General features: G+C 43.5%; 1 protein-coding gene across 2 annotated transcripts; it reads left to right on the forward strand.

The window, feature by feature from the left end:
- The first annotated feature begins 3,618 nt into the window (after positions 1-3,618).
- On the forward strand, positions 3,619-38,271 carry LOC126198877 (uncharacterized). 2 transcript variants are annotated; one of them, XM_049935480.1, is made up of 3 exons: positions 3,619-3,704; positions 24,781-25,130; positions 36,541-38,271. In XM_049935480.1, the coding sequence occupies exons 1-3, from the start codon at positions 3,696-3,698 to the stop codon at positions 37,310-37,312; spliced, it is 1,131 nt and encodes a 376-aa protein (XP_049791437.1). In that variant the 5' UTR covers positions 3,619-3,695; the 3' UTR covers positions 37,313-38,271. The 2 variants fall into 2 exon arrangements, with proteins under 2 accessions (XP_049791437.1, XP_049791438.1); XM_049935481.1 differs by lacking the exon at positions 3,619-3,704 and adding an exon at positions 19,175-19,272.
- The last annotated feature ends 33,818 nt before the right edge of the window (positions 38,272-72,089 follow it).

Raw genomic sequence — 72,089 nt, forward strand, 5'->3', positions numbered from 1 at the left:
AAAGGTATAGTTTAATGTTAGTCAGGGCCCATTCTTTTGTAGGGATTATTGAAAGTCAGATTGCGTTGCGCTAACAAAATATTGTGTATCAGTTTAAGGACAGTCTTGTACAATTGCTCTAAGGGGACGTTTCAGATGATGTTTTGATGAATGGTTCGCACGCTGACACTTGCTGATGGCCCAGCATTGAAATCTGCAGCAATTTGCGGAAGGGTTGCACTTCTGTCACGTTGAACGATTCTCTTCAGTCGTCGTCGTTCCCGTTCTTAGAGGATCTTTTTCAGGCCGCAGCGATATCGGTGTTTGATGTTTTACCGGATTCCTCATGTTCACGGAACTCGTGAAATGGTCGTACGAGAAAATCCCCACTTCCTCGCTACCTCGGAGATGCTGTGTCCCATGGCTCGTGCGCCGACTGTAACGCCACGTTCAAAGTCGCTTAAATCTTGCTAACCTGCCATCGTATCAGTAGTAACCGAGCTGAAACTACGTCAGACACTTGTTGCCTTATATAGGCATTCTCGTCCGCAGCGCGTATTCTGCCCGTTTACATGTCTCCGTACTTGAATACGCATGCGTATACCAGTTTCAGAGGCCCTTCAGTGCATATTTTTTTATAAAGTGTTCGAGTCATCGTGTGTGCTTTGCCTTTTTCTTTTCCGAGATTTCCTGATTCATTTAACGACTTATTTTGAGGTGCTTTGTTATTTCTTCCACTGGAATAAGTAGCATGTAACTGAAACATGAATATTGCTACATCAGTTACGAACGTATGTCTTATCCCACAGCTGTAGCGCGATCAAGCTGTATGATAGTTCTCGTATGTGTGTGTGTGTGTGTGTGTGTGTGTGTGTTTGCATAAGCAATACTACCTACAACAGTAACGCGCATATGTGCGTTTAAGCTTACATAGAACAAGCAGCAGCTCATGTTGGTTCACCATTACAGGTACAGACTAAACGGGCGACTACAGTACAGTGAAACAAGCATATAATCCTAAAAAACATAGATACGAGAAACCAATGGTTTCCCCGATATGACGTATGGACGAGCGCAGTCATGTCAATGTTAGAAAACTCTTAATGTCTAAAGCTACGTTTATTTCCAAAACACTGCAACTGAAACGTAAAATATATAGTGATAAACTGCTCTCGTTTGATTTCATAATTATTTAGGACAACTAAGAACTTGCAAACTGCGTTTCGACAACAGGCGTATTGGTCATGCCTCGCCAATTCAGTGGCCTCCCAGGTCTCCTTATTTCAACGTGCTGAATGACTATTATTATTACTTGTTTGGGGCGGGGGGAATGGATATTTAGAAACTTTCGCGTTTACCGGTCCTATTCACAGTGTCTATGAACTCCGGGAAGTTAGCATCGATGAGAAGACAGGCTGAAGCCTGCCTTCACGTGAACCGTGGCCATTTGGAACAGTTATTGCAATGTGTTTGCCCTCAAGTGCATAATGACAGTCTGGATCCCGGAGCTCTGTTGTAAGCTCAGTCGTAATACGTTTTTGGAAAGTGACTATTGACAGTCGTCAGTTAATATATAAAATGCATGTTTGACCATCAGCTCCTTTTTTTATTTAAAACCCAAATACCGACCGGTTACAGTAACAGACCATGTTCTCGGATTCTATCCCAAGACACAAGAAATACGTGTAGTATAAGGGAAATGTTACAAAATCTTTTCCATCGAAGTGCAAAATATAGCGGAATACTTACAGGGATAAAACAGTTTAGGCCACACATCACATCTGTCGTTACTTAAATAGTGGCCAAATCTCATATGTAGAGCATGCCATGAATTCCAGTGCGATACACAGACGTTTTAAAGCCAAACAGGCTAATAACATGAGTAAACAGACCAGTACTGGAGTGACAAAGTGCTGCAATTGTACAAAATATTGAGGAATTGGTCAAAGATCTTTACAAAGTGTTTTCGTGGTTACAGTAACGAAACAATACTATAAAATATTAACTACATTTAGAGGAAAACATCATATGTAACTTTTGTGCGTGTGAGCCTTGGGTGATATTTAAACCTATTTCTGCACAATGTATTTTAACTTGCTTTCATGTTATGGATACTATTTTCATTACAATCAAAATATCCACGGGTGTACTGCCGGTCTACAGTGTCCAACGGGCACAATATTTCGGCGATCATACATGTCGCCATCATCAGGTGAACTGACGGACTGAGCTCCTGTGAACGTGCCGGCACGGAGATCCGTACGCTATGGCTGCTCAGGGGGAACTGGGTTCGGTCGCGGTGGCGGCCGATTTAAATACCCTCCGCCCGCGGCGCGCTCCCTCCGCTGTCCGCGCCCCACGCCACGGTCGCGCGGTGGAACAGATTGCGACGGCGTCTGAGATGACGTCGGAGTGATGGCTCTGTTCGCCATGGTCCTCACAACTATACGTTTGCTCGGTTTACTCTTGATTAACCCAATCGCTGGTTCCCAAGCCTTGCTAAGATTATAGCCACAGTCTCGGTTTATGAGGTTGTCGTTGGTGCGAATTTCGATGACCTCTCTAACAACGCTGTCCCAGTATCTAGAAGTCTGTACCAGAATCCTCGTGCGTTCATACTCCATAGCGTGATTTTCCGACAAACAATGTTCAGCGGCCGCCGACTTGCTCAGATACATCAGTCGAGTGTGCCTCTGGTGTTCACGGCATCGATCCGTGCCGGCACGTTCACAGGAGCTCAGTCCGTCACTTCACCTGATGATGGCGACATGTATGATCGCCGAAATATTGTGCCCGTTGGACACTGTAGACCGGCAGTACACCCGCGGATATTTTGATTATCAAATACGCCGGGAGAAACTCAAGAATCATATTTTCATTACGTTTATGAAATAATTGACGTTTGTTTATGTAGATTTCCTGGAGTATATGCAATGATTATGCTACTGTTTAACATTAGGTTTTTATCATGATTTCTACCTTATATTGTAAGATCGATATTATTTTATGTTCGGGGTAGCAAATTGGTCTTTCTGTAAAACTCTACCAAATATGTTCTTCAAAGATAGTCCTGTTCATTGCACGCAGTAGGAAACTTATCATCGATATATATATCACCGAAATATTGTTGTACCATATGACGAATATACTTTGAACAGATCTTTGACTAATTTCTCAATATTTTGTACAATTGTTGCAATTATGCCTCTGATTCTCTCTTCAGCACTTTTCTGTTTACGCATGTTATTAGTATGTTTGCCTTTAAATGACCTGTGTCCTATGCTGGAAGTCGTGGCATGCTCTACATTGTGACAGATGTAATGCTGTTGCCTAAACTGTTTTAGCCCTAAAATTACTCAGGTATATTTTGCACTTCTTCGGAGAATATTTTGTAACATTTCCTGTATACTACATGTATATTTTGTACCTTTGGATAGGATCCGTGAAGATGGTCTGTGACTGAAACCGGCCGATATTTGAGCTTTAAATAAAAAAAGCAGCTGATGGTCAAACATGCATTTTATATGTCTAATACGTCGTATCGGGAAAACATCCGCGCCCGGTGGACATCTTATCTTTCCCTTATCTTTCTGTATATATATGACGCAAAGAATGTTAACTAACAGTTTCTTTTAATCCTGTGAACGTGATTAGGAAGCTTTGTGCACTGCACCTTTAGGTTCTTTTTGATTTTATATTTTGAAAGCTACCTGAAAATGAATATGGTGAGTAAAAAGATACTTCTATTTCCACTGGTGATATAGGCTTTCAAGGAACGTCGCGCTCGCTTCATTTTCTGGCAGCGATGTAAGGTGCCGGACGGCGGTGTCACAGACAGCATTGCACCCACCTATTATTTTGGCGAATCAGGTTTAGAGACTCCGTCTGGACGTGGTGATTCAAGTTTACTCCATTTTGTACTTATTCAAAATCACTTCTGGCGAATAACAAGGTGGTTTCTTCCAGTTAGCCACTGGCTCTTCCTCCCTCATTCATATTTTTATAAGTTTTCCTTTCTAGTGAACTCATCATCAATTTGACATTCATCATCAGCTCTCCCATTAATCCTTCAGAATTTCCGAAAATCTATTGTCGGCCGATAAGTAACTCATTATGATGTCTTAGTGTATAAAACCCCACCTGCAACAGTGGTAATGTTTAGAGGTACCGTGGTTTTTTTATTTTTTTTGACATGATCCGAAATAACCGACAAAACCGTTACTCAACGATTCGTGTACCTAATAGAACATAATTTTATCTAGGGAAACAAAATATGCGCTCGCGCACGTAATATTCAGTAAATACACAGCTATTTTCGGTAATGCTTACAAACTCTTTCTGAGCAGTGGTATTATTTGTTGCACAATCCCCACGCCAAAGATTGATTACAACTCGTTTTGTTAAAAAGTCCGTCGTTTTTGAAGGGGTTTCGTACAGTTTCTTTCGTGCAGTCAAGTAGTACTTCTGTCTTCAGTGTTTGCGCAAGATTATTTCTTTGTCGAGGGACGTCGGCTCAATAGCCATATTTGCTGTATGATGGTTTCTTTCTCTTGAGACGTGACCTGCAAAGACACGGTTCTGGTGCGTGGTGTTCAGAACACTTCAATTTGTAATTCTGTATATGTGGCATATGTATGTAGACTGAAAAGGTCTGCAGATTACCACGTGAATATCACCTTTGTTATATTTGTCTGTGCGTATGTCATTGCTCATAAGACAGTCCTGTGTTCTGTTATTTGTATTGTATGTTAGTTTTCAATATTTCCCCTATTATGTGATTAGTGTTAGTGTGCTATGTACTATTTTAGTTCAGTTCTTTTGCGATCTCTGCTTTTATCTTGTCTTAGCTTTCTTATTCTTTAGCACGACCTGTTTTGTCTCTGCTCGTTTCTGTCTTCTGGTGGATTAAGTAGCATGTAAATTGAAGATCAATTTTTGCGCATCATCCGTGTATTGGCGTCTCAACATATATCTGGAGTTTTGTCCAGCATCTGATAATTCGCAACAACGAAACTAGTTGAGAATATTAGCACGGACTTCAGAATCACACCTTCTTCAGTTATGCATTAGTGCAGAAGGCTGTTTCGCATGTTCGTACCTGCAGAACAGCTTCATAGAGCGGGTTGTTGACACGTCAATCTGGCGAGCGTGTACAGATATTCATTTTGAGAAGGCTGGGGGAGACAGTAGGAGTGGAACAAGGACATGACTGTAAAAGCTGGATGATACCGTATCTCATGACAATTTCCAAGATGTGATTGACAGAACTGGCGATGTAGCTAACGTAGCTCAAAGCGCAGAGCACTGTTTTAATATATATCCTAGTAGAAGTAATGTAAACTTCTTCGGAGTTCTGTGACAGTACAGCATTAGAGAAGTAAAGTCAACGTTTAACATTAAGAAATTTGTCCTCACTGGGACACGAGCCAAGACCCTGACAGACTCTTCATTACTCTTTCTGATATACCAGCACATACTTGTTCATGATCTCATCAAGGAGAACATGACGCTTAGTGATGTCATTCATGTGCTTGAAAATAAGCTCACTGTCGGAAGTGACAAACACAGCAGCAAATAAACGATAGAATTCTCATCCTATAACAAACGGTATGGCCTTTTACGAAATACATCGAGGCTGTCGACCCGCATACAGACAAGACCTTTATGATATGTTACGAACTACTTAGACTTCCTGATTATTATGCATTAAGTAGCTAACGGTGCGGTAGCGATATGGGGAAATTTCAGCATCCTTTCGGAACTGACAACTGTCCACTTTAGCACGTAGGATTGAATTGAAAACGTAGCTATATAATTATAATTACGGCTGTAGCACTACGATTAACATTTCGAATAGCGGAATGAATACTTTATTTGATACCAGTGTAGAATGAGAAAAGCTATGGGCATTTCTGTGCGTTCCTAATGTTGGTTATAATGACAAATTTTATTGCTGACTTGTTTGAGTTGAGATTATTCACTGCTCTGTCAAAATCTGACTACATTTCTGGCTTACCAATTTCTTCAAGAGTAACCTCCTTCTCTTCTTCTATAATTCCTTGTGGCAATTCACTCCGTCGTATTTTCTCTTCTGTGTGCCAGTCATCTGCCTATCTTTCTTTTTTGCGTTTAATAGTTGTGTTCCGTCTGCATCTCGTAGGTTAGAAGCTTTACTTTTTAGTTTTCTGAAGCTGAGTCTTCATGAACACTATTTGAATTTTTTCTATGACCATATCGCTCTCAGTATCTTTACATCTTACTCTCTATGCATTTACTTTTCGTTTAAATCCTAGCAAGCTTTATCGCTGGAGTACTACTTCACTCTTAAAATTCTTCTGTTTTCTTTCTTGTTTTACCCTCAACATCGAGTATTTCCTGAGCCGCCCACTTTCCTTTCACATTCTCTTACACTATATCTATAGTGCCCTCTCATCTATTAATTAACATGTTCTTTATTGTATTGCACCGTCCGTCTGTTTAACTAATCTAAACGTTTCTTTAGGCCATTGAACATTATCTTACAGAATGTTCACTTCATCTCATCGAGTCTGCCCTCTTATTGCAGCTTTCCTACCAGCTGTGATTTTCATCTTTGTTCACATATTCTGTTTTTACAATTCCTCAATTTCCACATACTCTCTTTATTTTCTGAACGTTCCATTGTGATGTGGGCATGTTAACCAGTGCTGTGATAGTTACTGTTGGTGGGTTTTTAGACCTCATAATAATAATTCAGACGCTGCTTAATTCACTGTAGCTTACCCTATAATCTAGCTCCCTATTTGAAAGAATCCCGCCACCTACTGTACCATTCACTGCTGCTATTGTTGATACCCTGTACTTATCTGACCAGCATTCTCTTTCCTCTTTCCACCGTACTGCACTAATACATACTGTCTAACTTTATCAAAGCAGTCTCTCTTTTCGCACGTTCAACATTGCATGTTTGGATTGTTAGAACTTTATTATTTTTCGTCCTCCTGCTTGATAACCCTCTCCTGAGCATTCTCTTAAAGGAAGACTAGTTGAATTCCGGAATTCTGGTCATTATAATACACTCCTGGAAATGGAAAAAAGAACACATTGACACCGGTGTGTCAGACCCACCATACTTGCTCCGGACACTGCGAGAGGGCTGTACAAGCAACGATCACACGCACGGCACAGCGGACACACCAGGAACCGCGGTGTTGGCCGTCGAATGGCGCTAGCTGCGCAGCATTTGTGCACCGCCGCCGTCAGTGTCAGCCAGTTTGCCGTGGCATACGGAGCTCCATCGCAGTCTTTAACACTGGTAGCATGCCGCGACAGCGTGGACGTGAACCGTATGTGCAGTTGACGGACTTTGAGCGAGGGCGTATAGTGGGCATGCGGGAGGCCGGGTGGACGTACCGCCGAATTGCTCAACACGTGGGGCGTGAGGTCTCCACAGTACATCGATGTTGTCGCCAGTGGTCGGCGGAAGATGCACGTGCCCGTCGACCTGGGACCGGACCGCAGCGACGCACGGATGCACGCCAAGACCGTAGGATCCTACGCAGTGCCGTAGGGGACCGCACCGCCACTTCCCAGCAAATTAGGGACACTGTTGCTCCTGGGGTATCGGCGAGGACCATTCGCAACCGTCTCCATGAAGCTGGGCTACGGTCCCGCACACCGTTAGGCCGTCTTCCGCTCACGCCCCAACATCGTGCAGCCCGCCTCCAGTGGTGTCGCGACAGGCGTGAATGGAGGGACGAATGGAGACGTGTCGTCTTCAGCGGTGAGAGTCGCTTCTGCCTTGGTGCCAATGATGGTCGTATGCGTGTTTGGCGCCGTGCAGGTGAGCGCCACAATCAGGACTGCGTACGACCGAGGCACACAGGGCCAACACCCGGCATCATGGTGTGGGGAGCGATCTCCTACACTGGCCGTACACCACTGGTGATCGTCGAGGGGACACTGAATAGTGCACGGTACATCCAAACCGTCATCGAACCCATCGTTCTACCATTCCTAGACCGGCAAGGGAACTTGCTGTTCCAACAGGACAATGCACGTCCGCATGTATCCCGTGCCACCCAACGTGCTCTAGAAGGTGTAAGTCAACTACCCTGGCCAGCAAGATCTCCGGATCTGTCCCCCATTGAGCATGTTTGGGACTGGATGAAGCGTCGTCTCACGCGGTCTGCACGTCCAGCACGAACGCTGGTCCAACTGAGGCGCCAGGTGGAAATGGCATGGCAAGGCGTTCCACAGGACTACATCCAGCATCTCTACGATCGTCTCCATGGGAGAGTAGCAGCCTGCATTGCTGCGAAAGGTGGATATACACTGTACTAGTGCCGACATTGTGCATGCTCTGTTGCCTGTGTCTATGTGCCTGTGGTTCTGTCAGTGTGATCATGTGATGTATCTGACCCCAGGAATGTGTCAATAAAGTTTCCCCTTCCTGGGACAATGAATTCACGGTGTTCTTATTTCAATTTCCAGGAGTGTATATTTAATGGTTATGGATACACTATGCGCGTTTTTGCCTGGATTTTTACATCCTCCAGTCGTCAGTCCGTGTTAACAGAGATTATCCGAATATTAACTACACATGACACCTAATGGCAGAGTCCACACAGACGAGGCTGTCCACAGCACGCCGCCGCTGCGACTGTTTGCTGCCTACCGCATTTCCCGTAGCGCTGCCTCGCAGCTAGGCCTCCGCTCCGTGCATGTGTCCATGACGCTTACATGGGAACTTAGCTTTCTGCCTCAGGACCTTGGCTCCTGTCCCAGTAATCTCTGGCTCTGAATGTGTGTGTGTGTATGTGTGTGTGTGTGTGTGTGAGAGAGAGAGAGAGAGAGAGAGAACTGGATCGCAATATGTCTCTGGTTTCAAATTTATCTGCTATTCATGAGGTTTCTTCTTCAAATTCAAATGGCTCTGAGCACTATGGGACTTAACATCTATGGTCATCAGTCCCCTAGAACTTAGAACTACTTAAACCTAACTAACCTAAGATCATCACACAACACCCAGTCATCACGAGGCAGAGAAAATCCCTGACCCGCCGGGAATCGAACCCGGGAACCCGGGCGTGGGAAGCGAGAACGCTACCGCACGACCACGAGCTGCGGACGTTTCTTCTTCAAATGTGTAATATTTCGAACAAACATTTTTATTTATTACGGAAGATGGTTCAAATGGCTCTGAGCACTATGGTACTTAACTTCTGAGGTCATCAGTCCCCTAGAACTTAGAACTACTTAAACCTAACTGACCTAAGGACATCACACAACACCCAGTCATCACGAGGCAGAGAAAATCCCTGACCCGCCGGGAATCGAACCCGGGAACCCGGGCGTGGGAAGCGAGAACGCTACCGCACGACCACGAGCTGCGGACGTTTCTTCTTCAAATGTGTAATATTTCGAAGAAACATTTTTATTTATTACGGAAGATGGTTCAAATGGCTCTGAGCAGTATGGTACTTAACTTCTGAGGTCATCAGTCCCCTAGAACTTAGAACTACTTAAACCTAATTAACCTAAGGACATTAGACACTTCCATGCCCAAGGCAGGATTCGAACCTGCGACCGTAGCGGTCGCGCGGTTCCAGACTGTAGCGCCTAGAACCGCTCTATTACGGAAGAGAAGCGGATGATAATTTTAATGTGTTTTCGTCATTTGTGAGTTAAATAAACGTTGCCCAACAGAGGAGAGAAGCGAAGGGCATGACATATGCGCACATGTCACACTTTCAGCCTATGGGCAAGTGGAGCGATCGCGTGATATCCGCGATCACGTGCCCAAGCTCGTCATGTGTACCTGCCCACATCAAGAAGCTCAGTGGCTTGTCTCACTAAGCGAGGACGCACTGGTGATCTTCGGCAACTTCCGTCAACGTTCGCGAAGGGTATTCGCACTCTCTCTCGCACACCGCAGACACACCCAGACCACGCCTATAGGCCACGCGCTTGCAGGGTTCTACCATAGAGTCGAGAATTGTAGTAATTACTTAGAATCATGCATGTACAGTGGGAGTACACGACGCTACACACATTACCACTTGGAAATGGCCGAAACTGGTGATAGTGACCAAAGGTAAAAAAGCAACTGGAGCTGTTATTGGAATCAAGGCAACATTGCTTTGCTACGTCTGTTCAGGCAATTCTTTAGATTCCCCTTACATGGAAAGATTGGCTGCCTTCTTTGTCTTTAGTCAATCTAGCATATGAATTTCTAAATTTTGCATGAAAATTGCAGTTTATTAGTCAGTCCTATTAGATCAGTGATTTCTTACATCCTGTGACTATGGATAGACTCACCGTATTGCTGTGTATGGAAACGAAACAACGCTGCTGATAGTATATTTGATACATATAAAACATAACCAGAAATAACCACATTATAAATAAACAATTAAGTGGTTTTGGGATCATATCTGCATATTTGGAATTCCAGGCTGATGTTTAGTGGCCAAATTAACAACTTAACATCTAGGTTTGTGCTATACATAACTAATATTACTATACTTCCCGATCTGGCTTTCATTGTCCGCAACTGGTATCATAATTGATAAACATTCTGATGGTATGATATAGAGTAATTGTGTAAAACGCTAAGAGTATTGGCCAGTTGTAATAGTAAATCAGTTAACAAGTAAATGTCGCTTGACACACAGTCTCGTGAAACAGGAAAAACCTGACACCACTCTGGAGCCATGCTTGTCAGTGCAACTATTTTAATCAAATCTACTAGGTTTTCAAGCCACGTGACTTCCATTAAACCACTTGAGCCGTCTTCGTCAGGAGTGAAGCCCACTGTTTTATGGAGCACGCTCGATATGCCGTTTGTATAGGCGCTATTGCAACGTGTGGAACATTCTAGAGCGGGCCGTAGTGAGCATTGCTCGGGAAGGTGAGATAGCCAGCTGATAACCGCTCCAGCCCGCCACAGGACCGGGTGAGTGAAGAAGTGTTGCGACGGGACGGCGCCACGTTTGAAACTGTCGCTCCCGACCTCCTATAGCTGACATTAGTCTCTGTTGCCATTCAGAATCCAGAGCCCAACCCCATGCCCTGCAGTGAACGACTGGTGTCGATTACGATTGTTTATTCTCGTCTCGGTCCACCCAGTAAAACGGACGAAACGATGACTCATAAGAGGAACACTCCTGATGCTAATGCTGATGCTGAGTGAGCGTCTAAGGAGAGCAATCAGCTATCACCATCAGTCTCCTGTCCACCACCCATGACACGAGCAGTGGACCCAACCTGTGTACAAGAATACGCCTCTGTTCATAAATTGTGCTTCATTTACGTTTTTCATGGAATGTTCAGCTGCGGCCACCTTTACTCACCATTTGTTCAATACGCCGCATGTGCTCAGTACAACACTAAGCAAAGGTGCGAATAGAAAATGCTTCTGCATTCGTAGGCGACACCGTACACACCTATTATTCGAGGACGTGCGTCATCTTTAGAGGGACGTAACGTATCTTGTATTCTGGAGGTGCACCGGAACACTGGACTCAGTCCATGTTTCGGCAACTAGCACTCCATCTTTCTGGTCGTTGTTCCACAATATGGAAGAAATGTAACCGGATTCGCCTCCTCCGCTGGCTCCAGTAGCGAACAATTTCTACTCTTGACGGCAATGGCGGAGACTGCTGTCGTAATCTTGGGCATTTTAATCGAAGTGACATCGCTTGAAAACAGAAAATTTTATCGATGGAGGCAACCGTCAAAAACTCCGAGGACAAACACAACTACTTATTTTAATGTGCATCACGTCTTTAAACGCCTTGTGTAGACAGACACAGAATGGGAAATGGACAGACAGAGAGAGAGAGAGAGAGAGAGTTACGGTGGGGGAGGGCGCGGGGGGGGGGGGGGGGGAGGTCGCAGAGGAGAGAGAGAGGGATGATAAGAGGAATGGAGTGGAGACAATGGGAGATAGGGGGGGCGGATGGTTCGAAGTTTACCAATGGGTGGTGACAGAGAGGGGTGGGGGAGGAGCACAAGACTAATCAGCAGTTCTTAAGAAGTACTGCTTTGAACAACAGTGATAAAGTTCTATCGCCACTGGAGTACAGGCATGCCCCAGCACCCTCCGACATGACATCTCCCAATGGCCGGAATACGGCTGTGTACAACATGTTTGTGGCATTAGTCGCCTTATCAGTTTATGGTTTAATGTTGGATAGGACCTGAATAGCTCTAGTAGGGATCTAGTTTCAAACTTACTATGAATATTTACTGCGTCTGTTAGCCCAGATCAAATTGGATGCATGATGTGATCAGGTGAATTTAAGTTTCTCCAATTTCGGTGTCTGTGGAAAAGTTATACTGTATCTATCAAATAGGAAAACTGCCACTAGCACAAGATAAACATCTGCTGGGCTGGGTGTGCGACTAGTGAAGTTTCTAATACTGCAGTTTTGCTGTGACCAGGAAGATGACTGTCGCATTATATTTTCAAACGAAATTTTTTATTGCAGGATGACCTGTACACAAGCTGATGTCTAGATTATGTGTGTGGCCGGTGCTTCAGTTCTAAGTCAGCGAAACTGGCGAATGATGTGGCATTTCTGTCATATTTCAGCTCACGTTTTATCGTGTTTTATTATGTGGTACATAGTCCGGCCCCGGTAGCTGAGTGGTCAGCGAGACATAATGTCAATCGTAAGGTCCCGGGTTCGATTTTCGGCTGGGTCGGAGATTTTCTCCGCTCAGGGACTGGGTGTTGTGTTGTCCTAATCATTTCATCCCCATCGACGCGCAGGTCGCCGAAGTGGCGTCAGCTCGAAAGACCTGCACCAGGCGAACGGTCTACCCGACGGGAGGCCATAGCCACACGACATTTCATGTAGTACATATAAGCTTATGCTGCTCTAAATTGTCGAACAGGCAAGATTAGTAGACCTATCTCTACAGAAAGCCACAGACGGTCACGAAGCATGGGAAAGGTGGTATCAGTAGAAGCAGTGTCGTTCTGGAGCGTGTAGAGGGAGCGGTGATTTACCTACAAGGCTTGATGTAAAGAGCCATACTTTGATTACTTACATTTACTGTTTAAATGTTTGTCACGGATCCCAGCTATGCTGACGACGTTGTCCATACTGACAGGTTTGTAATTATAATTCCAGTAACTTTAAATTAGTGCTAGAAGTGTAAATAAAAATATCAGTTAACGTTTTAAATCACGAGCAGAATGAGATGGCCAACAATAAACGTACCTTGAGGGCCAGGCGCGAAACAGGCTAGCTCATTAGGCAGTTTGTAACTTGAACACCAGAGACTCGTGAGACGAGTGGATATTTTGTCTTATTCAAATTTTGTTTAAGTCCAAAAAAAAGGTTGGAAAAAGGTTGTAAGGAAGTCTAGCGTTCATATGCATGATGGCCACATGTTGTTACTATGCTTATTTCAGTTTATCAGAAGTAAGTAGAGTTCAAATGGGCCTCAACTAGGCAGTGTTCAAATGAGCCTTGGGAAACGTTTATAATAGGCAGTCGTCGATTAGTATCCCGGCAGGCAATACGTGTGCGCCTGTACGATTCTTAAGTTTGTGTGATAGTGAATTAATCCTTGAACTGCCTCGTAAAATACATTTATATGATACTGCACAGACATGGAAATCGTGTGAAGAGGTCTTGCGAACTGTTATGGTGTTCAATAAACGATCATTTGTATTCGAAATCTTTGATGAAGACATTGCCGCTGGTCTGACTTACAGGATTTTTTTCAGGCCGCAGTCATGTCGGAGATTTGATGTTTTACCAGATTCCTGATATTCACAGTACACTCGTGAAATGGTCCTACGGGAAAATTCCCACTTCCTCGCTACCTCGGAGATGGTGTGTCCCATGGCTCGTGCGCCGACTATAACACCACGTTCAGAGTCACTTAAATCTTGGTAACCTGTCATCGTGGCAGCAGTAACCGAGCTGAAACTACGCCAGACACTTGTTATCTTGTATAGGCGTTGCCGTCTGCAGCACCGTATTCTGCCTCTTTACAAATGTCCGTACTTGAATATGCATGCATATACCTGTTTCTTTGTCGCTTCAGTGTATATTTTTTGTATAAAGTGTTTCAGTCATGGTGTGCGGTTTGCCTTTTTATTTTCCAAGTTTTCCCGATTCTTTATAAGGACTTATCTTGATGTGCATTGTTAGTTCTTCCAGTGGAATAAGTGGCATGTAACTGAAACACGAAAATTTCTAATTAGCTACGAACGGAGATCTTATCCCACAGCCGTAGTACTGTCTCGCTGTATGATAGTTCTCGTGTGTGTGTGTGTGTGGGTGTGTGTGGGTGTGTGTGTGCGTGCGTGTGTGTATGTACACTCCTGGAAATGGAAAAAAGAACACATTGACACCGGTGTGTCAGACCCACCATACTTGCTCCGGACACTGCGAGAGGGCTGTACAAGCAATGATCACACGCACGGCACAGCGGACACACCAGGAACCGCGGTGTTGGCCGTCGAATGGCGCTAGCTGCGCAGCATTTGTGCACCGCCGCCGTCAGTGTCAGCCAGTTTGCCGTGGCATACGGAGCTCCATCGCAGTCTTTAACACTGGTAGCATGCCGCGACAGCGTGGACGTGAACCGTATGTGCAGTTGACGGACTTTGAGCGAGGGCGTATAGTGGGCATGCGGGAGGCCGGGTGGACGTACCGCCGAATTGCTCAACACGTGGGGCGTGAGGTCTCCACAGTACATCGATGTTGTCGCCAGTGGTCGGCGGAAGGTGCACGTGCCCGTCGACCTGGGACCGGACCGCAGCGACGCACGGATGCACGCCAAGACCGTAGGATCCTACGCAGTGCCGTAGGCGACCGCACCGCCACTTCCCAGCAAATTAGGGACACTGTTGCTCCTGGGGTATCGGCGAGGACCATTCGCAACCGTCTCCATGAAGCTGGGCTACGGTCCCGCACACCGTTAGGCCGTCTTCCGCTCACGCCCCAACATCGTGCAGCCCGCCTCCAGTGGTGTCGCGACAGGCGTGAATGGAGGGACGAATGGAGACGTGTCGTCTTCAGCGATGAGAGTCGCTTCTGCCTTGGTGCCAATGATGGTCGTATGCGTGTTTGGCGCCGTGCAGGTGAGCGCCACAATCAGGACTGCATACGACCGAGGCACACAGGGCCAACACCCGGCATCATGGTGTGGGGAGCGATCTCCTACACTGGCCGTACACCACTGGTGATCGTCGAGGGGACACTGAATAGTGCACGGTACATCCAAACCGTCATCGAACCCATCGTTCTACCATTCCTAGACCGGCAAGGGAACTTGCTGTTCCAACAGGACAATGCACGTCCGCATGTATCCCGTGCCACCCAACGTGCTCTAGAAGGTGTAAGTCAACTACCCTGGCCAGCAAGATCTCCGGATCTGTCCCCCATTGAGCATGTTTGGGACTGGATGAAGCGTCGTCTCACGCGGTCTGCACGTCCAGCACGAACGCTGGTCCAGCTGAGGCGCCAGGTGGAAATGGCATGGCACGCCGTTCCACAGGACTACATCCAGCATCTCTACGATCGTCTCCATGGGAGAATAGCAGCCTGCATTGCTGCGAAAGGTGGATATACACTGTACTAGTGCCGACATTGTGCATGCTCTGTTGCCTGTGTCTATGTGCCTGTGGTTCTGTCAGTGTGATCATGTGATGTTTCTGACCCCAGGAATGTGTCAATAAAGTTTCCCCTTCCTGGGACAATGAATTCACGGTGTTCTTATTTCAATTTCCAGGAGTGTATATTTGTACCGACTTCCTAACAGTGAAACGCTTACATAGAACAGGCATAAACAAACGGAAGCTTATCCCCGGTGTTTCATCATTACAGGCACAGACTAAATGGGCGACTTACAGTGAAACAAGCATATAATCCTTAAAAACATAGATATGAGAAACCAATGGTTTCCCCAATATGACGTATGGATGAGCGCAGTCATGTCAGTGTTAGAAAACTCTTAATGTCTAAAGCAATGTTTATTTCCAAAACACTGCAACTGAAACGTAAAATATATAGTGATAAACTGCTCTCGTTTGATTTGATCATTATTCAGGACAGCTAAGTACTTGCAAACTGCGTTTAGACAACAGGCGTATTGGTCATGCCTCGCCAATTCAGTTGCCTCCCAGGTCTCCTCATTTCAACGTGCTGAATGACTATTAATAATACTTGTTTTTTTTGGGGGGGGGCGGGGGGATGGATGTTTAGAAACTTTGGCGTTTGCCAGTCCTGTTCAGTGCTTATGAACTCCGGGAAACTAGGAATGATGAGGAGACAGGTTGAAGCCTGCCTTCACTTGAACCGTGGCAATTTGGAACAGTTATTGCAATGTGTTTGCTCTGAAATGCATATCGACAGTCTGGATTCCTGACGTGCTCAGTCGTAATATGTTGTGAACATTTTTGGAAAGTGACTATCAACACCAGTCAGTTAATGTATAAAATGCACGTTTGACCGTCAGCTCCTTTTTATTTAAAACCCAAATATCGACCTCTTTCAGTCACAGAACATCTTCACGGATTCCAAAGCCAAGACACAAGAAATACGTGCTATAGATAGGACATGTTACAAAATATTTTCCAACGAAGAACAAAATATAGCTGAATACTTACAGGGTTAAAACAGTTTAGTCCACAACATCACATCTGCAATTACTTAAATAATGGCGAAATCTCGTACGTAGAGCATTCCATGAATTACAGTACGATATGCAGAAGTTCGAATGCCACGAGTAAGCAGACCAGTACTGGAGTGACAAAGTGCTGCAATTGTACAAAATATTGAGGAATTAGTCAAAGATCTTTACAAAGTGTTTTCGTGGTTACAGTAACGAAACAATACTATAAGATATTAACTACATTTAGAGGAAAACCTCTTATGTAACTTATTAGCGTATGGACGTTGGGTGACATTTAAACTTATTTCTGCACAATGTATTTCAACTTGCTTTTATGTTATAGATACTATTTTCATTACGTTTATGAAATAATTGACGTTTGTTTATGTAGATATCATGGAGTATATGCAATGATTATGCTACTGTTTAACATTAGGTTTTTATCACGATTTCTACCTTATATTGTAAGATCGATATTATTTTATGTTTGAGGTAGCAAATTCGTCTTTCTGTTTACATGTGAATTTCTACCAAAGGTGTTCGTCAAAGATAGTCCTGTTCATTGCACTCAGTAAGATACTTATTATCAATATATATCATCGAGATATTCTTGTACCACATGACGAAAATACTTTGTGCAGATCTTTAACTAATTCCTCAATGTTTTGTACAATTCTTGCACCTATGCCTCTGATTCTCTCTTCAGTACGTTTCTGTTTACGCATGTTATTAGTATTTTTGCCTTCAAATGTCCTTTGTGCTATGCTGGAAGTCATGGCATGCTCTACATATGCGGCGTGGCCATTGTAACAGATGAAAGGTTGTTGCCTAAACTGTTTTAACCCTGTAAGGACTCATGTATATTTTGCACTTCCTCGGTGAAGAATTTGTAACATTTCCTGTATACTACATGTATTTTTTGTACCTTTGAATAGGTACCTTTGAATAGGTCTTAAATGGCTACACAGGATAATTGAAATGGCCTGGGAGTCGGGAGAGGTTCCATCAGACTGGACAAAAGCAGTAATCACACCAATCTTTAAACATGGAAACAGAAAAGACTGAAACAACTACAGAGGTATCTCTTTAATCAGCGTTGTGGGTAAAATCTTCTCAGGTATTGTTGAAAGGAAAGTGCGAGTATTAGTTGAGGACCAATTGGATGAAAATCAGTGTGGGTTTAGGCCTCTTAGAGGTTGTCAGGACTAGATCTTTAGCTTACGGCAAATAATGGAGAAGTGTTATGAGTGGAACAGGGAATTGTATCTATGCTTTATAGATCTAGAAAAGGCATATGACCGGGTTCCTAGGAGGAAGTTATTGTCTGTTCTACAAGATTATGGAATAGGAGGCAAACTTTTGCAAGCAATTAAAGGTCTTTACATGGATAGTCAGGCAGCAGTTAGAGTTGACGGTAAATTGAGTTCATGGTTCAGAGTAGTTTCAGGGGTAAGACAAGGCTGCAACCTGTCTCCACTGTTGTTAATATTATTTATGGATCATATGTTGAAAACAATAGACTGGCTGGGTGAGATTAAGATATGTGAACACAAAATAAGCAGTCTTGCATATGCGGATGACTTAGTTGTGATGGCAGATTCGATTGAAAGTTTGCAAAGTAATATTTCAGAGCTAGATCAGAAATGTAAGGACTATGGTATGAAGATTAGCATCTCCAAAACGAAAGTAATGTCAGTGGGAAAGAAATATAAACGGATTAAGTGCCAAATAGGAGGAACAAAGTTAGAACAGGTGGACGGTTTCAAGTACTTAGGACGCATATTCTCACAGGACGGCAACATAGTGAAAGAACTGGAAGCGAGGTGTAGCAAAGCTAATGCAGTGAGCGCTCAGCTACGATCTACTCTGTTCTGCAAGAAGGAAGTCAGTACCAAGCCTAAGTTATCTGTGCACCGTTCAATCTTTCGACCAACTTTGTTGTACGGGAGCGAAAGCTGGGTGGATTCAGGTTACCTTATCGACAAGGCTGAGGTTACGGATATGAAAGTAGCTAGGATGATTGCAGGTACTAGTAGATGGGAACAATGGCAGGAGGGTGTCCACAATGAGGAAATCAAAGAAAAACTGGGAATGAACTCTATAGATGTAGCAGTCAGGGCGATCAGGCTTAGATGGTGGGGTCATGTTACACGCATGGGAGAAGCAAGGTTACCCAAGAGACTCATGGATTCAGCAGTAGAGGGTAGGAGGAGTCGGGGCAGACCGAGGAGAAGGTACCTGGATTCGGTTAAGAATTATTTTGAAGTAATAGGTTTAACATCAGAAGAGGCACCAATGTTAGCACTGAATAGGGGATCATGGAGGAACTGTATAAGGGGGGCTATGCTCCAGACTGAACGCTGAAAGGCATAATCAGTCTTAAATGATTATGATGATGATGATTGAATAGGATCCGTGAAGATGGTCTGTGACTGAAACCGGCAGCTGATGGCCAAACATGCATTTTATAGTCTAATACGTCTTACCGGGAAAACATCCGCGCCCGGTGGACATCTTATCTTTCCCTTATCTTTCTGTATATATATGACCCGAACAATGTTAACTAACAGCTGTCTTCAAGTTTCTTTTAGCCCTGTGAACTTGATAAGGAAGCTTTGTTTGCTACATCTTTACGTTCTTTCTGATTTTGAAAGCTAGCTGAAAATTAATATGGTGAGTAAAAACGTCCTACTTGGGTAATTTTGTGGCAACGATGTAAGGTACCGGACGGCGGTGTCACAGACAGTTTTGCACCCACCTATTATTCAGGCGAATCAGGTTTCGAGATTCCGTCTGGACGTGGTGGTTCAATTTACTTCATTTTGTACTTACTCAAAATCACTTCTGACGAGTAACAAAGTGGATTCATCGAGTCAGTCCTTGGCACTTCCAGCCTTATCCATATTTTTCTAAGTTTTCCTCTCTAGTGGACTCGTTATCAATTTGACGCTTACCATCAGCTCTCCCATTAACCCTTCAGAATTTCCGAAAATCTATTGTCAACTGATAAGTAACAAATTATGGTATCTTAGAGTATAAAACCCCACCTGCAATAGTGGTAATGTTTACAGGTACTATGAGTTTTTTTATTGTTCTGACATGATCCGAAGTAACCGACAAAGCCGTTAGTCAACGATTCGTGTACCTAATAGAACATAATTGTATCTAGGGGAACAAGATATGATCGCGCACATAATACTCAGTAAATACACAGCTATTTTCGGTAATGCTTACAAACTCTTTCTGCATAGTGCTATTATTTGTTGCATAATAACAGTGAATAAGATTCTATCGCCACTGAAGTACAGCCACGCCAAGCACCCTCCGACATGACGTCTGCCAATATCCGGAATAAGGCTGTGTACAACATTTTTGTGGCATTAGTCACGTTATCAATTTGAGGTGTAATGTTGTGTAGGGCCAGAATAACTCTAGTTGGCATCCAGCTTTGAAACTTAGCATGAATATTTACTTTGTCTGTTAGCCCAGGTGAATATGGATGCATGACGTGATCAGGTGAATTTAAGATTCCCCAATTTCGGTGTCTAGGAAAAAGTAATGCTGTATCTATCAGACAGGAAAACTGCCACTAACAGAAGATAAACATCTGCTGGGCTGGGTGTGCGACTAGTGAAGTTTCTAATACTGCAGTTTTGCTGTGACCAGGAAGGTGACTGTCGCATTATATTTTCAAACGAAATTTTTTATTGCAGGATGACCTGTACACAAGCTGATGCCTAGATTATGTGTGTGGCCGGTGCTTCAGTTCTAAGTCAGCGAAACTGGCGAATGATGTGGCATTTCTGTCATATTTCAGCTCAAGTTTTATCGTGTTTTATTATGTGGTACATATAAGCTTATGCTGCTCTAAATTGGCGAACAGGCAAGATTGGTAGACCTATCTCTACAGAAAGCCACAGACGGTCACGAAGCATGGGAAAGGTGGTATCAGTAGAAGCAGTGTCGTTCTGGAGCGTGTAGAGGGAGCGGTGATTTACCTACAAGGCTTGACGTAAAGAGCCATACTTTGATTACTTACATTTACTGTTTAAATGTTTGTCACGGATCCCAGCTATGCTGACGACGTTGTCCACACTGACAGGTTTGTAATTATAATTCCAGTAACTTTAAATTAGTGCTAGAAGTGTAAATAAAATTATCAGTTAACGTTTTAAATCACGAGCAGAATGAGGTGGCCAACAATAAACGTACCTTGAGGGCCAGGCGCGAAACAGGCTAGCTCATTAGGCAGTTTGTAACTTGAACACCAGAGACTCGTGAGACGAGTGGATATTTTGTCTTATTCAAATTTTGTTTAAGTCCAAAAAAAAGGTTGGAAAAAGGTTGTAAGGAAGTCTAGCGTTCATATGCATGATGGCCACATGTTGTTACTATGCTTATTTCAGTTTATCAGAAGTAAGTAGAGTTCAAATGGGCCTCAACTAGGCAGTGTTCAAATGAGCCTTGGGAAACGTTTATAATAGGCAGTCGTCGATTAGTATCCCGGCAGGCAATACGTGTGCGCCTGTACGATTCTTAAGTTTGTGTGATAGTGAATTAATCCTTGAACTGCCTCGTAAAATACATTTATATGATACTGCACAGACATGGAAATCGTGTGAAGAGGTCTTGCGAACTGTTATGGTGTTCAATAAACGATCATTTGTATTCGAAATCTTTGATGAAGACATTGCCGCTGGTCTGACTTACAGGATTTTTTTCAGGCCGCAGTCATGTCGGAGATTTGATGTTTTACCAGATTCCTGATATTCACAGTACACTCGTGAAATGGTCCTACGGGAAAATTCCCACTTCCTCGCTACCTCGGAGATGGTGTGTCCCATGGCTCGTGCGCCGACTATAACACCACGTTCAGAGTCACTTAAATCTTGGTAACCTGCCATCGTGGCAGCAGTAACCGAGCTGAAACTACGTCAGACACTTGTTATCTTGTATAGGCGTTGCCGTCTGCAGCACCGTATTCTGCCTCTTTACAAATGTCCGTGTTTGCGCACACGAAGAAACAAGCGTTTTCGCGTGTCTCTTATGCTAACGCCAAGACTTGAGCTCTCATCGGACACTAATATGTGACGTAATTCTGTCTGACGCTTTTAAGACGGGAGGAGGGGTCTCTTGTTAAAAATTTTCTCTTTTTATGAGCTCTGGTTCGCTGGCGCGAGTTTCGGAGCTAATTATGTTGGTCGAGATGGAGGAATTAGGGACGCTAATAGGAAGGAGAACATTCCATTTGAGAGAGTGTTACAGTAACTTGGTATTTCAGTTCTGGAGAGTGCTGAAGTAATGAGGAGATTATGAGTAAAGCTGATGGCTTTCTGGAGAGAGAGAGCGTCGGAGAGCAGTTGGTGATCGTTCGAGATCGAAGACGGCAGCTAAAAATGGCGGTCTTCTCGCTACTGTGTTAGGAGTTTAATGGAGTTTAATGTCGTGTGAAATTTAGAAACCCTGTGATCATATATAGAGTTTTGTCTCAGCCAAACTCATGATTATTAATTTTTCGTTTAAATTCTTTCGCGATTCGGGACTTAATGGTTTGTTACCGTGCATTCTAAGAGACCATTGACTTACTGATAGCCCGCATCTCGTGGTCGTGCGGTAGCGTTCTCGCTTCCCACGCCCGGGTTCCCGGGTTCGATTCCCGGCGGGGTCAGGGATTTTCTCTGCCTCGTGATGGCTGGGTGTTGTGTGATGTCCTTAGGTTAGTTAGGTTTAAGTAGTTCTAAGTTCTAGGGGACTCATGACCATAGATGTTAAGTCCCATAGTGCTCAGAGCCACTTACTGATTAACTTATCTGTTAATTAATTAACGTGTGTAAATCTTATGAGACCTAACTGCTAAGGTCACCAGTCCCTATGCTTACACACTACTTAACCTAAATTATCCTAAGGACAAACACACACACCCATGCCCGAGGCAGGACACGAACCTCCGCCGGGACCAGCCGCACAGTCCATGACTGCTAACTTGTCTGTTGCATCGATTAATTCTGGTGCATGCAACCTCTAAGTAAGACCATGGATAACGTAATTATTTATGCCAAATCACGTGAAGTATATTTGGCCGTGGTCTTTGGAAATAACGCCTCTTTTCCACAGCGTTTCCCAGTACCTTGAGGGCACAATATTACCTGCCTATAATTAAAAGAATCTGAAACTTCTTTGTATTTCAGATCATTTTTCAATGAATTCTTTCATTGTGTACAGTTTGTTCCATCTTTGCAGATAGTTAAAAAATAAACGTGTATTAATCAAATTCCTCTGAACATCATTTTAGTAACTGATTCATCCCATGTAATTTCAGTACCGGTTAACTGAGGCCATCAGTCATACATATATGTGGACATTGTTTTTCTATGACGATTAAGTGATGCTTATTTCCTTCTAAAGATGTAGATATCTTTCGATTAGCCTGTAGTCAATAGGAAATATATTTGTTTTAGTCAGTGATGTTCAGGCATCTGGCGACACTTGAACTGAATAATTAAAAAAGTCGAACAATGGCAGCTCTCGAGGCACCCTACGCCGTCCCTCCCCCTTGCCCTCCCCCCACCCACGCAGTAACAATCAGATTTCATCAGCTTATCCTGCCAGCAAAGTGATAGTCTTCTGTCAACATTATCCATCGATCAGACTGCTCTCCTTGTGCTTCACTGCCTCTGACTCAATCACGATGTCATTGGCAAACCTTTCATTTTCTTCTCTCTGAAATTGAATTACATCGCCAAATTTCTTCTTGGTTTTCTTTACTGCTTGTTCAATGTACAGATTGAAAAACATCGGACATAGCCTACAAAACTCTCTCTCTCTCTCTCTCTCTCTCTCTCTCTCTCTCTCTCCATTGTCAGCCACTGCTCCTCTTTCAAATTCCCTCTTATAACTGCAATCTGGTTTCTGTACAACATTTAAATCATCTTTCAGTCCCTGTGTTATATGCCTTATACCCGAAGAATACAAAGACGGTATTCTTGTCAACATTATGAGAAGGTTTCGCTAAATATACAAATGCTGTAAATATAGGTTTAACTTATCTTCTAAGATAAGTCGTAGCGTCAGTAATACCTCACGTGCTTCTACATTTCTCCCGAATCCGTACTGATCTTCCCCGAAGTCGACTTCTACTAGTGTTTCCATTTGTCCGTAATTCGTGTCAGTATTTTGCAAGCGTTACCTATTAAATTGATAATTCAGTAGGACTCGAACCTGTCAGCTCCTGCTTTCCTTGGAATTGGAATTATTACATTCTTCTGGGAGTCTGAGGGCATTTTGCCTGCTCCATGATTTTGAGGGACGTCGCCCACCCCAGGTGCCCCGTTTTGAGTGACGTTGTTCAGTGCTCTGTAAAGTTCTTTCTGCAGTATCATATTTCCCACCTTCTCTTCTTGCATAATATTGTCCTCGGTTCATTCCCCCTGAATAGCCGTTCCATCCTTCCACTTTCTGGCTTCCCCGCCACTCGCTTGCTTAGTACTGGTATGTCATCTAAGCTTTTCATATTTATGCATCTGCTTCTCTCTTCTCAACAGGTCACTTTAATTTTCCTACAGGCGGTATCTATTTTTCCCATTCACTTAAATTTCTCCCTTATATTTGTCGTCTACCAATTCTAACTTTGCTATTTGGCACTTCTTGTCAACCTCATTTTTAGATCCACGTACTCATTTCTCCTTGCTTCATTTACTACATTTTATATTTTTGCTCTTTTCCTCTGTTATATTCAATTCCTGTGCCTTATTCATGGATTTACGCTGGATTTCGTTTTCTGCCTGTTTGATTGCCACCTGTCTTCGCTATTTCATTTCTTAAGGTTACCCATTCTACTACTGTATTCCTTACACCTGTTGTAGTCCATTGTTGCCTAATGTTCCCTTTGAAACCCTCAATTACCTCTGGTACTTTCAATTTATCCAAGCCATACCTCATTAATAGCCTAACTTTTTGCAACTTATTCAGTTTTAATCTGCAGTCCATACCAACAAATTATGGTCAGAGTCCATAGAGATACATGTACTATTTTGTAGATTTAACATTTTAGAAAATGACGCACAAATTTTTTTTTATCGAAACTTAACAATTTTTTGTACATTCTATTATTCTTGAGGAATTTATAGTCCTTGCTCCTCATCAAAATGAAAGTATTTATCTAACGATCTCATTCATTCACAGGACACCACAAAAATGATCCGATGGCTGGCCTTACTGTCACTATGCATATCTGCATGCAGCACAACAGTGAATCTGTCGTGCCACACGTATCCTACACCAGAATTTAGGGACAAGTGTATGGAATGTTCTGGTATGAAGGTGAAGGCTGTGCCGAAATATCTTCCGAGTAGCCTGCAGATGCTACTAATGACTGGTACAGCCATCACGTCTGTGGACAACACCACCTTTGAGAGGTCCCGATTGCCGGAGCTAAAGGTCCTTTACCTGACTGCAGGTGCGCTCACCAGCGTCGGGGCCCACGCCTTCTGCTCCTTGCCGGCCCTGATTATGCTCTACTTGGACAACAACCGGTGAGTATTACAGTGTACGAACCCTTTCCTTTAATGAACAGTTTAGGTAACCACTTTTAATCCATACCAAATACTATTCAATCCTGTTACCTACCTTGTCTCCAAAAATTCTTATTTATGCAGAGACACAGCCAGAAATAAAAGGCGAACCTCCCACAAGACACTGTCGGATCTCAGTCTTTGCGTGCCTGTACACCATCAGTGGGTATGTAAATAAACAGAGTTGCAATTCTCTGTAATAGTTAGAATGGCCACAAGAGTGCATTAGTGTTGTTTATATTTGGTTTAGAAAGAAAGAGATGGGGCCCCTCCACGCCCGCACCAACGTGGTGACCAAACCAAAAGTTCTACTGTCACCTCCGTAAACATGTTAGTTATCTAGTAAGTGGATCACAGGATGCTGGGCTGTGATGTTGTCCGTGCGTCTGGGTAGGACTACGCATTAACACGATCCATCAGGTGATAGATAGTGGACGATACGCGAGTGAGGGTAGCGATTTGAAGAGCAGAGGGAAAAAAGTGCCATGGCTCGTGCCGTGGGAAAAAAACCTCTGCGACAGTGGGATGGGTAGTAAGAGCAGTAGTGGCTTACTAGCTGCGATAGTTCATGCAAGGTTGGATTTGTTAGTATGGGTATCGTGCATCATTACCGTGGCAAGCGATGGCGATGTATCCCAGTTGCTGCAGCCGCTACATTCCTGGAACAATCAAGATCGTTATACAGTAGTGGGCGATCGGCCATAGATCATCTCACTGTGTGGAGGATGTGTGGAGCTTGTCTGCATGTAGTGTACGGTACGGCTTCCCTGCGTGGTGCCAGTTATTCGGCAGTGTCTTCCAGCTGGATATCCAGTAATGGCGTCTGATTAACAGGGGCTCGCCTGTACCGTTATGTTTGCGATATGCTTGGCCATAGATGTTAGGTCCTTACAAGTATGTCTTTTGGTCTTTTATATTTCCATCTATGGTTGTGGTCGTAGTTCCCCAGATTCAGAATAAACGGGTTCTGCGAATGTCTGGAGTTTCTGTATAGTCTTGTGGTGAGTTTGTGGATTACCTCCGTGAGAGTCTGAAGTCGGTATTCCCGGTGAAGGTCCGCGATGCGTGTGTATCGTGGAGCATTGCTTATGATTTTGAGTACTTTGTTTTGTATGAGCTGCAGACGGCGCAGGCATGTAGGCGCAGCATATCCCCAGACAGGAGCTGCGTACGTCATCAGGGGTCGGATAAGTGTCATGTACATGGACCTCGACACCCTTCTGTTCAGTGTGCTACGCCTGTTGAGCATAGGATAGAGCTGTTTGAGCCTCGCGCTAGCTCGGTTGGTCATGTGTTGTATGTGGTCCCCCCAGAGTAATTTCCGGTCCAGCCAGACACCGAGGTATTTGACTTTCTCGCGGAAACGTATTGGGCGTGCATGTAGAGTTATTGGTCTGCAGTATCTGTGTTTGCGCAGTTGCTTCGGTCTTCTAGTGAACCGGCTTCGCACTTGTTGTCACCAGGCCTGGTAGGGTATGTAAGAGGCATGAATAGCATCAGATTTTGAGTGATCATTGTGACTGACATCGAGGTACCACGTACTCATTGTGGGTCTCCACTTGGTCGTCTGGTTGAATTGTAAAATATCCAGATTTCTGAGGCATTCTGATGTGACAATGGCCCGATGTTTGTCGTCAAGGTTCCAATCAACCAAGTCAGACCATCACCAGGTACGATCACAGTATTACCCACCAGATATATCGCGACTCCTTCACATCTGTGTCTGCTGTCTGAGAACAAGTAATGTACTTCCTGGAATATTCTGTGACATCCTGCACCACTAGTCAAAGACTACCAGCAGCCGGTCTAGGGAATTAACATGCCGTTCGTAGGCTGCCATTAACACCGAAACACAAACGCCTATATTTGGAGTGGTGCTGTGACTGGAAAGCACGCATTATGTTACTGATGAATCGCGATTCTGCACTACCCCAGATGACAATCATCGAGAATATGGCGGCGACCTGGAGAGAGGTTCCATTCATTCAATGTCTTTGCGTTACTCCTGTCGTCGCTGTCTGGGGTGCCATCCGGGATAGCTCCAGGTCATGACTGGTAGTCATTGAGCGAATTCTGATCGCACAACGCTACGTCATGGACTCTCTGCGTTCTCACGTGTTACCTCTATTTCGTCAGTATCGTACTGTCATTTTTCAACACGATAATGCTCGCTCACACACGGCGTATGTCTCTGTGAATTGTTTGCTGATGTTGAGGTACTCTAGTGGTCAGTGAAATGCCCAGATTTGTCTCCGATAGAACATTTGTAGAATCGGTGCGAGCGTGAAGTATATCGAGAACAAGTTAAAAGATTCGTGGGCCTGCTTGCCTTAGGAGCAGACACGACGACTTTATGATATCCTTTCTGACAGAATCAGTGCTTGCATCCAGGACAGAAGGGGTACAATATCATACTGATAAGTGCACTCAGACTACGAAGTAGTTTGCAACCATTGAACCAACATCACATACCAGTGATCAAAAAGTCAGTATAAATTTGAAAACTGAATAAATCACGGAACAATGTAGATAGAGAGGTACAAAATGACACATATGCTTGGAATGACATGGGGTTTTATTAGAACCAAAAAAATACAAACGTTCAAAAAATGGCCGACAGATAGCGCTATCATCTGATCAGAATAGCAATAATTAACGTAACAAAGTAAGATAAAGCAAAGATGATGTTCTTTACAGGAAATGCTCAATATGTCCACCATCATTCCTCATCAATAGCTGTAGTCGAGGAATAATGTTGTGAACAGCACTGTAAAGTGTGTCCGGAGTTACGGTGAGGCACTGACGTCGGATGTTGTCTTTCAGCATCCGCAAATATTTATTTATTTATTTATTTATGCATTTATTTTACCTGGCAAGATTAGGGCCTTCAGGCCCTCTCTTACACCTAACCAGGCATACTCAGATTCAACAAATTTCAGTTTCTACAGAACATTAAGGACATATAACATGTTATACAGTATTAATGTTAAAGAAAAAAATAGAGGTTATAAACGTAGTAAAATGATAATTATAACAATCAAAAAATAATTATAACAATCAAAAAATAATTATAACAATCAAGAATAATAATAATAATAATAATAATAATAATAATAATAATAATAATTAGACCATTCTTGCATAGACCACCAAATAGCCCACAAGTCGAAACAACAATAAAAACTATCAACACAATCATACACAACAAAATAAATGAATACACAACTATGGAAGAGTTACAACTACTGGTTTATGTAGGAGCACTCACTACACTAAATATACACACTAGGCAGATATCAGAACCAACCAACACACAGAAGAAACCCACAAAACCAGCATGGCAACACAGGCTACAGATCAGAATAGAAAAACTGAGAAAAGACATTGGACAGTTAACACAATTTATAAGAAATGAAATATCAGACAAAAAACGAAAAAGGTTAGGTAAAATCTCACAACAAGAAGCAATAGAGCAATTAGATGAAAAGAAGCAAAAATTACAAGCTTTGGCGAAACGACTTAGAAGATACAAAAAAAGTGAAAATAGAAGGAAACAAAACCAAACATTCAACACAAACCAAAAGAAATTTTACCAAACAATAGATAACACACACATAAAAATAGACAATCCACCAAACATAACAGACATGGAACACTTCTGGAGCAGCATATGGTCAAACCCGGTACAACATAACAGGCATGCACGGTGGATACAAGCAGAAACAGATACATACAAGATGATACCACAAATGCCTGAAGTGATAATTTTGCAACATGAAGTCACCCGAGCAATTAATTCTACGCACAATTGGAAAGCCCCTGGAAATGATAAAATAGCAAATTTCTGGCTAAAGAAGTTCACCTCAACACATTCACATCTAACTAAATTATTTAACAGTTACATTGCAGACCCATACATATTCCCTGATACACTTACACATGGAATAACTTATCTGAAACCTAAAGATCAAGCAGACAGAGCAAACCCAGCTAAATATCGCCCCATAACATGCCTACCAACAATCTACAAAATATTGACTTCAGTCATTACACAGAAATTAATGACACATACAACACAGAACAAAATTATAAATGAAGAACAAAAAGGCTGCTGCAAAGGAGCGCGAGGATGTAAAGAGCAACTGATAATAGATGCAGAGGTGACATATCAAGCTAAAACTAAACAAAGGTCTCTACACTACGCATACATTGATTACCAAAAAGCTTTTGATAGTATACCCCACTCATGGTTACTACAAATATTGGAAATATACAAAGTAGATCCTAAATTGATACAGTTCCTAAACATAGTAATGAAAAACTGGAAAACCACACTTAATATCCAAACAAATTCAGATAATATCACATCACAGCCAATACAGATTAAGCGTGGAATATACCAAGGAGACTCATTAAGTCCTTTCTGGTTCTGCCTTGCTCTGAACCCACTATCCAACATGCTAAATAATACAAATTATGGATACAATATTACTGGAACATACCCACACAAAATCACACATTTGCTATACATGGATGATCTAAAACTACTGGCAGCAACAAATCAACAACTCAACCAATTACTAAAGATAACAGAAGTATTCAGCAATGATATAAGTATGGCGTTTGGAACAGACAAATGTAAGAAAAATAGCATAGTCAAGGGAAAACACACTAAACAAGAAGATTACATATTGGATAACCACAGCGACTGCATAGAAGCGATGGAAAAAACGGATGCCTATAAATATCTAGGATACAGACAAAAAATAGGAATAGATAATACAAATATTAAAGAAGAACTAAAAGAAAAATATAGACAAAGACTAACAAAAATACTGAAAACAGAATTGACAGCAAGAAACAAGACCAAAGCTATAAATACTTATGCCATACCAATATTGACCTACTCATTTGGAGTAGTGAAATGGAGTAACACAGACCTAGAAGCACTCAATACACTTACACGATCACAATGCCATAAATATAGAATACATCACATACATTCAGCAACAGAAAGATTCACATTAAGCAGAAAGGAAGGAGGAAGGGGATTTATCGATATAAAAAACCTACATTATGGACAGGTAGACAATTTAAGAAAATTCTTTCTAGAACGAGCAGAAACTAGCAAAATACACAAAGCAATCACTCATATAAATACATCGGCTACACCACTACAATTTCATAACCACCTCTACAACCCGTTAGACCACATAACATCAACAGATACGAAGAAAGTAAATTGGAAAAAGAAAACACTTCATGGCAAGCACCCATATCATCTAACACAGCCACACATCGATCAAGACGCATCCAACACATGGCTAAGAAAAGGCAATATATACAGTGAGACAGAAGGATTCATGATTGCAATACAGGATCAAACAATAAACACCAGGTATTACAGCAAGCATATTATTAAAGATCCCAATACCACAACAGATAAATGCAGACTTTGTAAACAACAAATAGAAACAGTAGATCACATCATAAGCGGATGTACAATACTAGCAAATACAGAATACCCCAGAAGACATGACAATGTCGCAAAAATAATACATCAACAGCTTGCCTTACAACATAAACTTTTAAAACAACAAGTTCCTACATACAAGTATGCCCCAAAAAATGTACTGGAGAATGATGAATACAAATTATACTGGAACAGAACCATTACAACAGATAAAACAACGCCACATAACAAACCTGACATCATACTCACCAATAAAAAGAAGAAATTAACACAACTAATCGAAATATCCATACCCAATACAACAAATATACAAAAGAAAACAGGAGAAAAAATTGAAAAATACATCCAACTGGCTGAGGAAGTCAAAGACATGTGGCATCAGGATAAAGTTGACATCATACCAATTATACTATCAACTACAGGAGTCATACCACACAATATCCACCAGTACATCAATGCAATACAGCTACATCCAAACGTATATATACAACTACAGAAATCAGTAATTATTGATACATGTTCAATTACCCGAAAGTTCCTAAATGCAATATAACACATACCATACAGTTAAAAGGAAGTGACGCCTGATCAAGGTCCGCGTCACTTTTCATTTTTAACCAGACTTAACGTCTGAGAAAGTAAAGAATAATAATAATAATAATAATAATGGTAATGACTATGTGTATGAAAGTAAACATATTTTTCTTTTATGAATGTCAGTCCTATTGCTAGTTGGGAATTTTATCGTTATATTCTTGCAGCTTGTGAGTTATTCTCATAAGCAGAGACATAAGACGATAGAATGGGGTGAAAGAGATATGGAAGAGGTAGATAGGTTAGAGGAAGAGAAATAGAGTGGTAAAATTCGAAGCTATGATGGAGAGGAGAAACAAAGAGATGAGAGGGGCACAACAATGGTGGCTATACAGTCCCTAATATGTAAGTCTTGAGTTCCCTCTTGAATGTTGAGTGGTTCTGGATAAGACGCAGATCACAGGGGAGTGCGTTCCATAGTCGTATGGCTGAGATGGAGAATGACACGGAGAAAGATTTTGTGTTATGTAAAGGTACAGCCAAAACGCTAGACGTATCCGATCTGGTATTGCGGTTGTGGAATGATGATAGGTATTTAATGTGAGAAGATAAGTATTGGGGGCACCAGTGGCTAATAAATCGATGAAGTAAGCACATCGTGTGGAGATCGCGTGCATTATGTGGGCGTATCCAACCTAGCTGGGAGTATGAAGGACTGATATGATCATACAACCGTATATTGCATACGTATCTAACGCAAGCATTCATCACTAGCTCGAGGCATCTCGAATTTTCACTATTTGTGCCGTGTTGAACTACACCACAGTAGTAAAGATTAGGCAAGACTAGTGTTTGGACTAATTTTTGTTTAACATGGGTTGGAAATATTTTTCTAAATTTTTGAATTGCATGTAGGGAGGAGAGCGATTTCCGGCAAGCTGTGACAGTTTGTTATTCCCAGTTTAGGTGTTCGTCCAAGATTATTCCAAGGTCTTTTACTGTTTTTTGGTATGGTAGTTGGGTACCATGGAGGAGTATTTGAGGGACTGTTTCGCGAAAGTACCGACTGATTAACTTTGGATGAGATATAAGTATGACCTGGGATTTCTTGGGGTTTAGTTTCAGACCTAGGTTCTGTGCCCATCGAGAAACAGAGCAAAGATCTGCGTTCATACTCGCTACTGCGTCAGCAATGTTCTTGGGGCTTGCACTTATGTACAGTTGGATGTCGTCGGCATACAGATGGTAGTTGCAGGAGTGAATCACTGAAGAAATATCATTAATGTACAGTGAGAAGAGTAATGGACCAAGGACGGAGCCTTGGGGAACTCCAGAGCGCACGTTTTTCCATGATGACTTTTCCGACCCACAAATGACTTGTTGACTTCTGTTTTTGAGGTAGCTGTCGACCCAGTGTATTGCGCTGTTTGAGAAATTCAGCTGCTTCATTTTAATTAGTAATATATCAAAGTCAACTGTATCAAAAGCCTTGCTAAAGTCAAGCAGGGTTAGGATGGTAGCTTCACGTCTGTCCATAGCATGTTTAATGTCATCAGTTACTTTGATTAATGCAGTTGCTGTACTATGGTGCTTTCGAAAGCCTGACTGGTATTTGTCGTGGATGTTATGAGTTTTGAGGTAATCCGTCAGCTGTTCATGGACGATGTATTCTAGGGCTTTAGATATTGCAGGTAGTATGCTGATCGGCCTGTATTCACCTGGCGACTTAAGGTTGTCAGTCTTGGGTATAGGTTGAATTAAACTTTGCTTCCACTCAGTAGGATATGTACTACTGACAAGAGACAGGTTGAAGATGTCTGTGATAACTGGAGTAATTGTGTCTACGACGTTCTTAATCATGCCAATGTTCACTCCACCATTTCCTACTGCCTCGGAAGAGATTCTCATACGAGGGCAGTTCAATAAGTAATGCAACACATTTTTTTTTCTCGGACAATTTTGGTTGAAAAAACCGGAAATTTCTTGTGGAATATTTTCAAACATTCCCGCTTCGTCTCATATAGTTTCATTGACTTCCGACAGGTGGCAGCGCTGTACGGAGCTGTTAAAATGGTGTCTGTAACGGATGTGCGTTGCAAACAACGGGCAGTGATCGAGTTTCTTTTGGCGGAAAACCAGGGCATCTCAGATATTCATAGGCGCTTGCAGAATGTCTACGGTGATCTGGCAGTGGACAAAAGCATGGTGAGTCGTTGGGCAAAGCGTGTGTCATCATCGCCGCAAGGTCAAGCAAGACTGTCTGATCTCCCGCGTGCGGGCCGGCCGTGCACAGCTGTGACTCCTGCAATGGTGGAGCGTGCGAACACACTCGTTCGAGATGATCGACGGATCACCATCAAACAACTCAGTGCTCAACTTGACATCTCTGTTGGTAGTGCTGTCACAATTGTTCACCAGTTGGGATATTCAAAGGTTTGTTCCCGCTGGGTCCCTCGTTGTCTAACCGAACACCATAAAGAGCAAAGGAGAACCATCTGTGCGGAATTGCTTGCTCGTCATGTGGCTGAGGGTGACAATTTCTTGTCAAAGATTGTTACAGGCGATGAAACATGGGTTCATCACTTCGAACCTGAAACAAAACGGCGATCAATGGAGTGGCGCCACACCCACTCCCCTACCAAGAAAAAGTTTAAAGCCATACCCTCAGCCGGTAAAGTCATGGTTACAGTCTTCTGGGACGCTGAAGGGGTTATTCTGTTCGATGTCCTTCCCCATGGTCAAACGATCAACTCTGAAGTGTATTGTGCTACTCTTCAGAAATTGAAGAAACGACTTCAGTGTGTTCGTAGGCACAAAAATCAGAACGAACTTCTCCTTCTTCATGACAACGCAAGACCTCACACAAGTCTTCGCACCCGAGAGGAGCTCACAAAACTTCAGTGGACTGTTCTTCCTCATGCACCCTACAGCCCCGATCTCGCACCGTTGGATTTCCATATGTTTGGCCCAATGAAGGACGCAATCCGTGGGACGCACTACGCGAATGATGAAGAAGTTATTGATGCGGTACGACGTTGGCTCCGACATCGACCAGTGGAATGGTACCGTGCAGGCATACAGGCCCTCATTTCAAGGTGGCGTAAGGCCGTAGCATTGAATGGAGATTACGTTGAAAAATAGTGTTGTGTAGCTAAAAGATTGGGGAATAACCTGGTGTATTTCAATGCTGAATAAAACAACCCCTGTTTCAGAAAAAAATGTGTTGCATTACTTATTGAACTGCCCTCGTAATTGCCTTGTGTACTGTACTGCTTCCAAAATGCAGTCTAGTACAACCCCCTTGGATTTTTCTTTCCGGTGTAATATAAAATTGTAGAACCTTGTCACTTATTGCAAAAAATTGCTACGACCGTTGAATAACGTGCACATCACTGAAGATACAAGTATAATATTGCAACCAGATCCGAGGAATACCCTTGGAAATCCCCTTTAACACCTGCGAGAGAACAGTAACTTGTAACAAGCAATGTAGTGAAGCAGTATTGTTTCTAGTGTTACGGTGGGTAATAGGTGAAATATTAACTCAATTAGACGAGTGTTAGTTGACAAGATTACATTTCAAGTAGATTTGGCTTCTGTTTAGGATATTCGTGGTTCAAATATGTGTCCGGCCATTCTGATTTAGGTTTCCCATAGTTTCCCTGCATCACGTGAGACATCAACTAAGATGGTTGTTTATGCAGAGTCCTGACCTTTTACCTGCTCCATCTTCCGATTCTGTGTTCCATGTATAAAAGAGCCCGAAGTCGACGATATGTTCAACGTTAACCATCCATTCTTTATGGTGGAGACCAAGTGCAAATTTGCAAGCAAAGGGCGAATTACGTGTTCAAGTTTCAGGCATGGAACGAAGCAAAGGAAAAATACTATGGAGGAAACGGGACTATTCTGTACCATTTGTTTAAGACGTAAACTGAAACTCCAAATAACCTGGTATAGGCATGCGTGTTCAGTGTTGGGCGTAGTTGTCACATCGGTTACAGCTGCTACAATGGCAGATTATCGAGATTTAAGCGAGTTTGAACGTGGTTTTATAGTCTGCGCGATGGGACACAGCAACTCCGAGGCAGCGATGAAGTAGGGATTTTCCTGTACTACAATTTCACAAGTGTACCGTGAATATCAGGAATCCGATGAAACATCAAATCTCCGACATCGCTGCGGCCGGAGAAAGATCCTGTAAGAACCGGACCAACGACGACTGTAAAGAATCGTTCAACGTGAGAGAAGTGCAACCCTTCGGAAAATTGCTGCAGATTTCAATGCAAGTGTCAGCGAGCGAACCATTCAACGAAACATCATCGATATAGACTTTCGGAGCCGAAGACCCGCTCGTATACCCGTGATGACTGCACGACACAAAGATTTACGCATCACCTGGACCCGTCAACACCGGCATTGGACCGTTGATGACTGGAAACATTTTGTCTGGTCGGACGAGTCGCGTTTCAAATTGTATTGAGCGGATGGACGTGTACGGGTACAACCTCATGAATTCATGGACCCTGCATGTTATCAGAGAAATGTTAAAGCTGGTGGAGGCCCTGTAATGGGGTGGAGAGTGTGCAGTTGCAGTGATAGATACGTCTAGATACGATTCTGACAGGTGACACCCACGTTAGTATCCTGTCTGATAATCTGAATCCATTCATGTGCATTGTGCATTCCGATGAACTTGGACAATTACAGGAGGACAATGCGACACCCCAGACGTCCAGAATTGCTACAGAGTGGTTCACTGTTCTGAGCTGAACACTTCCACTGGCCACCAAACTCCCCAGACATGAACATTACTGAGCAAATCTGGGATGTCTTGGGACGTGCTGTTCAGAAGAGATCTGCACCCCTCGTACTTTTACGGATGTATGAACAGCCCTGCAGAATTAATGATGTCAGTTCCCTCCAGTACTACTTCAGACATTGGCCGAGTCCATTCGAGTCCATGCCACGTCGTGTTGCGCCACTTCTGCGTGCTCGCGGGGACTCTACATGATATTAGGCAGTTTTACCAATTTCTTTGGCTCTTCAGGGTATGTGATTTGTTGATTGAAAGATGGCAGAGGCAATGAAAATTAAAAACTATGAACAGAGACACAAATTGAACGTGCGATACGTACTACGAGGAACTCAATGTAACACATATTCTCAGGACACGTGAAAATGAGAACATACAAAGTGCTGTTGATCCACTACCTCTAACTTCCATTTGAGTTCAGCTATTGTTCAGTTTCTACATCAATATGCAATACTGAATTATGTCGTTACATTCTAATCCGTGTTTTAGATGTTTTGATAAGTAGTACTGCTACAGTCAAATGAATTTTCCAACGTCTTTTGTTTCAGGTTGGAAATTCTAAATGAACTGAGTTTCAGCTGCAACCAGAAATTAACAACTGTAAGCCTGCAGAACAATCGCAGCCTTTTCAAGTTGCCACGTCTCATTAGCCCTTCAGTGGAAACGCTGGAACTAGAAAACTGCAGCCTAACGAGCATCGACGTTGCTACCGTGGAGGGTATGACCGCCCTCAAGGTTCTGTCTTTGACTGGAAATCGAGGTCTCCAATGCGACTTCGTGAAAGCGCAGTTTAAGCAAGCTCGACCGGATCTACGGGTCAACTGCGAAGATTCCGCTGGAGATACTCTTTCCTCTGTTTTCCCTAGTGACGAAGGAAGAACTTCAGAAAAGTCACTCTACGAGCCACATTCCACCATCAATAATACGAAGAGTATCATTGATGACGAAAAAACCACTTCGGAAAAATCATTCACAGAGTCAGATTTCACCATCAAAAATACGAAGAACATCACTAGTGACGAAAAACACACTTCAGAAAAATCACTCACAGAGTCAGATTCGGCTATCGGGAAAACGATAAAAGATAACACTGACGATATAGAACGCAATGAGACAGATGTCATCAAGAACAAGGAAAAAGATACCTATGCGAATACTGCACCTGATATTTGGCTAACAGCGGTTATTGTAATAATTATTGTAATACCTATCATAATTATTTTAGTGGATGTATACAGGTATATATACAGGCATAGAAACTCTGTGCAAAAATCACAATCAGATGACCCTTCTGAACAACCCTTGAATGAAATCGCATAGGGAACCTACCTGTTGTGTATCGGTGCAACGTGCCCACGAGAAGGTGCAGCAGAGACTAGACACTCGCTGCAGGCAAGAACCTATAAACACAGAAAACTGTCACCAGTCACGTTTTTTAAATATTTATTTATTCTTATAATCTAGTTTTCGAAGCTTTTGAAGCTAACCTTCAGATGAGACGCAAGGAAAATATATGTTTATTTCCATAGTGAAAAACTGGGAATTGTGCTTTATACGTGTCTCTTCCATGTGCCCTATCTAAAGATGGGCCTGTGTTTATATTCAGTCGTGGGTTCTAAAAAACCTGAAATGGATGAGCTTAATTTCACAGTTTACATTCTGATGGAACCATGGTCTCAAATTTCGACCAGTGAGAAAAATTGACGGACCTTATCTGAAATGCACGGAAACAGTGAACGTAGGTCAGTTTAAAACATACAGTAAATCTGTGGGTAATACTTTCACTTGTGGATATAAAGCATCATATTTTCTGGAGAAAAGTTACTTTATAGTTGGCAAAGGTAACACAGTCGAAGTATTTACAGACTTTCAGAGACATCTGACTCTTTGTCCTCCAACAGACATTTTGGAAAATCACCCCTCTGCTCCTAGCAGAGGGAAGGGACCCATACCGTTAATAAAAGGGAAAGTGTAAAACCTTTGAAACAAGCGGAAAACAGAGAAAAGCAGAAAATTTAGCTGCAGCCTGTCTTTGGAGGACTCAGCACAAAACAGCCACGTGTACCGAAACAATGTGACATTTTCAGAGTGAAGCAAGCAATCGTAAATGCATAAGGAACGTTGGTCAGAAGATACCAACTTCTCGACACGTTTTTGAACACACGTAAGTATCCTAGTTCATTTCTATGAATTAACGTATACCTATTTCAAATAAATAGTGTGTGAAGACTGTGTAAAGCATCAAAAATTATGAATAAAAATCCGCCAATTTTAGCATATTTGGCACCTACAAAGATACAAGTTTTCTTTTTGTTGGTATTTCTTGAATACCTGGATGCGTACCTATACATACCATATGCGCTACAGATTGATTTCCTGGCTTCACAGTCTAGTAATATCTTACTGTCGGACTATTGGTGACAGATCTGGACCTTAAAGTGATAAAGGGCAAGTATTTTACTGTTCGCTTCACATAATTTGACCTGTTGATTAACAGAGCAGTACACAATAGAATCTTGTGTTTCTTTAGACGAGTTACCCTGTTTAAACATTCGCATGAGATTGTGCCATTGAATTCTCCGTACACTGAAAATCGAGTACAAACACCATAGACATAACGAAAGATATGTACTTTAACAATAGGAATTTTGCCTCTTATAACATTACAGGAAAAATTCCGAGAGGGTATATGCTATGTGGTGCTCCTGAAGGATATCATACATAGGAATGGATGATAAAATAATAAATAATGGTAAAAAGGAAGTAATACTATGTTTACTTCAAATTTTTCAAAAATATGAAGAAAACAGTTTTTTGCTACAATTTCATGTTTAGGTCCTTAGGTCTTGAAACTTTTAATAGAAGACGCACTAGAGAGACAGGGGGGCGACAAATATTAACGTAAGTAGAAGAGTTGTCGAGGAATATAGGTGAAGCACATCGCGTTATGTGAAGATGGTAAGTCTAGCACGAGATTGTGGGAGATGAAAGAGTGCATCAAAACTGCCGATACATTGATGATGTGAAAAACGAAACGTAATATACATAACTTATTCTTTTCGGGGCGCCATTCTACAGTCACACATTCTTCTAATCTACGTCACGGAAAGTGGATGACATACGCGTTCGTATCTGGACTACAGGCGCTGTCGTGACCCCTTGTGTCCAGTGAAGCGGTACTCACTGGGCTACAGACGCTCTGGAAACTGTCAGTTAAGGCTGGTTCACATCCGGCCAAAATTCTGGAGGATGTGCCACGCTCGAGGCCCACTTGCTTCCATAGGATTCCAGAACGGATCTTTCACTTTGCAGAGACTGTTCCATTCTGGAAACAGCACATCAGACCGGTTGTCGACAATCTTTCAGCGATCAAGGATCATCTAGTGGCAAAATCAAATAAAGGTCGGTCATACTTATAAATAGTTTTGTGTGCCTATAACTATATCGAAGATAGCCTACTAATAATGCAGAAACACCAATATTTACGTTTACATTTTATTCATCATCACTTTTATCAACAAGTGGGGACAATGGCGAAAAATGAGGAAAAAACAGACAAATTAAATGAGAACTTAGAAATAAATGAACATGTGAGTGGGATCAAAATTTAATGTAATTTTTTACACGATACTTAACTGGGTATTTGTCGAATTTTTGTTTTCATTTCTTTAGTAGAAATTCACAGCATGGAACTCGTGCAGAAGCACTGGGACCCATACATTAGGAAAGAGTGTAAACGATTGACTGAGTGACAGATGCATTACATAAAAAAATTAATTTTTTTAAAAAAAAGCACGAAAAAAGCTTTCACAGATCACAATGTACGCTTGTGTGTTCCATAGAACAATTGTGTTGTATCATTAAACACATCATAAGAACAAATTGCTATGGTGAAACAATTATTCAAACCAGCAATAGTTTAATATTACTAAACTTTTCTTAAAACAATAATTGATCCAACAGCAAAGAAGGTGACCGAATTCAAAAAAATCAGCTGACCACAATAAACAGTTATTTACAAGAGCATCGAGTAAGTTGTCTGAATTGAATTTACACTATAAACTCCAGAATACTCACAAGTCCCACACTTTGGGCAACGTAACTATACAGTTGATAAGTGAACTAAGGTTGCGGTTCTAAAGCAAAACAACACGACAAACGTAAGCAATTGTATCACCAAATAGATTTAAACACGTCAACATATTCCATCGGTTATACTCAGAACACCAATCAGTAATGATCAAAATCGCATATTGAGCAAATTCTGCCTATTTCATCTGGCAGCCTGATCAACATTAAAATTATTATCATCAGTCAAAATTGTCAGCAAAGATTCATTCCGTTTTGCAGTGCTCGTTCAGTTTCCACTTTACGAGGAGATACTCGTCTGATCGGTTTCCAAATCCTTCATACAGAACACAAAATATCCCATATTACACCTGAGACAACACAGTTTTAGAAAAGGAACTACAATATGTGCCCAGCGAAAACTTATCATACATCAGCAGAATTAAGAAAGTACATTGTATATGTTTCTAATGCAGTACCGACAATAGCTACCACTAAATAAATAGAAAAAGAATTAATTTCAGTGTAATGAAGGTTAGCCCAATGGCCCATGCGCAAATGATAAAGCAGTGTACATCAACTTTCCTCCGATTAGTAACACACGCTGGAGGAGGTGATGACTAGAGCACAGCAAGTAAAAGAATGCGTCTGCAATCCAAGTGTATGTACATCAAAGTTTCACGTGGGCCATCAAATCTAGCAGCTGCTTCATGAACAATAAGTCTTAACCTGAGGTACAATGATCATTACACAGCACCTGAAAACAACGAGCCTCCACCATTGTTAAGATAGACGATTTCTACCCGTCTTATTCGTCCACAGACTTCAATGCTTAGCACGCTCGCGACCAATATACACAATGATGACATCCTAAGATACAGCACGGCGCCTTCCGTCTAGAGCCAAGTAAACAAGTTGTGTGCGCTGGCCGTGCATACATCAAGTCGTGCATTCGTTGCTTACCCGGCGTAACTGTCCCAAGTCATTGCTGCTCTTCTACCGCCACACTGGACAGATAAAGCCTCATGCCAGTCAGAGAGGTCACCCCAGTATCGATAGACAGTACTGCCAACATAACTATAGTGCCGAACAGGGCACAAATTCAAATGCTCAACATGCTCATCTCCGAAACGAGAATAATATTTATTGTTTCTGCAAATGGTAACTGAAAAATTTTGTTAGCACAAGTAAATGCAGTCAAAAGCTGTAATTATTTGCTAAGAAAACATTTTCAGTTCTTCTAAATTGGATGACATAAAGCCATAAAACTTACCAAGATCATTGAAAGAGTTTTTTGTATCACCAGACTGAATATTAAGTACATTCCTCAGCAAATTACTCGTTACGTCCTCAATATGACAAGAAAACAGGGTTTTAAAAAATCTTCAGTTTACTAGAAACCTTCTCGAAGTCAGAAAATCTCTCACAGAATTGATTTTATAGCTGCATTAAAATGCATTTCATTTTACCCTTTTTTCAATTAAAAAATTATTCCAGATTTCTCGAAAGCTTTTACAATTTGTGAAATGGTCATCAATATTCTTTATGAAGAGTTTATTTTACATTTGGAAGGTCTTTCAATCAGTGTGCACATCAGATATTAATTTTTGTTTTCCTTCAAGACTCGTATTCAGTGTAATTAACTCATTAGTTAAATCAATCAAAAATCCGTTGAGGATCTGTAAGTTCTGGAATAGAGTTACCGTCTTCTATCACAAATGTGTTGATTTTTACTCTGATATTAAACAATCCTTCAGCACTGCACCTCTACTTAATCATCTCATTCGTGGATAATATAGGATTTTTCTGTGATCTGCTTTCATAATTGACAGAAACTGTTGGAACTGTCGTTGTATCAACCCATTTTTTCTGATAAAGCTTACACTGGATATCACCATGTCCATTACTTCCTTCCATGCAAGAACTATGCAGCATAACGCTTCTAGGAAGACAATAAAAGGGAAAGGTAATGGAATATCGCAATCTATGTCTGTCCATTTAATTTTAATTTTATTCACTAGACCCTTGTTCTGTCCACTCATGTTTCTGTCTCCATCAGTTGTAACGCTTACCAACTGTAGCCATCGAAACTGCGTTGTTGCTGACGCTCATTCTAAGTGGCGAAATAAATTTTTGCATCTACTCATTCCTTTCAAACAGCATAACGGTGAAATCTCCTCCAAATCATTATAGTTACTATCAATTCCGCGAACAAGTATTAGTGGTTGAGCAGTATCTGAAACGTCATCCCTTTGTTCCATGGTTGAAGAGATCCATTCAAATAATCGCACCTTTTCTGACGCTGCTCGCATAAATTATTGCCCACATCTTGAGCACATCGAGAGCACGTTCTGGCAGATAGACAAATAGCGTCTGTTTATTTCTTTCTCCTTTTCTGTCTCTTTTTTTCTCTTTTGTATATCCTCAGCCATAGCTAAAGCACACTGTTTTACTAGATCTCTGTCAGTAACGTTCGCAAGACTTCGTAAGTACTTCGGCACCCATAAACTCGCACGTACGCGCAACTCGTTCCTTATACGAGTAGATCGCAGTCAAGAAACAAATTAAATCTCTGCTTGCATTTTTTTAAAGAAAAGCCATCAACAGAATTGTTAAGTCCATTATTTTGTTGCATATACACTATTTAGCTTTATGAACTCAAATATGTGAAATAAAAAAGAGCTGTCACACGTACCGAAATTTATAACAAAGTAGTAGCGCCGTGGATGCACAGTAACTCGTTTCGCTCGATTAGCCATCACCGATGGCGCGCACGCGCGACCGAAAAATGTCGTTCGTCGTGGCCTGTATTCCGTTTGGTTGTCATTGTTGCTCAGATTTCAGTTTTGTCAGAAACAGACCGTGGCTTGCCGACCGCTGCGCTATGTAAAATGGACTGAGCGAGGACCCCATCAAGGACTTAGCCTAAGTGGGTCCAGGGGGTTCTGACGTCCCCTATAACCTAAATGAAGTTACACACGACCTGCTTGCTGTGTATTTTGATTTTCATTCACACAACGGAAAAGTGATATGCACCATCCACAATCAGCAAGGTCGTCGATAGATTTAAACTATATCTATATCGATAGCACTATCGGCTACCGCCGATCCATAATTTAACCAAGACCAACTACTGTACGTTGTTGGCCTTGCTTAAGGGGCTCCGGAACGCCCTATACTTGCAATGTTAAAATAACGCTTATAAATTACATCTTTCCTCACAAAGTATTTGAGGTAGGAAGTTGAACTTTTTACAGATTATTTATTGGAATATGGGCTACAACTTAACACAGGGATTTTACAAAATTTTATTTCAGTTATTAAAGATGATTTTTTTTCAATTGTAATGAAAATTCACAACATTTTTTTGCAATTTTTTATTTATATATTCAAAAATATACAGTTTTTTGGAAAAAGGCTGTGTTAAATTATGCAGAAGGTACTGTGTAACATTTACTGAAAGTTTGAAACAAATATGTTTGGAAGATCCTTAGAAAACATGTAATTAGTATGAGAAAATAAAAGTTTTGGGAATCGAGCGACAAAGATTGGATTAACTTTTTAGTGCATTCCAGGTCCATAGGATGGATTATCTTCATCCTCTGCAAACTCCTCCTCCAGCTTCCTCTTGTTCCTCCTCCTGTTTACTCTTGCTTGTATTTCTAGACTCTTTACAGCCCTGTCTGCAGCCCGAAGGCGTTCCTTGTCTAAAGCAAGCATCGCTAGTACCATGTTAGAACCTATCTTCATTCCCATATTTCTAAATACCTTGCACCTTACAATGTTGCCATCATTGAAAGTCGCAACAGCATCATACACACCAAAGTGAAGTGTTTCTATTCCAACAAATACAGTCTTGGGGATTCTCGACCATATAACACTATTTACACTTTCATTGGGGTTTTGAGTTTTTCCGTGAATACACTTTTTCAACAGTTCAGGTGCTGCTAAGTCTCTGAAAATAGGTTTTATCACCTCCATTATTGCATGAGGCAGACTATGCTTATGAGTGTACACTTCACCAGTTAGCAATCCTTTGTTATATTTACACCAACTGTCTTCTTCTTTGGGACACAAGCTATGTTGGGGATTTTCATCGTCTTTATTGTTTACAGTAATAACACATACCTTTGGCTTTCCAACATTTCTCCTTTTCTTAAAAGCCTTCAGAGGATTTCTAATAACTTTACTTTTACTCATTATTATACTTCAACAAAACAGAGACTCAAGAAACAGAATTAATTACGAATATTTTCGAGATAACGACAGAGTAAATAAACATGAAACAAACGACAATCACACCAGCGATATATATTGAACCATCACAGGTTAGCCACAACACATACTTTATCTCACATCACTAAAATGTACCTGATGAACACGGACGTTAATAATAACACCATTTGACAGCAGTTTAACAGCGCCACAGTGGGTCACGCCCATGTAGAACACATTTCAAAAAAAATTTAAAAATAGTTGTAGTCTTCGGAATTTAATAAATTATATATCTATTAAAAGGTAATAGTCTGCAGATTCAGAAAACGTAAAAAAGTAAGAATTGAACTTTTCATGATTTTGAACCTTTCCGGAGCCCCTTAAGCTCAGTTGTTGATTTCTTAGCTCAGTTCGTTCTTGCCGCTGAATTTAATGTCAGTGCTGTGGTTTATTACTTTTGTGCTGTGTGCTGTTATGATAGATAGTTTCTGATTATGTCATTAGTAGCCCAAATGGCAAAATACCGCCCAGTCTACAGCCCCGGCTGGTACGCTGTTATGAAAAACATTTCTGATACGGAACGATGGGGAGGGAATTGTGGAGAGCGGAAGGGGTATGTAAGTATAGCACATTCTGTAGTTCATTCGTTTACAAAAGGTTTTTTCAGCGGGTTGTTTCAGTTCGTCCGAGCCGACGGCGTGCTGCGTCCCCCTGCCCCTTTTCATTCAAAATCTATTATGCTCTTGTTATGCTATAATAACTGAAGCCAGGAACTCCATGCACCATGAAATCTTAAAATATGCATGCGTTCGTGCACTATCAAATCACCAAACGCTCAGAATTAAAGGGAAAACAGCAATATCAGAATTCCTTCTTTTGTTGTGATGCTTTTTATTTTATTTGCAAACAATGTGCAACAGCCAGTTTTTCCAGATTCTCCAAATAACGGGGTAGAGCTGCGGGTTGAGGCGCCGAGCTAGAACTCATATATATTCGGGAGGCGAGATACACTCCTGGAAATTGAAATAAGAACACCGTGAATTCATTGTCCCAGGAAGGGGAAACTTTATTGACACATTCCTGGGGTCAGGTACATCACATGATCACACTGACAGAACCACAGGCACATAGACACAGGCAACAGAGCATGCACAATGTCGGCACTAGTACAGTGTATATCCACCTTTCGCAGCAATGCAGGCTGCTATTCTCCCATGGAGACGATCGTAGAGATGCTGCATGTAGTCCTGTGGAACGGCTTGCCATGCCATTTCCACCTGGCGCCTCAGTTGGACCAGCGTTAGTGCTGGATGTGCAGACCGCGTGAGACGACGATTCATCCAGTCCCAAACATGCTCAATGGGAGACAGATCCGGAGATCTTGCTGGCCAGGGTAGTTGACTTACACCTTCTAGAGCACGTTGGGTGGCACGGGATACATGCGGACGTGCATTGTCCTGTTGGAACAGCAAGTTCCCTTGCCGGTCTAGGAATGGTAGAACGATGGGTTCGATGACGGTTTGGATGTACCGTGCACTATTCAGTGTCCCCTCGACGATCACCAGTGGTGTACGGCCAGTGTAGGAGATCGCTCCCCACACCATGATGCCGGGTGTTGGCCCTGTGTGCCTCGGTCGTATGCAGTCCTGATTGTGGCGCTCACCTGCACGGCGCCAAACACGCAGACGACCATCATTGGCACCAAGGCAGAAGCGACTCTCATCGCTGAAGACGACACGTCTCCATTCGTCCCTCCATTCACGCCTGTCGCGACACCACTGGAGGCGGGCTGCACGATGTTGGGGCGTGAGCGGAAGACGGCCTAACGGTGTGCGGGACCGTAGCCCAGCTTCATGGAGACGGTTGCGAATGGTCCTCGCCGATACCCCAGGAGCAACAGTGTCCCTAATTTGCTGGGAAGTGGCGGTGCGGTCCCCTACGGCACTGCGTAGGATCCTACGGTCTTGGCGTGCATCCGTGCGTCGCTGCGGTCCGGTCCCAGGTCGACGGGCACGTGCACCTTCCGCCGACCACTGGCGACAACATCGATGTACTGTGGAGACCTCACGCCCCACGTGTTGAGCAATTCGGCGGTACGTCCACCCGGCCTCCCGCATGCCCACTATACGCCCTCGCTCAAAGTCCGTCAACTGCACATACGGTTCACGTCCACGCTGTCGCGGCATGCTACCAGTGTTAAAGACTGCGATGGAGCTCCGTATGCCACGGCAAACTGGCTGACACTGACGGCGGCGGTGCACAAATGCTGCGCAGCTAGCGCCATTCGACGGCCAACACCGCGGTTCCTGGTGTGTCCGCTGTGCCGTGCGTGTGATCATTGCTTGTACAGCCCTCTCGCAGTGTCCGGAGCAAGTATGGTGGGTCTGACACACCGGTGTCAATGTGTTCTTTTTTCCATTTCCAGGAGTGCAGTTCGAACCCATCCGCCGGCAGCCTTCAGAATGTGTTTCTGTGGTTCCTCATTTTCGATTCAAGCGAGTGTCGGCGTTGGTCCCTTATCATAGCTAACAACCAATTTCTTCCGAATTCCTTTCTTTCCCGGTCGATTCCAGCTCTCTTAAAGATACAGCCTCCCTGCTTAAGTGAAAATGGCTGCATCGAAAGCGAGTAGAATATATCTTGTGAGAATCCCACCACTAAAACACACACGAAAAATCGGTGAAACTCCGGAACTCTACACATAAAAACAGTATTCTTCCGTGGCTCATTACTCGGAATCTATCGGTGACAGAAGGGTAGGGTTAAGCGTTTTCGATAGCCCTTGGGCTAGGGACCATTTGTATACCCAACAGAACGATCGTCTACATGTAACTATCTTACAGTAAAGCATGAAAGTATGAATGCCACACATTTATTCCTGCTGAGACAAAGGGAGCACATCGGCTGGTCTTTTCGCATTTGATGTGATGTACGGAGGGCCTTAAGAGGCTTGTGGAGGCACCATTAGTTCATGGGCGATTCTTTGGAAAACTTCAAAAAATAAGTCTTTACCATATTTTTTGTACGAAAACCGAGCCGCGAATTTGAAATAGCTGAAATTTACAATATATTCCTAAGATCCCTGCCTCGACAAACCTCGAAAAATTGGTTGATATTGAGAGGTGGCATGAGCCCCCTCTCATATTTCTATCTTACGATTCTCCTCTCTAATTGCATGCGGTGGAAAGTTGCTATTCCTTCACACGCGGACTTCCCACGCAGCGTCTCTCGTCACCCGGGTGGTCCGGTGACAGGTGGGTTAAGCCGACGTGTGTGAGGCAGTCGAGTGAATGCTTTGCAGACGCCGACATTGTCAAGAGACACGCCCGCTGGGGTGTGAAGTAGCGGCTGAGCTAGAGGTTCCATTACTTTGGAGAAACTTAGCGAAAACACTTTCTGGCGGGCTACCAGCGAGGCGTGGGAATGACTTGTGTACCCAGGCAGTTGTGGCGGGAAAATTCCCGCACTTTCTGCAAAATAGTAACGGTGATTGGTTTGCTCAGGGCATAGCGCCGTGACATAGCAAAATCAGCACAGAAATTGGCGCCAAGAATCTCCATTGGTGGAATGGTAGTGCTCTGGCAATGGAGTGGAATTTCCGCCGGTTTTCGAGTTGCTGATTGGAACGTTTAACCACGGCCACTGTCGTGGGGGCGGGAATGTTCTGTGTTCGGCCTGTACGGGTGCTCTTGTGGGTAGTCGGCTCTCGCCTTTCGGTCGAGGACGTCGAAGCAACCAGCCAACGGCTCCGGTACGCCAGATCGTGTCCTGGCAGTCAAGAAGACAGTTTGGTAATGTATGTCCGCAGCACCGGCAGACAGGGATTTTCCTAGGTGATAATCAGAGCTCAGCAGAGCGCGCCTGTTCGTCTTTTTCTAACTTTGTTCTGTCTTGAGTAGCAGCAATTACTGTTGGGTTAGCTGTGTGTCTCTCTTGAGATTTGAGTGGCAAGGAATTGGCTCCACATACCACTTCGTCTTAAACCTCACGATCTAGTTTAGGGACAACTTCACCTTTACAGTGTTTGTATGAATCTCCAATGTGAGCCAATTTGATGTATTATAAATATTTCCTGTGTTTCTTTTACTATTCTGTATTTAGTCTTAGTAAATCATATTGTTATTTTGGACAGAACTTTCATTCTGTTAATCGATAGAGCAACCCTATCATTCCTCACTATGCTAATGAAACCTTTGTTTATTTAACTTATTTATCAAATTAAATTATTGCAGGTGCCAAACTCTCTTCTACTCCACTGGCAGGGTTGATTAGAGTCAGTTTGCGTATTTTTTTATCCTTGTGCAACAGCAAAAGTCGGAGTTAGAATAGGGGGGCTTAGAGCATGATTTACATATGTGGATTCTAGTAGAATTTAGTGATAAATACACTGCTAGCCCCGGCACCTCGCATAATATGGCGACCCTTAGCCTCGGATCTTTCCTGGAATCTTCTTATAAGCAAGCAGTAATATTAATAGGGACACTCAGAATTTTTTTTGCTTAATTTTTTTTATTGATTATTACCCTAGTTCTTTTTCTTGTAGTTCCGCGATTAGTTTTTTTAAGTAGCGGCGCATGATTACAGTTTTTGTTTTCAGTGTATATATTTTTTTTGTTCATTGTTTTTTGTGTTTCTTTGATGTGGTGTCCGTACCACATCGCACTTTGTCGAATTTGTGTGCGGTTTCTGTACCACATCAAATTGTGTTTGTGATTACAGCGTTGGAACAGTGTTGTTGAAATTTTATGTCTATGTGTAGAAAATATATGGAGTAGGTTAATTTTATTGTGCATTTTAGATAAATTTTGTTTCTCATGAATGATCACGAGAAGTAATGCACGACTATTAGCGAGCGAAACTAAAACAAAAGTGGATACTATAATGGATAAGGGGCACGTTACTGACGGGGATAGGTTCGGAGGTGAGATGGGCACATTTTTAGCAGGACAGGACGACAGGGTCATTGATGAGGAAGGTGATTTGGACGCGATCTCAGAGCAGCGTTGCGGCCGTGATTATGATAGTGAAGTAGAGGATGAAACAGAGACAGGCACACAGGTCGAGACGGTAGCAGAAGTTTATAATCAAACGAACGAGAGCAGACAGGGGCTAGCTCGGCCACGTCAGAGCTCTAGCGCCCAGGTGTCCAGAGTTACATCTCCCACGTTTGAAGAGGATCAAAAAGATGACGTAAACCCAATACTGAACTTCCTACGATCAATGAAAGAAGAAGCTGACGAACAGCGTAAGAGGGAGAAGGAAGAAGAGGAGAAACAACGTAAGAAGGAGAAGGAAGAAGCTGACCAACAGCGTAAGAGGGAGAAGGAAGAAGAGGAAAAACAACGTAAGAAGGAGAAGGAAGAAGCTGACGAACAACGTAAGAAGGACACTGAGGCAATAATTTCGCATATAGGGGAAATTCGTGGGGAATTATTAACAATAAAGAAAGAATGTGGAGAAGCAAAACAAATGTCAATGGCTGCACAAAAAGTAGCAGGCCTGGGCAAAACGGCAGCAATAGGGGCAATGAAAGTCGCGGAAGCAACTTCTAAACTCGCAGGGCGCTTGCGACGTACAACACAATCCCACTCAAAATCCCTAGCATTCTTAAAAACTCAAGGTAATATCGCGGTTGCGAACACCACGAAACGAATGGAAGAAGTAGAGAGTCGGATAGCAAAACTAGAGCAAAACGGGCACACGAGCACTGCGCGTTCGGATACCCATGATGGAGTACACAGAATTGTGTCTCCGAGGAAAAGCCCGCCGTGCTCTAGCCCAATGACCGAGTGCGGAACTAACAATGCACACGCAGAAACAGCGAGTAATAGCTCCAATAATTATAGCCCACTTAGGAGAGTGAATTCTGAGTGCCACTTCCACTGTGATACAGAGGTAGCACATCACAGTTATCAGCAAGATAGAGCAGGACACTCAGCAGACGTGCAAGTATTGGAAACGAGTGACAACACCAGTGCGAGGATCAGAACGGATTTTGATCACAATCACTTCCTGTCGATGCTAAAATTCCAGAAGTTCAAAGAAAATGGAGGGTCGATGCATCCGAAGAGCTGGGTGATGCAGTTCACAAATTCATTACCGGCATCATGGCCAACCCAGGCAAAATTAGAATTCATGTGTGGACACATCGAAGGCCAAGCCGCGGAAAAGATGCGGGGTGTGGCAGTGACGTGTCGGACTTATCAGGAATTTGTTGGTGCATTCCTGCGGACCTACTGGTCAAAGGAAACGCAAGACAGGATTAAAGAGGAAATAATATTTTGTCCTGAACTGGAAGTGTCCGGGCATAGGAGCGCAACCAAATTTCTTGATGATTTACTCAAGAAGAATCAATTTTTAGATAGTCCATATAGTAACGGAGAAATCATTAAATTTTGCTTTTCCAAATTGCCAGTTAGGTACCAACAGACACTTGTCGGCAAGTGTGGATCTGACATAGAAGCATTCAAGAGTCTATTGCGCGAACTCGAAGTAGTCTTTGATAAACAAGACACAAAGGACAGGAAGAAGGGGCAAAGTAACAAATACCACCGGCCAGGAACAGAAGACGACAACAGATCGCATAATCGCACTGGTCAGTTAGGAAACCAGGGTTACGGAAGTCAAGGTTACGCTATTCAAGGTTATGGAAACCAAAGACACGGAAACCAGAACGTCAGGGAGCAGGGTCAATCTAGACAAGGAATCTGGGATAGGAGGAATAACGAACGGCAAAGCGACCGTAATTGGAGAGAGCGAAACCAAGGACAACAGTGGAACCAGGAGATTGAAACTAGACCCGCAAATCCTAATGCACGTCAGAGGAGGGGGAGCTTAACAAGGGATTGACGCCAGACTAGTGCGAACACAGGCCGCCGGAATTTCGCACGTAATCTCGGACCTGGCCAACTACGGATGATACATTACGAAGATTTATCAGAAATCCTGCTCGAGGAACATAAAGCAACTCCTCGACAAGATCGGCAGCCTCTTATCACAGTAGCAATAGCTGAAAAGAGTATGAATGCGATAATAGATAATGGAAGCTACATAACAGCAATATCCGAGGCAGCATACAAGAGGGGCTCTCAGGAGATGGACTGGCCTGTCCTATCGGTTAAGAAAACCAAAATAAAAGGGGCATTAGCGGGTAAATGTACGGAGGTCACCCAACAAACAAGACTGGAATTCTCCTGCCAAGGACACAAAATAGAGTCTAACTTCTGGATCGTGCCAAATCTGGCGATCGACATGATAATAGGAACGGACTTCCTAAATGAACATGAAGCGATAGTTGATCTAGGACGAGGTGAAGTGGTTTTGAGGAAAGGGAATCCCGTCCACATTAAGTTCGACGACCAGCTGATCCCAGCTCAACTACCGTCTAACTGTGTACGGATAAACTATGCGTGTCTGAAAGACAGAAAGGAAGAACAGGTCGACGTTGCGGGTAAGGGAGAGGACACGGATGAGAATGAAGTCGGAATAATGGGAGAAATAAAGGAGAAAATAGGAGAAAAAGTGGAAGCAATAAAGAATATAAGGAGCGACCACCGCAATGAACTTCATAAATTACTAGTAGAACATGCGGAGGTCTTCCTTCCCAAGACAGGATCAATAAAGAACTTCCAATATGAATTTCGTGTTCGTCCGCACAACCAGTTTCGTGTGCCACCCTATCCAATCCCCTTGGCATATCGACAGAAAGTAGCAGCTGAAATTACGCGAATGCTGAGTGAAGGAATAATAGAACCTACGGCTTCAGTCTATAATAACCCGTTAAGAGTAGTCGAGAAGGCAGATGGTAGTATTCGTTTAGTCTTGGACTCGCGACAAATTAATACCATAATAGAACCCGAAACAGACAGACCGGAACGATTAGAGGAACTCTTACAAAACTTCCATGGAATATCAATCTTCTCATCAGTTGATCTAAAATCGAGTTTCTGGCAGATCGAGCTCCATCCAAATTGCAGACAGTACACAGCCTTTTTAGCATTTGGAAGATGTTACCGGTTTCGTCGTCTACCATTTGGTTTGAACGTTTCATCTGCCGCATTCATTCGGGGGCTGGACGGCATACTAAGCGATAATTTGAAACGTCATGTCACCAGCTATGTGGACGATTTGCTGATCGCGGAGAAATCTTGGGGAGAGCACAATGCGGTCCTCGGTGAACTCCTAGCGACATTCAAGGAATACGGAGTGACTATCAATATCGAAAAATCGAATTTTGGGACGTCCTCTGTGAAATTTCTAGGACATATCATCACGGGTGAGGGCATTGCGCCAAATCCCGAAAAGATCGAAGCGATTGAAAAGTTTCCCATTCCTACGACAAAGAAGCAGTTAAGGGGGTTCTTGGGGATCATAAATTTTTACAACCGCTTTATACATGTCAAAACTCAGTGCAGTCCTCGGTTGCATCAACTTACAGGAAAGAAGATTCCTTGGGAATGGGATGAGGCGGCCGAATCCGAATGGAAAGCATTAAAATTCGCATTATTACAAGCACCCATCCTATCACACCCTAATTTAGCAGAAGAGCTTTGCATAGTAACGGACAGTTCATACTCCGGTCTGGGTGTCATAGTGTTCCAAGACTATGTACATGAAGGAAACAGGGTGTGGAAGACAATTGCGTTTGCTAGCAGAGTACTAGCCAAGAGTGAGAGGAATTACTCAGTAACCGAGTTAGAGGCGCTGGCTATTGTATGGGCGTTTGAAAAATTCAGATACCTTCTGTTTGGTCGCAAGACGAGGGTCTACACAGACCACAAGGCACTCGAGTTCTTGATGACTGCAAAGCTTAATCACAGGCGGCTCATTAGGTGGGCATCATATCTACAGCAGTACAACTTTTCGATAGAATATATCCCCGGCAGTCTGAACATCATTGCAGACGCCTTATCACGGTCACCGATCGGATTTGAGCACAACATGGAAGAAGATCTGGAGGAAAATCACTACTGCCTTTACTATATGCAGAAAGTAGCCTTTGAAAATTTTATTACCTGTAGTATGCAGGACATCAAGAAGGAGCAAGACAAGGACCCTGCCCTAGTGTTATTGAAACAGAAATGGATAGACAGAAGACACGCCACCATCAGGCAGTTCTACCTCTTGCGGAAAGGCATAATTTTCCACCGAAATTATACCAATGACACTGAATGGGGGGTATGCATCCCTGAACACCTAATAAACAAGGTTATATGGCATACTCACCTCAGCTATGGACACTTCGGACCACGCAAGTGCAATCTCAAGCTAAGGACCATGTATTACTTTCGAAACATGGAGCGTCGAATTCGGAGGGTACTGTCGGTGTGTAAAGACTGCCAAAAGGCTAAGCACACCACTGTGAGCATGCAGGCACCATTATACCCAATCGTACCGACCAAATTAAGACAATTAGCAGCAACAGATTTGATGGGACATTTGCCAAGAACAAGAAGAGGATATACTTACGTATTAGTGTTTGTTGAACTAACGTCCAGATACGTTACCTTTACGCCACTGAAGAGGGCGACAGGACAAACTGTATCACGAGCCCTAATCCGGGATTTCCTACCACAGGTTGGTCATGTGAGTAGAATCATTTCTGATAACGGGCCACAGTTTAAGTCAAAAACATGGAAGGAGACGTTGCGTCGATGTAAAATTGATCCCATTTTTATATCTTCACACCATCCGAGCTCGAATGCTGCAGAACGGGTTATTAAAGAACTCGGAAACTTGTGCCGGTTGTACTGTAACAAACAGCACACGACATGGGACGTTTTCCTTAAAGACTTCCAGGAGGTGATCAATGAGGCACCCCATGGGATAACAAGATTGGCACCCATTACAGTACTGAAAAACCGGATTCCTAAGGACTTGATAACCAAGGTCGTAAACTTCCCACCAAGGGCGCGAACGCAGCACCAAGCCATAGTGGATTTGGCTCTCAAGAGGATACGGGCTGCAGCAGAGGTCAGGAAGAGACGTGCCGACAGGGGAGCTCGTCTACGACACTTCCAAATAGGACAAAAGGTGCTCGTTAAGTCTTTCCGACTTTCGAACAAACAAAAAATGAAATGCCAAAAATTCTATTCTGTTTACAACGGCCCGTACCGTATAAGGAGAGCAGCTCACCACAATGCTTATGAATTGGAGACGCTGAAAGGAAAGAAGTCCATAGGACTCCACCACATCTCTCACATAAAGGAGTTCGTGGAATAGTAGTAGTGTAAGTGGTGTACATAGTAGAATGGGCAAATACATGAACCTTGCTATAGTAGTAGTGTAAGTGGTGTACATAGTAGAATAGACAAATATATGAACCTTTCTTCGGGGAACGATAATAGTTGCATTAATAGATTAAGATTGTCAAAGTATTAACACGCTGCATAAGAATTTACTGCTGTTAACGTTTTTTTTGTCTATGTTCGCGATCTCCTCTGTCTTTGCGATAAGAGGCACTACCTTTCCATGAGCAATGTTTTTTTTCCTTTCCTATCTGGTGTCCATGTTAAGGGATAAAGATGAGTGACGAGATGTCGCACAAACGGGCGCATACAAGAACGTGCTCTTAGAAGCGTTCTGAGAAGTCGTGATACGCTCCATAGCGGCCACAACCAGTTCGTGAGACGTTCATACCAATGCTTGCAGGCACGCGTCAGTGCACTGCAAGATTGTGGTATATTGCGTGATTTCGAGGATGAATATGGGCAGTATAGTTTTTGCAGAGCTGCGCCAGCATCGTTGTCTTGCAAGTCGGGGTGAACCTGTGAGCGTTTGACTCCAATGGTGCCCTAGACGATAGAAATGCGGGCATAAAGCCTACCATGCCAATGTGCAGGTTGGCGATTTAGCGTGCTGCTCGTGACTGTCACAGATGAATAACCAAGGAATTATACTTGGAGATTCGTGACATACTCTGTAGCTGGCGTGTGTTGGGCGACTCAATCCGCAACAGGAACCAGTCCTGGCTTGGTCATATTACATTGCCTCTGGAAAGGTGTGCTTTGATCGCGAATACTGCATAACATAGAAAAAGAAGTTGCAACTATAAATTTATTGTCTTGTATAGCCATGGCTAACCCAGTCTCTGGAGTTTCAGTGAGGCGTAGTGAGAACTCGGAGGCCATGTCGTACGGCGCGCACATCACTGTCGTCAATAGCGGCGAGCAGCAAGACATCTCAGCGTAACAGGAATTATGTAAGAGTATTGTATAAGGTAAAAAAAAGAAATAAATAAATAAAATAAAATAAATAAATAAATAAATAAAAGGGAAAGTACGATACTAGGATAAGTTAAACTGTAGGATTTAACAATAACGAGATTAATATTTTGGGGGTTTTCTACCACAAGTGTGGCGCGCGCCTGTTGGGATGCTATTTTTCAGGTCATCAAATCACAGGGCCGAGATGGAGGGACGACCGGCGAGCGAAGTTGCATGTTCTTTATAGCACAGTAAAACTTAGACCTGCATAACAACATAATTGAATTAATAGACATAGAATGTAGATCGTTGGCAAATGGTAGTTAATTCTTGAGCATGTCTACTGTCGATCTATGTAATTAATAGTAATATTAGTGCGGGCCCGCACATTTAGTTCTTCATCCAATAGCGTCACACACCATGTACAATAGTGAGATCGGTCTCTACACAAATATCAAGATAAATTACTTCCATGATTTTTGTTATGATAGCTACAGATAAATAACTATAAAATTAAAATTAGAGTGTCTGAAATGACAGACCATCAATGTATCGTGATGTAAATTTATTATAACATAGAAGGTCATGGGGAAAAGTTAGGCATAAGATTTTTGTAAGAATTGTGCAGATGACGGGGATCGTGGCAATGCAGAGGCCAGCCGGAGGTCATCGGCTACCTGCAAGAAGAAAGCGTCAGCGTGCTACCTGACGTGAAGGGCGCGAAAGCATCCGGTCCTACAAGCTGACAGCTTCGGGCCGTGTACCTGAGGGATTAGGCGGCAGACAGCCCTCGCCGGGCCACAAGCGAAAGTGGGGCTGGCCGTTGACACTGACACGCGACCCACACGCGACAGCCTGCTAGCTCTCCGGACGCGGCAGCCGTTTGGAGGGATTCCCTGCGGCAGACCACGTTGTCGTGAGTACACGAAGAAGATCACATATCGTGTCAGAACCTGCGCCCCATGTGCCTCAGGACAGAAAGGGACGCTATATACTCACCTGTTTGGGTTTTTACAACTCACTAGCATTGGCCGATCTGCATACACAAAGCAGTATCGTGCCACACTAACAAATGTATGGTCTCATTTCTAACTTCTCCTCTCTATTAGAGAGCAGTTTTAGCAATCGTCGCTCCTAGTTCGATCCTGTATGGATGACCTCACACACTTGTGGAGTCACTCCACGTGCCATCATCCCTCGTCGATCTGCAATATTGGGAAACATAAAGTACTGTCCAGCGAGAGAAGAGGCCTAGACTAGTGATGTATCCCAAGAAGTAGACCTCAGAGACAAGTAATCAACGTGAGGAGAGCCTATCACTGTGTCTTCCTACCGTACTGTCGTGATCATATGCGTAGGTCTTGGTGCAATCTCAACAGAGTACTGCAGATGCTCCAGCACACCCTATTGCCGTTGCAACAACGTAGCAACAACACCCGACGTTAGCCCTGTGTGATGTCAGTACGGATCGTACTTTCCTGTGAAGTGCTTCGAATATTTCTAACAATGTGATTTAGTGCCTCATTCTCAGCACAGTCGTGAACTTTGTGCAATGTGCACACACAACTTGATGCCCCATGAACCTTTTTTGTTCTTAAATTTCTTTCTCTAGTGTTGTTTTTGTAATGTATGTTATACCTTGTATGTGTTTGTGTTTTACACTGTAATTCTTATTACAAATTACTGTATTGTTCTCCACACCATGTTTTTTTGTATTTTGTATTTATTGTTGTGTGTATGCAAACAGTGTGCCTGAAGTCCCCATAAACTGAAGCAGATACCACCACTGTCATTGTGAATGGACCATCAGTTCAGGGAAAATTTTGTAAAGGTTATTCTTGCTGCAGGGAGACAGAATGAATCGGAGGTTGTAACTAGATTCTGAAAGCTCACAAAGAGATTGTTAACTTAAATATTATCATGTGTGAGTGAGTTCAGGTTAGTTTCATGATTGAAATTGTTGTAAAATCTTGGGCATTTAATTGCGGAGCACTCCAACTCTGATTGTAAAGAATAAACTGCTCCATATTTGGCTCACATGCCCGGGCCATATTTAGAGCGTGAATGTCTGTGTGAATCGGTGTTTGGAAGGGGCTCCCTGGGTATGGATGTGTGATGTGAGTGTTAGTGTTCCATATTAAGAAGGTGAAGTTGGCTACATCATAAATAATCCTCCCTCTATGAGCTGCATTTTTCAGTTGCAGTGATTTTTTTTATAGAGTGCGGCATGTGGAGTCAGTTTTTAAGATTGTTCTTGGGCGATTGACTCACTACCTGGCTCCTAAGTGAGCCAACCGCTCACCAATTACAATCTAAAATGGCGTAGGGGCAATGAGAGGTGGCATGAGCCCCCTCTCATATTTCTATCTTACGATTCTCCTCTCTAATTGCATGCGGTGGAAAGTTGCTATTCCTTCACACGCGGACTTCCCACGCAGCGTCTCTCGTCACCCGGGTGGTCCGGTGACAGGTGGGTTAAGCCGACGTGTGTGAGGCAGTCGAGTGAATGCTTTGCAGACGCCGACATTGTCAAGAGACACGCCCGCTGGGGTGTGAAGTAGCGGCTGAGCTAGAGGTTCCATTACTTTGGAGAAACTTAGCGAAAACACTTTCTGGCGGGCTACCAGCGAGGCGTGGGAATGACTTGTGTACCCAGGAAGTTGTGGCGGGAAAATTCCCGCACTTTCTGCAAAATAGTAACGGTGATTGGTTTGCTCAGGGCATAGCGCCGTGACATAGCAAAATCAGCACAGAAATTGGCGCCAAGAATCTCCATTGGTGGAATGGTAGTGCTCCGGCAATGGAGTGGAATTTCCGCCGGTTTTCGAGTTGCTGATTGGAACGTTTAACCACGGCCACTGTCGTGGGGGCGGGAATGTTCTGTGTTCGGCCTGTACGGGTGCTCTTGTGGGTAGTCGGCTCTCGCCTTTCGGTCGAGGACGTCGAAGCAACCAGCCAACAGCTCCGGTACGCCAGATCGTGTCCTGGCAGTCAAGAAGACAGTTTGGTAATGTATGTCCGCAGCACCGGCAGACAGGGATTTTCCTAGGTGATAATCAGAGCTCAGCAGAGCGCGCCTGTTCGTCTTTTTCTAACTTTGTTCTGTCTTGAGTAGCAGCAATTACTGTTGGGTTAGCTGTGTGTCTCTCTTGAGATTTGAGTGGCAAGGAATTGGCTCCACATACCACTTCGTCTTAAACCTCACGATCTAGTTTAGGGACAACTTCACCTTTACAGTGTTTGTATGAATCTCCAATGTGAGCCAATTTGATGTATTATAAATATTTCCTGTGTTTCTTTTACTATTCTGTATTTAGTCTTAGTAAATCATATTGTTATTTTGGACAGAACTTTCATTCTGTTAATCGATAGAGCAACCCTATCATTCCTCACTATGCTAATGAAACCTTTGTTTATTTAACTTATTTATCAAATTAAATTATTGCAGGTGCCAAACTCTCTTCTACTCCACTGGCAGGGTTGATTAGAGTCAGTTCGCGTATTTTTTTATCCTTGTGCAACAGCAAAAGTCGGAGTTAGAATAGGGGGGGCTTAGAGCATGATTTACATATGTGGATTCTAGTAGAATTTAGTGATAAATACACTGCTAGCCCCGGCACCTCGCAATATCTTTATCCATTTTCGAGATTCAGAGATTCAAAAATCACATTACGTGAAATCCGATGTGAGATGAACTCTAAATAATAAATAAATAAAGCAAAGTGCTAAAATTTTAACTTTATATTCAATAGGCACTGATCTAGAAGTGCCATCTTCCTGTTTTCAAACATCTTTATCCGTCATCAAGAAACATTCCAAAAAAATAGTTCTTGTGTAGGGAAACCGAGCCGCAGATTGCAGTACGGCTACGCACAGCAAATGGGTGAATTTTTACTGTATACTCCTAAGCTCTAGATCTCAAACAATCTAGAAAGTCTTGTTGATATCTTTATCCGTTTCCAAGATACGGAGGTTAAAATTTGCCGTACTTGTAGACATAAAATATACACGTAAAATCTGGTTTGTGGCGAAAATGTAGTTTATAAAGTGACGTGGCATGGAAAAATATGCTGTAAGGTGCCTCCGCTGTTATAAGAAAAGTTCAGTACTACAACCTCATGTAGCAGTACTGAAGCACATGCAAAGTTTTTGTGCGCATAAAATCCAGTTTGAGGTGTAAAATTATTTTTGCGTTATTTCAGTTTCACCTAAGTAAACTATCAAAATTTTATTGACCCGTACAGTTTTTTCCATGTGAGTGACATGCCCTGTTATAGCAGGGAAAAGCAGGAAACCAGCGGAAAAAGCTCCTTTTAGAGCACAAAAAGCCGAATATGCTTGTGTTTAAAGAAGCCTTTCTGAAAAGTTAGGGTACCAGCTGCTTCAGTCCTCCTTCCTCAGTATCTTTAGTTTACCAAATTCTGGTACGCGAGTATATTCGTGACTTTTTTATGGTGAGAGTAGAGACAGTGGCAGTGGGAAGAGAGAAGGAAATGTAATAAGTACTGGAAGACAGTGGTTGTGGTATGAAGAGGGAAGAAGACGATGGCAGTGTGAAATAAAGAGAGGGACACATTAGCAGTGGAACTTAGTTGAAAGTGACAGAACAGTGCTAGGAAAAGAGCGAAGAAAACAGTTGCAGTGGGAGAAGAATAAAGAGACGGAGAAATGGGTGAGACACAGAGGTAATGAGAGACAGAGTATATGGTAATGACAATGAAGAAGAGAGAGATAGTGAGAAGACACAGCAGCAGTGGGCAGGAATAAATGAGGCAGTTGCAGTAAGAGAGAGCAAGAGGGAGATAGTGACAATGAGAGGAGACAGTATTAGTAGTACAGAAGGAACGAAACTTCGGTTGTCAGACAGAGAACAGTGACACAGACACACAAAGATATAATGACAAGGAGTTGGGCTGAATAAGTGAGTGAGAACAGAAAGTGGGAGTGGATTAGTATGAGCGACAATTGAGCGATGGACTAGTGGAAGTGAGCGAGTTACAGTTAGGGGAGCTCGTGGGAGTGTGAGGTTCGTTGTATGTTGGAAAGAGCGCGAACATGTTCACATGCGAAAATTTATGGGAAAATTTTTAAAGATACTGAGGAAGGTAGACTGATGCAACTGGTACCTCACTTTTGTTCTAGAAGTGCCATTTAAACAAGAACATGTTCGCCTTTTTTGTGCGCCATAGGCGCCTTTTTTGCTGTTATATAATAATCTAAACTCTCCTCATTCAGACTGATGCGTTTATCTGCAGAAAATGACCTTTCTCGATTGCAAGAAATGATAGATGAATACTCAAATGAGGCAATTTGGGAAAGTGTAAGATCCTTTGCATTTTCGCCACCAAAAATTGTTGCAGCTTCTGTCGGACACAGCAATATCAGCTCTGTTCATTCCAACAACCCTACCAAGTAATGATCATGGCGCCTCAAAAAATTCACGTTTGTTGCCTCCTGATCATATCCTCAGTTCATATCGAGATTAAAGAAAGGAAAAGTGTAAGATAAACTTGGAGGGTAAAGGGAGATTAGAGGATGGCCGCTTCTTAGTTCCGTGCCAAATTGTAGCACTCCAAATTAATCAGATTATGTCTCCGCTTGGTGAAAACTCCGAGATCATTGTCGAAGAAGATGGTTTATTGTTGGCGAAGAGTTCTCGGGCTTCCAGCCGGGTGGCGGTGTCTTCAAACTGCGACGTTTCGACGAGTGACATCCTCTTCTGGCCAGAAGATGATGAGTATGTCACTCGTCGAAACGTCGCAGTTTGAAGACACCGCCACCCGGCTGGAAGCCCGAGAACTCTCCGCCAGCTGTATACGCCGGGAAAGCATACATTCGCATTTACGACACCTCTACAGGGTGGTTTATTGTTCTTTATAAAAATTCCATATTTTATGGAGCAAAAGTGAGAAACTGTCAAGAGTATATTTAAACATTTTAAGGCAGCTTTTGTTGCTTCATTTTATAGACCAAATACTATTTGTATGAAGGCATCCCGAAAGCAAATAATGTAAATGAAATTTAAAAAATATATAAATGTGTTCCCAGAATAAATGAAAATCATGAACCCTTTTAAGGTTCTCTTTAAAAAGTTGAACCTCTCCTTTGACAAAATCCTGGCTACCTCCTTGATCCTATAGCTAGACCATCCATCTATTTATGTATTCAGCTAGTCCTTGCTGAAATATTCATGGAAAATTTAGAAAAACAGTTTTTAGATAATAAACCAGTTGCTTCCAATGTTGGCCACTGGTTTAGGTATCTTGATGAAGTGTTTTGTTTACAGACAGGTTCTACCAGACGGCTTCAAAAATTTTCCAAGCAACTCAATTATTTATATCTAACCATAGACATCAGTGGTCATGTTCATACTTTCAAGATTTGTGGCAAACCTACTATTACAGGTATTGTAACACATGACAATTTTCAACACTGAGTGACCCATAAACGTGCTGCCTTTCATTCAATGAATTATCGCTTGGTGTCCATCCTAATAAGTGAACCAGCTTCCAAATGGAATTACATAAGTCAAATCAAAAGCATCAAACTATCGCTACCCTCCTCGCTCGGTGGACTCCAGAATTCAAGAAAAGGAGGAACAACATGTGTATTCCCTTCTTCACCCTCTTGTCGACCCATCACCTCTAGAACATAGTATATGATGACAATTCCACATTTAGGAAAGGGGTCACTGAGCGAGCATGTCTGTGCACTGTGCGGTGCTTTATTTGGAGAGTTTAAGAGTACAGAGCTCGTTGCGGATATTGTGTACTGCATTATTTAAGAGCTGTTTCCTATTGTGTGGTGAAATTAGGAGTTTTTTACGTGTTTGTGGCCTGTGCCAGATGACCACAGTCAGATCAGTGCGGGTGTTTTGTGACAAATATACTCCATGAGTAAATAAAAGAGCTCGAAATAAATAGAGTGCAGTCCTTTCCTACTTCCCCAAGCAGCACAGCGCAGTCTGAGCGGTTTTTGCGCAAAATCGGCAATCTGGTCAGACTGTGAGTGAGTCAACAAATAACTGGAAAAATTTATCTGTAGAGGATTTACAGGCCTGGATTGGAATGAATATCTTGATGGGTGTGGTTGTGTTGCCAAGTGTAGTGCACTACTGGAGTTCAGAACCTGCCTTAGGTCAGCCTTACATATCGAAACCCATGAGAAGCAAAAGTTTGAAAAAGATATGTGAAACTGTTGACATATTCTGATGTCAGGGGAAGGGGAGGTGTCCCGTGTACTAAGTCAGCTGGACCATGGACTGAGTGGCGAATACAGAGGGTGGTGGTGCTGTCTATCTCTAGTTGTTTAAATAAAGACAGGTGTATGATTTTTAAAAGTTGACGATTAGGGAGCACGGTATTTTAGATGGATTATGATTTAGAGAAATTAAGAGTTGTTCGGTTCTATGGGCGTGATGTTTTAAACTTTTTAGGTGTACTTCACATGTCTGTAGGCTGTGCAGTGACTTTTTTGACGGTTTACAATTAGCAAGCGTGTGTGTAGAGTTCTTGTGGCGACCAAACGTGCTGTTATACTGTTGTGGATTGGCCAGAGAGCCAACCCACAATGAGAGGAGACCGAAAGGCACGCGTTTAAGCTCACGCAGGCTGGCGTGAGGTCTGGAACAGGTCAAGTAATGGATACTAGCAAATAAAGTACGTAGCTTATGGAATACTTAACTTTAATCCAAAATTGGTGAACATCAGTCTGACGGTACATGCATCACAAGATATATAGCCAATGATAATAGCGCCTTGCTAGGTCGTAGCAGATGACGTAGCTGAAGGCTATGCTAACTATCGTCTCGGCAAATGAGAGCGTAATTTGTCAGTGAACCATCGCTAGCCAAGTCGGCTGTACAACTGGGGCGAGTGCTAGGACGTCTCTCTAGACCTGCTGTGTGGCGGCGCTCGGTCTGCAATCACTGATAGTGGCGACACGCGGGTCCGACGTATACTAGCGGACCGCGGCCGATTTAAAGGCTACCACCAAGCAAGTGTGGTGTCTGGCGGTGACACCACATTCCTCCCCCGCAAATCGGCGCACGGTTGTGTTATAAGGCTTCCGCACGCCGTGGGGGAGGACCCCATGTTGACGTATGCGACGAGGTGGGGAGCCTAACAACAGGCGAGGCTGTGCCACCCGCACCCTGCCATTCGGGCCGAGGGGAGCTAGGAAACGCCTGAAAACCTACTCCAGGGTGCACGCCAACATGCGGTGTATGCGCCCGTAGAGAGACAGGAGGGGCCGAAGGGTCGACCTCCATCGGGTCGGGCACCCGACGGGCGAAGACGACATATGGTCCGGAGCGGGCAAGAGTTCCATGTCGGAGGGCAGCTGGTCACGGGAAGCGATCGGCGGCGTGTGACCCATGGAGGCGCCCGGCGGCTACAGCGAAGCGTCCACTGCGGGCGTCGCCGGCGGGAGAACAGGCGGTGGCGGCGGCGCGTCGCCATGGGGCAAAATGGAAGGCAGCGTCGGTAACACCTGGGGCTGAGGCGAGCCAGTAGATGGGTCCCCAGGGCGCTGACCGGACGGCACCGTCTCTGAAAGCAGACGGGGAGCGGCAGAACCCGTGCGACGACAGAGGCGCAGCTGATTGAGATGCCAACGCACCTCATCAGAGGCCCCCACCCAGATACATAGCGCGGCCGAGGCAGCGAAGAATGCGCCCTTCGAGCCAACGCCGTGAACCTCGATAGTGACGATAGTAGACAACGTCGCCTGGAGCAAAAGCAGGCGTCTGCCGCTGCACAGTAACCTGATGCGGCGGATGTAGCAAAGACATCAAGGTTCGATGAGGACGACCGTGGAGCAACTCAGCCGGCGAGCGACCATCTCGGGGCTGAGAGCGATACGAGGACAAAAAGAGCAACAACGCGTCCTCCCGAGAATGCGACTCTTTCAACTTCAACATCTGGGACTTGAAAGTCCGGACCAATCGTTCAGCGGCACCGTTTGACTGTGGCGAAAACGGAGCGGACGTCAGATGTTGAATACCATTGGTCTTGCAGTATGACTGAAATTCCGCAGACATGAATTGTGGGCCATTGTCGGAAACAATAGTATGTGGAAGACCTTCCATGCAAAAGATAGCAGATAACGCTTGGATGGTGGCAGATGACGTCGTGGAAGACATCCGGACAACAAAAGGAAAATTACTGAATGAATCCATCGCAACCAACCATCGGGCATTCCAGAATGGACCAGCAAAATCTATGTGTAAGCGTTGCCAAGGGGAAGTGGCTTGTGTCCATGCAAAGAATTTCCGTGGTGGTGTGGATTGTTGTTCGGCACACGCCATGCAAGAAGAGCACCTCCCAATCGCAGCATCGATTCCGAACCAAGTACAGTGCTGACGAGCAAGTTGTTTCGTTCTCACTATACCCCAATGTCCTTGGTGGAGAAGCCGTAAGACAGAGGACAGTAACGAATGTGGGACCACGACCCTGGACTGATCATTATCAGAACGCAACAGCAAAACACCACGTCTTACAAAAAGTCTCTCCTTGTGATCAAAAAATCGGCGAACCAACGGATCCTTGATCTGTGACTTTGACAAGGGCCATTGCGTAGCAACAAAACGCAAAACGGTAGCAAGGACAGGGTCAGCAGCTGTCGCTGTAGCTACACGACGAAAATCAATCGGAAACGATTCGACCACGTCATCGGTTTCCGCATCAATGAACATGCAAGCAAGTTCGGAAGAATCGAATGCTCTATCCGCAGCAACAGGCAAACAGGACAACGCATCGGCGTTTCCGTGCTTAGCAGTGGACCGATACAAGATATCGCAGCGGTACTGCGAGAGGAAAATTGACCAGCGAATGAATTTCTGCGCTGTACGTGGAGGTACAGGCTTGTTCGGATGAAAAAGCGACGTCAAAGGTTTGTGGTCTGTGATGATGGTAAAGTGATGACCATACAAGAAATCATGAAACTTAGTAACACCAAACACGAGAGCCAAAGCTTCTTTCTCGATCTGTGAATAATTTCGTTGCGCAGATGAGAGCAATTTGGACGCAAAGGCAATAGGGCGATTGTGTGATCCATCTTTGTGTGCAAGCACAGCACCGATCCCGAAATCCGATGCATCCACTATCAACAAAAGGGGCTTCTGGGGATCGAATGGCGTAAGGCATTGGAAAGCAACGCCGATTTCAACCGGCGAAAGGCGCGTTCGCATTCTGTCGTCCAGACGAACGGAACACCTATACGGCGTAAGCAATGAAGTGGAGCTGAAATGGAAGAGGCATGGGGAACATAGCGATGATAATACTTGATTTTTCCCAGCACACTCTGTAGCTGCTTCAAATTCTGCGGCGAAGGCAAGTCTTGTATGGCACGGAGGTGCTCTGGACTGGGATGTATGCCTTGGGCATTGATTACATGTCCCAGGTAGGGTAAGTCACGAGCAAAAAACACACATTTGTCCTTCCGCAAGCGAAGACCATTTTGTCGCAAGACCTGAAATAATGTACTGAGATTGTCTAAATGTTCTTGTTCCGTCTTTCCGGAGATCACAATATCGTCCAGATAGTTTGCTGCAGTAGGGACCGATGCACAAACAGTTTTCAGATATTGGTGAAACAATGCAGGGGCGGATGCACACCCGAATGGCAGTCTTTTGAATCGATACAAACCAAGATGCGTGTTAACCACCAAAACGCGCTGGGATTCTTCGCCCACCAGTATTTGCAATTACGCATCTGCTAGGTCCAACTTCGAAAAATATTTACCCGGGCACGGTTTGTCAAAAAGATCTTCCGGGCGGGGTAAAGGAAAAGTTGCAATCACTAGTTGTGGATTCACTGTTGCCTTGAAGTCCACACAAAGTCTCAATTTTCCGGAAGGTTTTGGCAAAATTACTAAGGGTGGGGCCCAGAGAGAAGCCTGCACACATTCAATTACACCTTGTGATTCCAAATCGTGTAATGTTCTTGCGACCTCATCACGCAATGCGTGGGAAACATTGCGCGCTCTGGAAAATTTCGGTTGCGCGGTGACTTTCAGTTCCAAATGTGCTTTATAGTTCTTAGCGCAACCAAGGCCCGGTGCAAAAATGTCTGCAAACTCTTCATATAGACGAGAAACACTGTCGGAAGGCACAGTTTGGTTCACTGATAGGACCTGATTGACTATAAACAAGATAAACAACTGAAATAAATCTAAACCAAACAAGTTCACTGCAGAAGAAGAACGAAGGACGTAAAATGACACAAGTTTTGTTTGTCCTTTGTATGTTGCAAGAAGGCTGCACTGTCCTAACACAGGGATCGCTTGTCCTGAATAGCTATTTATCATAACATTTGCGGCATGCAACGGAGGTGTGCCCAGCTGTTTGTACGTGTCGTGATTGATCAGTGAAACTGCAGCTCCGGTATCGAGCTGGAATGGTATCACTTTGCCGTTAAGGTCCAAGTCTACAAAAAGTTTATTGTCCTGCTGACGACAAGAGCGACTGTCTCGTGCAACGTGAACTGAAACTGGTACAGAATCACTCGCGACGTGACGGGATTTCCGTCGATGTCGACACACTATTTGCGGGACGAACACAGTCACTGTTAGAGAAAGTGGCACTGGGCGGAGTGGAATGAACTACATGAATGTCCATGGGCGAAGTTTCATGAGCCTGGGTATTCTTGGTTCGATTCCGATCCCGCGCGAAGCAAAGGGCCTGGAATGGTTGTGAGTGTCCGTTCAGAGCTTTTTCTGGCAAACACTTTGAACATGGTCTTTTTTATTACAGAAAAAGCAAATAGCTTGGCGTGACGGGCAATTCTCACGCGAATGTCTAGTAGCACACCGCTGGCATGATTTTAGCACTGCATTTGCTTGCTTGCGCGGCACACGTGGTGGAGAACTTGGCGGCAGCTGTGCGGATGGGCGCGAGGTCTGTTTACTGTTCCGTGCAACGCGCCCGGCGGGCCGGTTAACGTGACACACGGCCGGTGAAGTTTCAAATGATTCCTGAGCGAAGTTAAGTGTGTCCTGTCGATCCAATATGTCCATCACTTGATGAAGGGAGGGATTGACTAGTTTCAAAATCTGTTCCCTTATACGAACATCAGAAATGTTCTGTGCAATTGCATCATGTACCATAGTATCTGAATAAGGGGGTCCCCATTGCAACTCAAAAGCACAATCCCTAGTAAGGCCTTGCAAAGTTGCAGCCCACTCCAGATTTATTTGACCGGCCGTACGTTTTGTACGAAAGAAGGTATACCTTTTTGCAACTACATTGACTGATTCTTTGAAATATGCATCTAATGCAGACAAAATTTCGTCGTAGGACAGGGTTGCTACACCGCGTCGGGGAAATAATTTCACTATCACACGGTACGTCTGGAAAGGAGAAAAGGCTGCCGCTCATTACCTTGAATTCTGTAGGCGGCGAGATGGAATCCAAATTGGCGTGACCACTCCGTCCAGCTTTCCAGTGCAGCATCAAAAGGACGAAAAGGTGGTGCAACTGCGTGTTGTGGCTGCGGTAGCGGTGGAGCGGCGGCTGCCGCATCGTTTTGCATTACACGTTGACCCTGGACGAGCTGTCCAAGGGCATCCAGTAAGGCCTGCGTCTGCTTATTCTGCAAGTGATAAAATTCGGACAGTACATCTGGAGATTGTGGCGAAGCCATGACCCAAGTAAATCAGGTCAAGATCGATACGAACGCAATATTCTCGGCGCCAATTGTTGTGGATTGGCCAGAGCGCCAACCCACAATGAGAGGAGACTGAAAGGCACGCGTTTAAGCTCACGCAGGCTGGCGTGAGGTCTGGAACAGGTCAAGTAATGGATACTAGCAAATAAAGTACGTAGCTTATGGAATACTTAACTTTAATCCAAAATTGGTGAACATCAGTCTGACTGTACATGCATCACAAGATAAATAGCCAATGATAATGGCGCCTTGCTAGGTCGTAGCAGATGACGTAGCTGAAGGCTATGCTATCGTCTCGGCAAATGAGAGCGTAATTTGTCAGTGAACCATCGCTAGCCAAGTCGGCTGTACAACTGGGGCGAGTGCTAGGACGTCTCTCTAGACCTGCTGTGTGGCGGCGCTCGGTCCGCAATCACTGATAGTGGCGACACGCGGGTCCGACGTATACTAGTGGACCGCGGCCGATTTAAAGGCTACCACCAAGCAAGTGTGGTGTCTGGCGGTGACACCACATATACAGTCATGGCGGATTCCATTGTCGAGCAAACTTTGGCGCCAGAAGTGTAGCACGGCATTCTCGGTCGCACAAAGACACGTGGTGGGCGGTGAACGGTCGTCATCGACAAGTTTGAACGTGTCCAGCGTACAGCTTTGGCGCCAACTGTTCGGTGGGGGCAGACTCCCCTGTCCACGAAAATATGTTGTTGACGAGAGCGTTGGACCGGCCGTGACGTAGGGCGATGCGGCCGCTCGCTCGGCAACCGTGGCGCCTGGGAGACTCTGCCAGGTGCGGCGACGATTTCAACTAATTCAGTTGTAGCGTGGACGTCGTGGCGACTGCTCTGGGATCTCGAAGATGTGTACTGATTGTGTTGGAGAACAAGTGATGGTCGTACTGCTTGAAATAAATACATAAGCCCTTTTTTCCCCACACAAAATCAAAGGATGTGAATTAGGTTACTATAAGTGCACTTGATGATGATGATGATGATATACGTTGTTGCCAAGTCTACATACCGCCATCTTGAATGACGTCCTCGCCGCCACCTTTAAGAAATTTGGCAACAATGCAGCGTGTCGTCGTTAATTGGTTGCTCCACTACTCACGCCACCGTGCAGAAGCTCGCGGAAACATGTCTGAATATCTGTATCCATTCACGTCCACTGTGCATTCCGACGGACTTCCGCAATTACAGCTGGACAATGCGACACTCCACACATCTAGAATCGCTACACAGTGGCTCTAGCAACACTCTTATGAGTTTAAACACTTCCGCTGGCCACCACACTCCTCCCCATACATTAACATTGGGCAACCGAATATTTGGTTCCGTTACTTTAAAGATGCATTTGTAATGTGGCGGCATGGCAGGGAGAAAGTTTATCGTTTTCACAAACAACTGAACGGGATCAATCCGAAGATTCAATTTATCAAGAGGAGGAGGAGGAGGAGGCGAAACATTAAATTTTCTTTATGTGCCAGTTTCCAAGAAGGAAGATGCTGGCTTGGCCTACTCAGAGTATCGAAAACCCTCGCTCAAAGACCGATACCTACAACGGGACTCGAACCACCACCCACAACAAAAGCTAGGCATCATAAAAACGTTGGAGGATAGAGCAAGGAAAAACTGTGAACCACAACTGCTTGACGCAGAATTAAAGCAACTGACCAATGCATTGCTCAAGAATGGTTATTCGTTCGCTGAGGTGAAAAGAGCGTTAAGACCACCGCTTAAAATTCATAGTGATGCTGAAGCACCGGTGAAATCGGAAATTTTCCTGCCATTCATTAAGGACGTGAATTACTTCATGTGAAAAATCTTGAGAAAGCGGAAGATCGGGGTAATTAACTCACCCGCCCGCAAGATACAAGGTCACCTAAAATAGGGCAAGGACGCTCGCCAAGCGCTGAAAAAAGCTGGAATTTATAGGATTCTGTGTAACTGTGTGGAGATGTACCTGAGTACTACAAAAAGAACTGTCACAAAACGACGCGAAGAGCGCGAGAGCATTGCAGGAGAAGAGAAACTGACAGATCAGCTGTTGCGGAACATGCTTTACAGCCAGGAGACCACCGAATTCATTATGATAGGACTCGAATACTGACAGCTACATGTGGGTACCACGAAAGGCTATACAGAGAGCCCATAGAGATTTTGAAACACCTCAGGAATTTTAATAGGAAGGAGGAGGGCGTGAAATTGAAGGAAATTTGGATTCCGGTGCTGAAGAAGATTTGTACCAGTCTTCCACCGTGAGAAGATAGCAAAAGCGGACGACGGCAGTTGATAACAGCCAGTTGCACTCGCGTAGTCAAAACATATGATGTCACGCCACTGAACGGAAGCTCGCGGAAACGGGATTTTGCTGTAGTCAGTAGTGAGCCAGGGTGTGAATCAGACATTCAACAACGCTGCGATCCAATCTTGAAAATGTTCTCCGCAGATGGGGACGAAACGTGGGGTTTTAAAGTGAAATCCCTTCAACCATGGCTTAACAGCTTGGAATATTTTATTAATTGTAATAACACATTTCTTTTATTGATATGTGGGGATGATTGCTATACCGAACCAGCAAACAGGTACAGTCACATAGGCGATTGTCAGCAGCTGGGTACTTAACTATGGGGTGCAGAAAACGAATAAAGCACTGGACAACAGGAGGGAGTTGCAAAGTGCTTTGGGTGCTTACGAATTTATAGAGAGGCGCAGTGGGTGACGATATCCAGCCTACAACAAGAGAAAAATAACACTAACATTTTCGTCATTATGTACCAGGGACCCCATCAAGCGATTTAAACTATGTCACTAGTGAACATCAGGCTATTGTTGCCGACGAGAAAGAGTAGTACATGTTGGACTCCTGTGACTGTTCGGAGGTGCTTTGGAGCTTTGGAATAAATCCCAGGAATCATAAGAATGGATCCTGAGAAACAATGAAACAGAAAGAAGCTGAGAAGTAGATGTGAGATTGTGAGTGGATGTGTTCGAAGGGGACTATGTGCATTAAAGTGAAATAATTAACAGAGGTATTTTTGTGATAAATGTGTACAAACTGAAGCAACAAATAAAACTTTGTACCAAGGATGGGATTCGAAACTTCCGTTCGTCACTTCAGTCTGCATATACACATCACTTGGAAAGGTCTGGAACCACTTAATTTCATTTGAAAGGTATTTTTGTTGTGTTATTGATAATTAACTAGTATATTATGTGCAGAGCATCAGGTTGTAATGTACTGAGGATAAACGAGTAAGTCTTGTTTTAGAGTAAGGGGTTCTTTTATTGTATTAGGGCTTACGGGTGGTACCGGCCTTCTGAAAAGGAGGGAGGATGATGGTAGTCCCTTTACTGCGCTTGCTATACACCGATGGTGACGATGAGAAGGTGCTATTCGTGGCGGTGCAGCATCGCTTTGCTTGGAGCGTAGTTGGGGCGCTGCGGAATTACCACCTGGAAAGAGGAGCTTCTTTTTTTACAGAATGAGAGGATTTCGTGGTTATCTGCCATAAGTGGGCGCTGAGTCTAGTTTTTAATGGATGGGAAAAGCGGAATGACGTGAGGAGACTGTAGGAGATGTTTCATACGATTCGATAGGGAGCCAGGAGCTGTCTGTTCTGGGAAGTTTCTGAGAATGTGAGAAGTTGCATAACTCGTATGAGGATTTGCTAGAACAAATGCAGCAAGCAGTGGCGATTGGGACACATTCACTAAGATGACCGAAGATGGCTTGGACAGATACTTGGGGAGGAATTTTGGTGATTCGAACAGCAGTTTCCAGTGACTTTAATGAACTGACCGAGTCAGCGGAAGTGGTGAAGGAATTAACGGAGGACAGTAAGTCGTCGTTTAAGTGGCATGTCAGGCAGATAGCGAGCTTTGAAAGCTATTGAACAATACGCGTATGGTTCAGAAGCTGACAAGAAAGCAAGTGAGGTGATGAATT

This window comes from Schistocerca nitens, chromosome 8, assembly GCF_023898315.1.
Source record: "Schistocerca nitens isolate TAMUIC-IGC-003100 chromosome 8, iqSchNite1.1, whole genome shotgun sequence".
NCBI classification, from domain to species: Eukaryota; Metazoa; Arthropoda; class Insecta; order Orthoptera; family Acrididae; genus Schistocerca; species Schistocerca nitens.

What these genes read in the sequence shown, in the direction of transcription:
- LOC126198877 (XM_049935480.1), top strand. An exon ending in CTCTACTTGGACAACAACCG is followed by an intron (nt 25,131 to 36,540) that starts GTGAGTATTACA and finishes CTTTTGTTTCAG; the next exon opens with GTTGGAAATTCTAAATGAAC.